Source organism: Hippopotamus amphibius, chromosome 16 (genome assembly GCF_030028045.1).
Source record: "Hippopotamus amphibius kiboko isolate mHipAmp2 chromosome 16, mHipAmp2.hap2, whole genome shotgun sequence".
Lineage (NCBI taxonomy): Eukaryota > Metazoa > Chordata > Mammalia > Artiodactyla > Hippopotamidae > Hippopotamus > Hippopotamus amphibius.
The window spans coordinates 53402079-53468425 of record NC_080201.1 but is presented as its reverse complement, the minus strand read 5'-3'; the positions used below and the strand labels follow the sequence as shown (position 1 = coordinate 53468425).

The window sequence follows — 66347 nt, the reverse complement described above, 5'->3', positions numbered from 1 at the left end:
CTTGTGGCCCCTTCCTCCATCTTCAGTGTGGCAACTTGAAGTCTCTCCATGTTCTGCTTCCATCATCACATCTTCTCTGGCTCTGCCTCTCCTGCCTCCCTCTTTCACTTATAAGGACCCTCGTGGTTATATTAGACCCAGCCAGATAACCAACCATATTCTCCTAATCATATGATCTTTAATTTAATTTGTAAATTTTCTTTATCATGGGACGTATTCACAGATTCTGGGTGTTATGGTGTGGGTATATTTGAGGGGCCCTTGTTCTCTCTACCACACCCCTCAATGCTGTGGTCATCGTCTTCTCTCACTATAAACTGCTCATGGGCAACCTGGAATTGGCCATCCTGACTGTGGGGTCAGTTCCTATAAATATGTTCACAGCACCCTCACTGCCCTGAGCCACGGAGACAGAGGCCAGTCAACCCTCCCTGAAGCCCTCTCCACCTCTTCCTTGTTAGTAATATTCAGTTGTTAAGGATGAAAAGAAAGCAGGCGCAGTTTCCTTGGGTAACTGGTGTTCGTCAGCACCACGGACAGTGTCTCTGCGGTGCTCATCCAAGGCGCTGCAGCAGGGAGGACATAATGAGAAGGGACGGCTGGAAATCCTGCCCATTTCTATTCCTTCTGTAAGAAAGGTGAAACGAGGCAGAATGTTTTAAGGGATAACCCAATTTGCTCTAATTTATAAGTCGTGAACCTTTTGCACGTGTCTGGACGTTACTTTGTTTTTTTAATATTTGTTTATTTATTTGGTTGCTCTGGGTCTTAGTTGCAGCATGCAGGATCTAGTTCCCTGACCAGGGATCGAATGCGGGCCCCCTGCATTGGCAGCACGGAGTCTTAACCACTGGACCACCAGGGAAGTCCCTGGATATTACTTTTTGTCACATCCTTTACAACTTGCCACATGGCTGAATGCTGCACCCAGAATGTGGCCCTGGGGAGACTGAGAACTCACTCTGGCCTCTCAGGGAATCTCCCCACCCCCTGAGAGTTAGGCAACTGTCTCGCTTATAACATTGAGGGAATATTTCATGATTAACCTCTGACCCTCGGTGCCTGACCTTGGAAACACACCCGTCCATCACCCAACCCGTCCAGCACCCCCTGAGAACAGCCTCCTGTTCCCTGATCCCCAGCTGTGATCCCCAGGCAGCAGGGTTGAGCAGAGCCCCTGGGCTACTCTCCCAGCTCCTCCAGGCTGAGCCCTGTGCCTGGTGTCCTTCCCAGTAGAGCAAACATTTTGTCTGAGGGACCAGCGGAACATGAAGACATATCTCCCAAGGTAGAACCCAACACCAGAGGGCTGCTCTGTCTGCCTGCAACCTCTAGGTGAAGAGAAAAGACTGGGGCCCTCACAGTCATCCCAAGTCCCTCATTCCCATCCACATCCCACTCACAAAACCAGCTCTGACCCTCCAGACTCAGCCCTGCCCTTCCCAGTGGTTCAGGTCTAATCCGTCCACTGACGGCACCTAGTGTAAGGGTCACCTGGGTGCTCTTATCTTTTATTTCTTTTCTTCTGCTTTGAGTTGGGTTCTTTTTGCTGTCATTTTTCTAGTTTCTTTTGATAGAAACAGATTATCAATTTGAGGTATTTCCTCTTTTCTAATGTAAACATTTTTTGCATAAATACCCTTCTCGGCACTACATAAGCTGCATCCTACAAATGGTGGTGGGTTTTTTATTTAGTACCTAATTTAATTCTGTGTATTTTTAAATTTCCTTTGATATTTCCTCTCTGGCCCAAAGATTATTCAGAAATACGTTGTTTACTTTCCAAGTGTTTTGGAGACTTTCCTGTTGTCTTTCTGAAGCTGATTTCTAGTATGATCCTATAATTGTCAGAGAACATACTCTGTATGATTTAAATTATTTTAAATTTGATTAGATTTTAGATATGACACCAAGCCTAAGCAATTTAAGAGGATGAACTGGACATTCTTTCCTTTGGTCATTCTTTAAAAGTAGGTCAGCTACCAACAAATTCTAGTAGTCTTCCTTCATAAGACAATTTCCTGATTTCCCTTTCATTCTCAAAGGATAAATTTGCCAGATATAGAATTCTTAGTTAACAGTTCTTTCAGCACTTGAAAAATGTGCCACTTCCTTCTGGTGTCCATGTTTTCAGGTACAAAATCTCCTGTTATTCAGAGTTCCTGAATAGGAAATGTGTTGTTTCTCTGGATTTTTAAAAATTTTTTTCCTTTGTCTTCAGTTTTTAAAAGTTTGCTATGTATCTTAGTGTGAATTTGTTAAGGTTTATCTTATTTTGAGTTCACTCAACTTCATGAGTGATTATTTCTTCAAATATTTTTTCAGTCCACGTTTTCTTATTTTATTTTTTATTTTTTATTTTTTTTATTTTTTTTGGGGGGGTACACCAGGTTCAATCATCTGTTTTTATACACATATTCCCGTATTTTCTCCCTTCCTTGAGTCCCCTCGAGTCCCCCCCACCCTCCCCGCCCCAGTCCTCTAAGGCATCTTCCATACTCAAGTTGGACTCCCTTTGTTATACAACAACTTCCCACTGACTATTTTACAGTTGGTAGTATAGTCCACGTTTTCTTTTGCTCTACTTCTGGTACTTCAATGGTACAAAAATTAGATCCTTTTGTTATTGCGCTATAAAGCTCTGGAACTCTGTTCACAGATCAAATTCTTCCACATAGTAGGAGAAAAAGAGAGATAGTTCTCAACTTATTCTGAGATTAAAACCAGAACCAAAGGGGAAATGTCAGGCCAGTCACACTTAGGAACAGAGATGCAAAAATCTTAAACAAGGTTTTAGCAAACCAAATCCAGCAGTATACGAAAAAAGATGATAGGCTATGACTAAATTTTGTTGGTCCAGAAAAACAAAGGTGATTTAATATTATAAACCTATAAATGGAAGGGGGCAGGAGCTTCTAGGATACTAGCAATGTTTTGTTTCCTGATCTAGCTGCTAGATACATGGGTGTGTTCAGTTTTTAAAGTCATTAAGCAATACAGTTATGATTTGTACACTTCTTTGTATGTAATACATCAATTTTTAAAGTTTTAAAATATCTACATCATATGCCACATTAACAGGTCAAAGGGAAAACTCATGATTATCTCAATTGACACAGAAAAATCATTTAATAATATTTGCATCAAGAATATCTAACAATAGGGACTTCCCTGGTGGTGCAGTCATTAAGAATTTGCCTGCCAATGCAGGGGACATGGGTTTGATCCCTGGTTCAGGAAGATCCCACATGCCTCGGAGCAACTAAGCCCGTGTACCACAACTACTGAGCCCACATGCCACAACTACTGAAGCCTGCCTAGAGCCTGTGCTCTGCAATAAGAGAAGCCACTGCAATGAGAAGCCTGCACACCACAACAAAGAGTAGCCCCCACTCACCACGACTAAAGAAAGCTCGTGCACAGCAACAAAGACACAACACAGCCAATAAATACATAAATTTATTTTTTAAAAAAACAATACCTAACAAAATCTACATTCCCATGTTCTTTGCAGCATTATTCACTATAGCCAAGATATGAAAACAACTTAAGTGTCTATCAATGGATGAATGGATAAAGATGAAAAGATGAGGTGAGATAGATAGATAGACAGATGGAATATTATTCAGCTATGAAAAAGAAGGAAATCTTGCCATTTGCGAAAACGTGGATGGACTTTGAGGGCATATGCTAACTGAAATAAGTCGGACAGAAAAGACAAATACTATATGATATCAGTTACAGGTGGAATCTAAAAAAGCCAAATGCATAGAAACAGAGAGGAGAATGGTAGTTACCAGGAGCTGGGGGGTAGGGGAAATGAGGAAATGTTGCTCAAAGGGTACAAACTTCCAGTTATAAAATGAATAAGTTCTGGGGATATGTACAGCATGGTGATTATAGTTAATAATACTGTAATGTATACTTGAAAGCGCTAAGAGAGTAGACTTTAAATGGTCTCACCACAAACAGGAAATGGTAATTATGTGACGTGATGGAGGTTTTAGCTAACGCTATGGTAGTAATCATTTGGCAATATACATGTGTTTCAAATCATGACATTGTACAACCTAAATAAGTGTTACATGTCAATTATATCTCAACAAAGCTGAGGAAAAAAATCTATCCCCCTCAAAAAAGCTAGCAAACAAACAAGGAAACAGCAAGCATTGTTTATAGAGAAGTGGCAGCATTACACTTAAAATCAGGAACAACTCAAGAATGCCCAGCATTGTCACTACTGTACTGGATGTCCCAGCCAGCACAGATCAACTGTCATTATTCACAGATGATTATTATCTACACAGAAAACCCTTAAAAACCTCTACAAACAAATTATTAGAAATAATAAAATAGGCTAGTAAAATAAGATGTCTGGCTTTAAGATCAATATCCTGTACAAAAAATCTATTGCATTTCTATAAATTAAAACAAATAGAAAGGACTTCCCTGGTGGCGCAGTGGTTAAGAATCCACCTGCCAATGCAGGGGACACAAGTTCCAGCCCTGGTCTGGGAAGATCCCACATACCGCGAAGCAACTAAGCCCATGTGCCACAACTACTGAGCCTGCCCTCTAGAGCCCGTGAGTCACAACTACTGAGCCCGCGTGCTGCAACTACTAAAGCCCGAGCACCTAGAGCTTGTGCTCTGCAGCAAGAGAAGCTACCATAATGAGAAGCCTGAGCACTGCAATGGAGAGTAGCCCCCACTCAACACCACTAAAGAAAGCCCACGCACAACAACAAAGACCCAACACAGTCAATAAATAAATAATTAAGTAAGTAAGTAAATATTTTTAAAAGACACTTTAAAAAGCATGAAGATTTTTTTAAAAATAAAAATTAAAAAAAAAACAAATAGAAAGTGTAATATTAAAAAGAAGTCAGTTATAATAACAAACACTATAGATTATTTTGGAATAAATTAACAGAAGCTGTGCAGGATCCTAATGAAGAAAATTTAAAACTTTATTAAAAAATATTAATTCTTAAATAAATGGAGAGATGTCACATGTTCACTCACGGATAGAAAGGCTCAATTTCATAAATATATAAACTCTCCCCTAAATCAGCTATTATTCAATGAAATTCCAATCAAAATCCCAACACGGATTTCTTGGAACTTCACAAGCTGATCCCAAATTTACAGGGAAGTACAAAAGCCCAAGAATAGCCAAGGTTCTCCTAAAGATGAAGAAAAGGTGGGGAGGGGAAATGACTTGTTGTATCAGGTATAAAGATTTATTATAAAGCTATAAAAATTAAGACAGTATATTGTTGGCACATGAGTAGGTAAATTAATCAATGGAAAAGTAGGGATTCCAGAAACAGACTCACAAATATGAAACTTTGAAATACAACCAAGATGTCATTGCAGATAGATGGGGAAAGAAGGAATTATTCAATAAAGGGGGACGGGCAATTAATTATCCATATGAAAAAATGAAAATAGACTCCTATCTCAAAGAAATACAAAAATCAATTCTAAATAAATAAGATCTTAAATGTGAAAAGCCAAACTTACTCTTTTGGAGGAAACAAAAGAGAGCATTTTGGGATTCTGGGGCAGAGAAAGATCTCTCTCTCTCTCTCTTTTTTTTTAAATGATATTTCATAATGAGATAGCTAGTAATCCACCAGTGTGTCAAAGGAGTTATTGTAGAAGACTCAGTCTGGAAACATGGATGGAATCAGACTGTTGAGGACCTTACTGCCATGTTAACGATGCAGCCTTTTTTTTTTCTTTTCTTTCCTTTTTTTGTTTTTTTTCTTCTTTCTTTCTTTCTGTCTTTCTTTCTTTCTTTTTTTTTTTTTTTTTTTTTTGTGTGTGTGTGTGGCTGCGCTGTGCATCTTGCAGGATCTTAGTTCCTGGACCAGGGATTGAACCTGGATCCCGCCAGTGAAAGTGCCGTATCCTAACCACTTGACCATTGGGGAATTCCTGAGAAAGATCTCTTAAGCAAAGCACAAGAGGAATCAGTCATAAAGCTGGAAGATTGATAAGTTCAACACTAAAATCCTATTCTTCAAAACAGACCATAAGAAATGAAGACAAATCATCTGACAAAGAATTAGTACATAATATATATGCATACATAAGGAAATCCTACATAACAATAAGAAAATGATAAACAATCCTATAGAAAAAGAAACCAAAAAAATAAAATAAATAAGCATTTTACAAAAGAAGCACAGCCAATATACATATGGAAAGACACTCAATACTTAGTAATCAGGGAGATACTTGCTCGGACCACAACGAGATGTCATTTTACAGCCACCAGATTGGCAAAAACTTTAAAGTTTGAAAAATTGGAGGTCATGTGGACAAACAAGAACTCTTTACTCTCTCACCAGTAATGTAAAATTGCTCCCACTACTTTGGAAAACAATTCGACATTATTTCCCAAAGCTGAACAAACCTGCAGCCCAGTAATTCCATTCCTGGGGGTATACCAAGGAGAAACTCTTACACATAAGCACAAGGGGACATGTACAAGAATATTCACAGCACCAATAAGTCCAAAAACTGAGAGGGTGGGGAGAGGGGAAATCTAAGCATAACTGACAAGAACTGTATTGTGATACAATAACACAACAGGAGATGATACATCAATGAAAATGCAAGAACAAAACCACACAGTGGAACATGGACGAATATTAGAAATATGATGGTGAATTTTTAAAAAGCAAGTTCCAGAAAACTATGTATATGATAAACCATTTTACAAAAGGAAGCAAATCTAAACATCATTTCTTATTTACACATATTACGCATATGTGAACACAGTACTTAAAAATCCAAGCCAAGTAAAATGTAGGGTGGTGGTTACTTCACGAAAGGAGGCAAGGAGATGTGATAGGAAGAAACGTATAGGTAAGATGCAAGTTTCTCCTGATAGCCTATTTCTTAGGTTGAGTGATATATTTGTGGGGTTCATTACATCACACTCCATATCCAATATTTTTGTTACATATAATATTTTGTACATAGTAAATATGACAGTGAGTCAAAAATGATCCGCACTCCAGTTATATTAAAACTTCTGTTGGCCACACTGTCTTATCAGCGCTTTCCATTCAAGGCTACTGTCTCCCCAGTCACTGCTGTGCAGGTGTGAATGTATTACATCAGTTCATTTGTAACTGCGGTGTGAGCAAACATGGATGTCCCACTTGCAATTTGTACAAAAGAAAAGCAGCGTGCAGTGATTTGCTTTTTGTGGTCTGGCAGTGTACCTGGTGCCATTATTTACCGAAGACTTTGTGCACAGTATGGAGACAGTGCTTTGTCGCGAAGAAGTGTGTATGAATGGATAGAAAAGTTCAAGGAAGGTCGCAAAAGTGTTAGTCATCAAGAAGGAACAGGATTCACTTCTGATGAAGAAATGAAGACAGCGGTGCATTTGTGGCTCACTTAGCCTAAAACATTTTTTAATGAGGGAATATGAAACCTTGTTGACAGATGGACAAAGTGTATTGCAAAGCAAGGAGAGGGACTTCCCCGGTGACACAGTGGTTAAGAACCCACCTGCCAATGCAGGGGACATGGGTTCGAGCCCTGGTCTGGGAAGATCTCACAAGCTGAGGAGCAACTAAGCCCATGGGCCACAACTACTGAGCCTGTGCTCTAGAGCCCGTGAGCCACAACTACTGAAGCCCACATGCCTAGAGCCTGTGCTCCGCAACAAGAGAAGCCACCGCAATGAGCAGCCTGCACACCACAGTGAAGAGTAGCCCCCACTTGCTGCAAGTAGAGAAAGCCTGCACACAGCAGCGAAGACCCAATGCAGCCAATAAATAAATAAATAAATTTATTTTTTTAAAAAAGCAAGGAGATTGTGTCAAAAAATGATGTATTTCTCTTTTCTAAAAGTTAATTAAAATAAATTCTACAGCCAGAGTATGGATAAAAAAGATGTGGTACATATATGTAATAGAATACTACTCAGCCATAGAGAAGAATGAAATAATGCCATTTGCAGCAACATGGATGCAACTAGAGATTATCATACTAAATGAAGTAAGTCAGAAAGAGACAGACAAATACCATATGATACCACTTATATGTGGAATCTAAAATATGACACAAATGAACCTATCTATGAAACAGAAACAGAATCACGGACAGAGAGAACAGACTGGTGGTTTCCAAGGGGAAGGGGGTTGGGGGATGTATGGAGTGGGAGGTTGGGGTTAGCAGATATAAGCTTTCATATATAGAATGGATAAATAACAAGGTCCCACTGTATAGAACAGGGAACTATATTCAATATTCTATGATACACCATAATGGAAAAGAATATTTTTTAAAAGAATGTATATATAACTGAATCACTTTGCTATATAGCAGTAATTAACGCAACATTGTAAATCAACTACATTTCAATAAAAATGGGGGGGGAAAGGCAAAAAACAATACTGCATGATATCACTCATGAAATCCTAAAAAAAAACTTGACCTCATAGAAACAGAGATTCAAAAAGTGGTTGCTAGGGGCTAGGGTTGGGGGAAATAGAGAAAAGTTGGTAAAAGAGTACAAACTTTCAGTTATACGATGAGTAGGGTCTGAGGATCTAATGTATAACATGTTGACTATAGTTGATAATACTGTATTATATAATTGCAATTTGCTAAGAGAATGGAACTTGTGTTCTCACCACAAAAAAACCAAAAAGGTACATATGCGAGGTGATGAATGTGTTAGTTAACTCAATGGTAGGAATCATTTTACAATGTATACATGTATCAAATCATCATGCTGTACACTTTAAATACATTGCAATTTTGTCAATTATACCTCAGTAAAGCTGGGAAAAAAGTGACCTTGCAACCTTGAGTCTGGCTGGCTCAAAACATATCTCACTCACACAACACATACCCTTTGTATCCATGTCCATTTTTATTTCATAAATTTTTTGCACCAAAAACAAAGCAAAACAAAACAAACAAACAAAACCCTAACCAGATACTAGCACAGTATCTGACACATACCAAGTAGACACTCGGTAAGTATTTAAAATTCACCCTAATGAGCCGCAGTTCTAATTCATAAGGCCTTCATTTTATTTTTAATGGAAACAAGTCTTTATTAAGTAACTTCTAATATATCAGAAAAATAAAATTCCTATAATTCTCTTTACGGCAAATATATATATCAGTGCTTTGGCCATCTTAAGTTAAAGGCCCTTTATCATAAAATATATGGTTTTAAACTATATTCAAATTGAATTTATAACCCCTATGACTTCCCTACAAGGCCTTCATTCAAAAGGGGAGGAAATGGAGGCCCAGAAAAGGGAGAGGATTTGGCCAGGATTTCGAAGTCAATGGCTGAACCCAGGCTAGAACTCAGGTCCCCAGGAGGAGGAGGAAAAGGAGAGTGTTTGGGTTCCTCCCACAGGCTGGGCATGATTCCGTCACTTTGCCAACAATCCTCCTTCCCAAGCCCCCGGTCACTTTACAGCAAGCACTGCCCATTGCCTGTCCCTCCCCTCTGCCTCCCTGGACACAACTGGCCCTCCTCAGGCCTTTCGCGCCTCTGCAACCCTCATGGACCACAGGACCAAGCAGAAAGGCAACTCTGTAACTTTATTTCACTATGTGAAGGGGTAGGGGTGTTTGTCTGGTCCAGCTAGAGTGTCAGTCCCTGAAGGCAAACAGGAGGCCTAAGAGGATGCCCCAAGCAGGACTCTGACTAGAGGGCTCTGCACCAGCAAACTGGGCCTTCTCTAAGATGTTGAGGACCTCAGTCACTCTGATGCTCCCAATATGGTGAAAATGGGCTAAAATATTGGTGTATTCACGAGCACAGCCCATGAGGAGGAAGGTGGTATTGAGAGACCCTGTAAGGAAGAAAGGGAGGAGTCAGAGACACTTTCAAGATTCAAACATCCTGCGCCTCCTTCCAGACACCCCTCACAAACCAAGACACCTGCTTTCCCACCAAACACTCGGGCACCAGGCACCTTCCCCCACCCCTCCTTGGAATTCCCCCTATTCCCTCTCTGAGTCCCACCCACCTCCCTCAAAGATGGGAAGGCAGAAGGCCTAGAGCAGACACCTGAGAAAGAAAGTTTCTCTTCTCTCACCTGCCTGAAATCTTAAGGTGGAACTGTAACAGTTAGTAGCGTCATTGGGACAACGCTCAGTGGTAACAAAATTTGGGAGGCAGTCCTTAGAGTGCTCGCCCACACAGCTTGGGCAACTATGGGAAGAAAACGCTAAAGTCTTAGGAGTCTTGGCCTTGAGTTTCACAAAATAATCCATGTTGGTGAGGTTATTGCAGAGATATGTCCGGCAGATACGGCTATAGGAGGCAATGGACAATCCGGGCGGTGAAACGAGGTAGGAGACTTGCGGGGGGTAAGATGAGGCTGGGCTGCAGCCTTTAAAACCCACAATTCCCTTTTTGGTCCCTGAGGAGCAGAACATTGGAGAGCTCTGATCAGTGTCATCAGCCACATCCGGTCCAACCTCCCACCCCACCCCCTGCTCCTCCTGCTCACTCTGCCCCATCACCAACTTTGCCTCTCCCCTGCTGTCCACTCGCTGCTCAGATTTCCCAGATCTCACCTGCCTCTCCTCACTCTTCTCCCCACAGGAGCCCCTCTGCTTCTCTCTCCCTTGTGTCCCAAATTTGTCTTCTCTCCCAGAGTCCCCCCTCCTCCTGGGATCTGTCCACCTCCTTTCTGCCTTCTTATCCAGCCCACACCGCAACCAGCTGGGTCCTGCTCCTCTCCTGCTGGTGTCTTGATGCTGTTCCCAAACATATAATGGGGTAAATATCTGCAACTCAGAAGTCCAGAGACCCTGGCTGCTGGGAATAGAGCTGGGGGTCAGAAGAGCAAGTAAAAAAAATGTAGCAAAGTCACCGCCCTTCACCTGTCTCGATGAACACCAGTGTCTCCTCACAGCCCTCATTCAGTTTACACACCATGCTCCTCATCAGAAGCCACTGCCATCTATGGAGACCAACAGCTCTGAAGAGTGAAGATGTTGCTTCATAGCACAAAAGAGCTCCAGCCCCTAAAAGAGAATGTTCTTCCAGTCATCTGCCCACTCACATTCCCTTCTCAGCCCCTGAACCTCCAATCAAGAGCTCAGCCTCCACAGTTCTGTCTCCCCAGGGACCCAGATATGCAGCTGTCCTTCCCCCAGTAACATGAATTCAGCCCCCCACCCACCCCAGCCAAGAGGGTCCCTAAGCATCTAGCCCAACAGGACATACAAGGTGGAGTGGAAATGGCCCCTAGGAGACAGAGAAGCTGCACAGGGCTCAAATGCTGAGGTCCCATGGTCCTGTGTCTGGATCCTGGATGCTGGAGCTCGGTCTGGAATCAATTTCAATCTAGGTCTCAAGCACAGTTCTTGCCAGCCTCTGGGTCACTGTTTCTGGAGCAGAAAGTTGATTATCAGTTTCTGTGACATAGGCTCCCTGAGACCTTCAGGGACACAGGTCTTCCCATCTCCATAGTCTCCCCTCCAACCTAACCCAAATCCACATTAGCTTCTCAAATCCTGACTCTCACTCTTCTGTTTAGGTTCTGCCACTGGATATGGTACTGAACAGAGGATGCTGTCTTATTCAAAGGATTGCTACTATACAGGCTGTTCTCCATTCAGAGACAATGAGATCAGAACAACAAATGTGTGTGTGGAAGTTAACTGACATATTACTAAATAACCCTTGACTCGAAAAAGAAATTAAAAGGTATTTAGAACTGAATAATAGCAAACATACTGCATGTCACACACACACGTACATGTAAAATCTAACGAAAATTGAATAAGGCCTGTAATTTAGTTGAGTATTGTACCAATGTCAACTTCCTGTTCATATAGTACAGGTATACAGAATGTCCCTATGGGGAACTGGAAGAAGAGTTTAGACTCTATTTTTTCAACTTCTTGTGAGCCAATAATCATTTCAAAATCAAAAGGTTTTTTTAACTCACATCAAAATTTGGAAAGCTGATTTCTAAATCAATATTTAGAAGTAAACATAATTTAAATATACTCATTAGGAAACAAGAATTACAAAATATGTTTATGAATTAACTCAAGAAGTTATATAAGGGGCAACAAAGCATCCCCCCCCCCAAAAGTGATAGAAATAAAGATGACAGAAATCAATGAAATAGAAAACAACAAAACATTATTACAAAAAACAAATATTTGACAATATTACTAAGATAATTCTCCAGCAAATCTAATCAAGAAAAAAACAGATGAAAATACAGAATGAAAAATAGGAATTAACAGACATCATATGTTCTAAGAATAATAAAAGTGTTATTAACAACTCTACATTTATAAATTTGAAAACCTAGGTGAAGTGGATAAGTTTCTAAAATAATACGAAATGCCAAAATTGGCATAAGAGGAGCATGTGCAAAGTCTTAAACCAATGAGAATGGTCAAGGATCTCAGGAAAATTGACAAGAAAAAGAGATCAACCCCAGTAGGGGATGGGCCAAGCACATGAAGAGGCAATTCTCAGAAAAGTAAACCAGAAAGGCTAACAAGCATGTGAAGAAACACTTGAGCTCAATAATCAGAGAAATGCAATGTATCCAAACGTGCATCTATCAGACTGGCGAGGGATCAGAAAGCTGGAAAAATATGAGCATTGGTAGGACTGTGGGGCTACAGAGACCCTTGTGCACTGCTGCTCAGGGGGTAGCTGGGGCCAGGGATAGGGTCCTCTTCTGGACCCTGAGGAATGGAGGAGCTGAGAGTTCTGATCAGTGTCTCAGGCCCAAAGTATCCATTATTGTATGGCAATACTGGCAATAGTTAGTCAAATTAGGTTTAAAAATAGCCATCTCTGGTATATCCTAGGTACACATAACAGAGATTTCCACCATCAACTACAAAGGAACACATACAAAGATGCAGCATTATTGTGGTGACAGTGAGCCGAAGGCAATGTGGGTGTCCCTCCCTGAGACCTAGTGAACATGCAACATGCAGGGAATGCACACCATGGAATAGCATGTAGCGGTTAGAAGCAACTGGTTAGATGTAAGTATCACATGCACATGGATGGATCATAAAAACACAGTGCTGATTATTTTAAATGACAAATAATACAGTCACTTGCATACATTAAAACATCATGCACATAAAACACTGCGCATCTTGCAAGAACACACACAATCTAATGGATATACATTAGTCACCTGAAATGAGTGCCTATGGGACAGTTAGGGAATAAAAGTGGGGAATTGGGGATCACTGGAAGTAACTAAAACACTGTAGGTAGTACAAAGTTCATAGACTTTGGACTTAAAAACAGACCAAGGTTGGAATCTTTACGTCTCCACTGACTAGCTGTGCAATCTTGTGCATCTTATTGAACTTACGTATAAAATATATTAATAATATATCTCATAGGGTCATTGTTGAAAATTAATAAGATTATTAGTATAAAATGGCAGGCAAGTGCTAAGCTCTCCAAAAATGTTGGTCCCCCTATCTCTCTCTCAACTATCAAGGTTGACCGCTTTAGCTGGCATTCAAACATCCCACACACCCTCACCCTTCATCCCCCAGATTGGCCCCTAATAACCTTTCCAACTTTGTCTAGTACTGCTCCCCTGCACAGCAGTCCAGCTAGAGGTCACTTCTGCCACCCGTTTCTGTCCAGAACACCTGACACAGGATCTGTAAGCCAGAAATCTGCGGCAAAATAAGAGGCCAAGACCAGCAGAAAAGATGCGACACAAGAAGGGGAAAGGAAGGCTGACAAAGGATCAAACAAAGGAGTTGAACCAAGCAGAGAAGATGGCACACACCAGCCTGGAATGCAAAACGACAGCACCCAGCAATCTGAGCACAAGCACGGACAGAACCAGAAAAGGGTGGAATGAAATCCTCAAGAGAAAAGGGATGGAGTAGTGGTCAGAGGAGATGCTATCCCTACAAAAGAGAAACCACACAGAGAAGGAGAAGGAGAAGCAAATTGATGGGATGGACCTTGCAGGGAGTAGAGTGGCAGAAAAATGAGGAGTGGGGCACAAAGACCAGGATCTCAGGGGAGAGAGGAGGCAATCTTAGAGGCTCAAAGAGAGAAAAGGAGAGAGCGTGGGATGGACAGAGAAAAGAGGACAACACAGAATGGGGAGGGAAATCGTGAGATGGGTCTAATAGAGATGCACAGAGAAGTCTACAATTACAGAGTGGAGCCCCGAGAACGGGATGAAATCCGGGAGGAAGATGAACCCAGAGGGTGGAAAGGGTTAAAAAGACAAAAACCACCACAGAAGCCTCGGGAATCAAAGAGGGGGGTGGGAGGAGAAGTAGGGCGGGCTATGAGGGAATGAGGCACGTGGAGAAAGGGGTTCTGAAAATCAGCAGGATGAACAGAAGAGAGACCCTCAGAGAAAGTAAAAGTCAAAATTTAGGAAAATCAGCACCAGCACGGACGATAAGAGACACAAGGAAAGGGGCTTGGCGTGAGAATGTGGGACCCGAGAAGGAAACAGGAATATCACGGGGCGGGGAACATAAAAGGAGAAGGGTGGATCGGGAGCTGGGGCAGCAGGAGAGAAGCGAGAGAAAACACGGGTCCACGCAGCGAAGAGGAGCCGCCCGAGCAGAGTCTAGGCCAATTGCTCAAAACGCGCCAGCGGTGCTGTGGAGGCCGGAGGGCAAAACTGCGCGTGCGCAGATGAGTCCAGGTCACGGCTGGCTGGAGGGTGGACCTGGCAGCCGTTCCTGGGGGGCAGGGCCAGCCTAGTCCTGGAATTGGTACTCGACGGCCCATTGGCCACCTCCCCAAAAGGGGTGAGAACAATCTGGGAAGGCAAATCACAAGGGGAGAAAGTAGTGGCGCAAGCCTCAACTCGACGCGCTATTGGCTAGTCCAGCGTGAGGAGAAGCGGCCCGGAAGTAAAAGGGTGGGCCGTCAGTGCAGGATCTTGAAGTGCATTGGTCGCTCGACTCGGCGGTAGGAGGTGCCGCTTGAAGCTCATTGGTCCTTGTGAGAAAGGGGTGGGAAAAGTGGCACGAGCTCGGCCGTTCCTCACGCCACTACCTCACCGCCTCTTTTCGCCTTCTTCTGACTGAGTTTAACTCTGCTCGAGGCTGTGGTAACCGCAGGCTGACGACGCGAACACGACCCCGCCTCTCCCTGTCCCTTCCCCTCCCTCTCTGGCGCTGGACTCCCCGCCCCAGACATGTCCTCGCCTGCCCCTCGCGCTCCTAGCTTCTCGCGCCCCCCTCGCCCCTCCCCCACCCCGAGGCCCCGGGGCCCCGGGGCCCCCTCCCCGAGCCCCGCCCCCTCCCTGGGACCCTGGAGCGGGACGGGGCCTCGGACCCAGCATTTGGGGAGAGAGCTGCAGAAGGGGGTGCGCGCGGGGAACAGCTGCGTGGGGAGGTGGGGCGGGCGCGGCTCGAAGCTACTTGTTGGGAGTGGGCGAAGGCGCGTAAAGGTCGGGCGCAGCGACTGCGCAGGTTTGCCTCCGTTTGGAAAGCGTGTGGGTGCAAGAGAGGAATCTGGGCCGTGGGAGGGGGCTTTGGGCCTAGATCAGGGACTGGCACGTGGAAGGGGTTCAGTAAACCTTTGCTGGGAGAATGGAATAATCCTTGAAAGTGAAACAAGGGATCCATGAAAACGATATAGTTACTGAGGTGCAAGGGAGTGGTCTGATTAAAAGGGGTGAGGGGGAAATTAAACTGTTGGGCGTACCTGAGGCTAAGAATTGAAAGGGGAGCATAAATGTACATGTGGGAATTGGATAAATACAGGAGGGAAGGATGATGATTGTTGAAGAGGATGCCAGGGAAACTGTGGGAGTGGGGTGTTGGTGGAAAGGGGGTGTAAGAACTGTTGCAGGGGGTGAGAGTGCGCGAGTATGCCTAGAACTGGGATTTGTGTCTGGGAAGGTACAGGTGGGCAGAGAATAATGTTTGGATCGAAAGATACATGAGAAAGGAAAGAGGAGAGAGGTTCTTCGGAATAAATATGCCCGAGGAAGGGTGAAGAAAGGAGAAAGCCAGGGGAGAAGCAAGGGTGACAGCTGAGTCCAGGGGTGGGCGAAATGGAAAAACCCATCAGGCATGGCCTTCCAGAGGCAAGAGGGCTGGTCAGGAGAGGGCCCACATGGCCACCCTGACCCTCCATTCCTGCCTCTAGATCCATGGAACCCAGTGAAATGCCTGCAGTCTACCACTGCCCTTCAGACTCTGCCACAGGGGGTGAGACCAAAGCCCCCCAGGGCATGGAGCTTATTCCCAGGAGAGCTATCAGTCGCTCTCCAACCTGCGCCCGCTGCCGCAATCACGGTGTCACTGCCCACCTCAAGGGCCACAAGCGCCTCTGCCTCTTTCAGGCTTGCGAGTGTCACAAATGTGTCCTCATCTTGTGAGTATGAGATCTAGGGAAGGGAGAGGATGGGCCTCATCTAAGAGGTGGCTGACTTGACTTTTGACGTGCCACCCCCCTCCCCCTTTAGGGAGCGCCGAAGGGTCATGGCTGCCCAGGTGGCCTTGCGTAGGCAGCAGGAGGCACAGCTAAAGAGGCACCTGGCTCAGGGACTGATGAGGAGAGGGGCAGCTCCTCCCAAAGCTCCCTGCCATGTCAAGAAAGGAGGCACTCAACCAGGGGTCCACCGTGAGTGTCTCTGGCCAGGGCCAGGGCAGGAATTTTGGCAGAGAAAGGCTAAGTAGGAAAAAGAGTCCCAGTCCTGCCATTGAATTGGCAAGATGTTTCTGTTCTCTGGTCCTCACCCTCCCCAACTATAAAATGTGATTAAGTGTTGGGAGGACGTAGTGAGATCTGTGGGTAGAAATGGGACAGAGAACTCAGTTTGGGGTTGAAGTGGGATGGCACTCAGGAGAAAGAGCTCACCAAAGCTCTCCCTGTTCCCTTACAGCTGGGAAGGAGAACATAGCACCCCAGCCTCAGCCTCCCCATAGGGCAGTCCCACTGACACTGACACCCCCTGGGAAGGTAAGGAAAACCTGGGCCCTGAGGGAGTGCCTCCTGTCCTAGCCCCTGCCCAGATCCCTTTCTCTGTGCCCTCAGCACCTGGGTTCTAGGTCCAGCCCTTACTTGCTGTCATCTTAGGCAAATCACTTCTATTCCATGGGCAAAATGCGGGGGTGGGATTTTACCACCCTTCAAGCTCTGAGGTTTTGGGGTCCTACCTCCATCCTAGAACATACCCATTCCTTCTCCAGTGTTGTACTTTACTGCAACCTATGTCCCCTGCCCTTGCAGGAGAACTCCCGGGGACCTCTGCTGCTCAGCCGTCCCTCAGAAGCCTTGCCTTTGCCCTGGACTCCAGTGCCTCCAGGCCCTTGGGCCCCTGGACACTGGCTGCCTACAGGCCTTTCCATGCCAACCCCAGTGGTGTGCCGCTTGCTATGCCAAGAACCTGCTGTCCCTCTGCATCCTTTCCCTGGTAAGATGAATTCAACATTAATTCAATAGGTATTTGAATGACTATATACCACTATATCAGAAAAAGAAGAGGAAAAAGATACAGGGTAGGAAAAGGAAAGACAGAATCTATGACCTCTGCATACACTCTAAATTCTCTTATTCTCATTAGGCTTTGACCCTGGCACTGCCCTCCAGCTGCCCACTCATGGGCCCCTCCCAACCTGCACAGGATCTCACCCAATACTGACTGCTCCTCTTTCTGGAGAATCCCAAGGGTCCTCTACCCTGCCCCGCACGTGAGTAGGGAGAAAAAGATATGTTTATGATGTTCCTAACCCTGTGCTGGACACCATAGTAGATGGTAAAAAAGAAGAAAAGGGTGAGGCAGAGCTCTCCTAGCTCTACCATTGCCTAGCTGTGAACCTTTGTACAAGTATCTTTACCTCTCTGAGCCTGTTTTTCTATCATTAAATTGGAGACACTACTACCTCTTGATAATAATGAGGATTAGCAAAAACCTATGGAATACACCTAGCACTAGCCCTGGCCTTAAATAGATAGTGGCTATTAAATCCACTTGAATTAATGAGATAGGGTTGAACTGCCTGCTGAAGTGCGGGGGGGGGGGGGGGGGGGGCAGGGAACGACATGATGGTAAGAGCCTCAGAGGCCTAGGAGAGAGGCCAGAGGCCATTAGAGAAAGCTTCCTAAAGGTGGGCCAAGCTGCTCCTCAAGTTCCATGGGAACTGGGGAACTAGGAGGGAAGGAAACCAGACTCTGGTAGGGCAGGAACAGTCATTTCAATGTTTTGTCAGTTTTGTTTTGTTTTTTATTTTTTTAACTTTTTTTTTTTTAGATTTGTTTATTATTTATTTATTTTTGGCTGCATTGGGTCTTCATTGCTGCATGCAGGCTTTCTCTAGTTGTGGCGAGCGGTGGCTTCTCTTGTTGTGGAGCACAGACTCTAGGCACGTGGCTTCAGTAGTTGTGGCACATGGGCTTAGTTGCTTTGTGGCATGTGGGATCTTCCCAGCCCAGGGTTTGAACCCATGTCCCCTCCATTGGCAGGCGGACTCCCAACCACTGTGCCACCAGGGAAGTCCCTTGTTTTGTTTTTTAAACTGACACCAATTATTTCCCATAATCGTCACCATAGCCCTGGGAGGAAGATGCTGACAGATATTTTCATCTTAGAGACAACAAAGCAGGCCAAGACAGAGGAAGGGACTTGCCCAAGGCCACAAAGCCTAATGACCCAGCAGGCACTCAGATTCCCAGAGCAGAACATAGCAAAATCCTGCCCCTCTTCCCACGTGTACATGTCTATCCATGTGTTTAATCCTCTGGCATTTTTTCTCCTTATTTCCAGATGCTCGACTCTGATACTCCAGCCCTGTGGCACCCCAGACCCTCTTCTGCTGCAGCCACAGGTCCTGGGGAAGAAGTGGGATCCAGGATCCTGGGAGGAAGTTGCTCTTGGGGAAGGGAAGAGTAGGGGATAATGAAGTAACCAGGGGCAGAGGAGCACCTGAAGAGTGGGCAAAAGTGGAGATTCCCAGTCTACTTCTCTCCCTTTCCCTTGCAGGCCCCCGGAGCCTCTCGCCTGGCCTGGACCTCTGCCTCCTCAGAGTGGCAGCTGCAGCAGGAGGCAGCCGAGGCTCTTGTGGGACTGAAAGATTCATCTCAGGCACCCCACCTGACCCCTTCTGGCCCCCCCAACCCTGCCTGGATCTCCCTGCTCCACCCCTGTGGCCCACCAGGTAACCTGTTCCCTAAAAGAAGAGTATGGGATAGGCATGACTGAGAAATGGAGGTACTGGAGTGAGCAGGGACTAACCAAGGGATCAGGAAGTCGACAAGTTGAAGATCCCAGGCCCAGGCCCCAAGCTTTTCAACCTAGCCCCTGGGATTACAGTTGAGAGTTATTCAGTGAATCTGTTCTATCCTTTTTGTGCTCAAAAGCAAATGTCCAGTGCCCTGATGTCAAGGAAAGTGAGGCCTGAGAGAGGTAGGGATTTGCCTGAGGTCGTATAGCAAGACAGTGGCAAAGCCTGGTCTCCTGACTCCAACCCAAGGCTTTTTCTCTGGACCCAAGCTGCCTGCTGAAGTCTGGAGAGGGGCTGAAGAGGTACAAAGGGTCTGGCCTGGAAGGAGATTTGATAACTGCCTTCAAGGAGTTCCATTCTATTTGGGAAACCTGGATGCCTTCACTAAGCTCAGTGACAAACCTGGAGAGAACTAGAGGAATTTTGAGGCATGAGAAACACTTATGAGGACAGAAAGGGAAGGCTGAGATTTCTCCTGTCCAAATTAATGGATTGGGCATGCTCTACAGGTGAGGAAACTGGCCTGGAGGAACTGCTGGAATAGAAGTAGATGAGTTTCGAGGGGCTTCTGATCATGGAGGTCAAGCATGCCAGGCTTAGGCATCTAGACAAGCAACTGTACATGAAGGAGAGCAAGGGAATGTTTCTGGGCTAGGCAGGGACATATTCAGAAACTTTAGAAAGACAGGTATGGTGGCTGTGATGGAGGGATTGGATGAGGCAAGACTAGAAGTGGGAAAATCAGTGAGTAGGAAGTGTTTGCTATAATCCAGGTGAACAAAGATGGACCTGGATTAGATGGGGTAAAAAGAGAGGGTTTACTGGGAGGGGAAATGGATGTGACCTGGTCCTGCCCCTTTCCTTCCTGCCTGTAGCTCCTGCTGGAGGAAGAGGATTCCAGCCTGCTGGCCCCTCTCTCCGACCCAGTCCAGCCCCTTCCGTGGCTCTGCATATTGGGCATCTAGGGTCCATCTCCCTCCTAAGCTAGAAGCCCAGAGGTAGAGGCCTCACTGGGGTAGGGGGGCAAGAGTCTGCAGTCATTGCATATTTGGTATTTTAAGTACAGATTTGTGCATGGAATTTAATGTAGTACAAGCTTCAGGCTTTTTTAAAGCTCACACGTACTTTGTTAGCTTTTGGTTCATTTTGTAGCATGGCTGTTTCCTTGACCGAAGGTGGATATTCTCTTACCTTCCTTGGGTCCTGGGACCTTTTAAAATCCCCCAACAAAGAGAAAGTTGTGCAGTTTAAGCTAACCAGTATCTAAATAGATTTTTGCACGAGTTCATGTTCCAGGGTATTTATTTGACATGTGATTCTGTATATACCTATGCACTCATGTCTGTCTCCATGCGTGTGAAAACAGGAGAGTATTTTCATTTTGTGTCTAGGTTTGTGTGAGTAAGCAAGAAATAAACATGTGTTGTTTTAAGCCACTAAGATGTGGGGATTGTTTGTTACCGCAGCCTAACCCAGTCTGTTTTGACTAATAGAAAAGACTTATTCAATTCACTTCGCAAAGTGAAAATCAGTTATTTAGTAACTACCACAAATAACTATAAACTTGGATTTCTTTTTATGGCCAGATAAGAAAGAGTGCTGGGGAGACACAGTAGGTGATTCACTGATTCAATAATTAAGTGACTGCTCTGTGCCAACCACAGACAGTTTCCAGCTGTCCAAAGGGGCACAAGTTGAAATGCCTACAGGGCTGAGCAGATCATATAAATGAGTAAAGAAGGCAGAGGAGCCCTAGAAAACTGAGAATGCATGCCTTACTTAAGGGGGCAGCTTCTTTTTGGCCCCCACTGGATTGCTTCCAGGCAGGAATGTGGGCTCGGTATTGCCATATCTTTTGATTTTTCAAGAGAAGCTGGAAAAGTAGATTTTGGGGGGGGGGGGTGCACGGGCTTAGTTACTCCATGGCACGTGGGATCTTCCTGGAGCAGGGATTGAACCTTTGTCCCCTGCATTGGCAGGCAGATTCTTAACCACCACGCCACCTAGGAAACCCTAGATTTCTTTTTAAAACATCTTAATTTTCAAATGTTGGCTTGGTTTTCTTCTTTAAATCCTATGTAGGTAAAAAAAACAAAACAAAACATCTTCAGGCCAACTTTGGTCAATGGAATGCCAATTTAATGCTAATCTAACGTGGCATTTTTCAAATGGAAGACTGAGACCAATCAAGACAGGACGAATCAAGTTAGTCTTAATCTAGGGTTTTTCCTGAACTAAGGAGGTTCATATATCTAAGTTTTGAAGGACCTATAAAAGATTAGTGACAATTATTATCATTTATTGAGTACCCACTGTATGTAATTCACATATATCCTCACAGCAACTTTGTAAGCTATGCAGGATTACTCCCATTTTACAAATAAAGGAACAAGCTTAAAGAGATAAAGTGACTTGCCCTAGAATTTTAGGGAAAATTTCTAGGCAAATATTGGAGAAAGTTTCCTCTTTCTTGCCAGGCCCCAAACCAATTAATAGGTAATTTTTATAATACATACAGTGAAAAATTCAGGACTCCAGGAGACAGACATAAGTCCCAAGGGTTTTTCAGAAAGTCTTTATTTTTCTACTCAAGGTAGCAGTAAGTAATCATATCTTACTCACATTTGTTTCTTAATCCTCTGCTGTCAAGTCCTTCTCCTTGAACTGTTCCAAGCACGTGAAGACCTGTTGAGCTATTCCAGAGACATGAAGACTTGGAGACTCCCATCCCCATTCCCACTCTTAGAAGGGCCAAACAGAAAGATCAAGGGACATGCCTGATCACTGATTCTTTTTCCTAATGTTACCTACACCTTTTTATTCAAAATAATTGATGGTGATGGCATCCAATTACAACTTGCTCTTTTCTGGTTTGAGGCCTTGAGAAAGTGAGCTGCTTCTAATTCTAATAGATTACGGAGCAACAAATCTCCAACACTTTTCAGGATTCAGTGCAAGATAATCAAAGGACCAAAGTCTGCTTCACACCTTCCTTCCCTGACCTTGTTTTAACTTAGATATATGATTGCCCCTTAATAGACCTGCCTAAACTTTGCTGTGCCATGCTTTCCCAGTGACAGATAACCAAGCCCACAGTCAAGGGGAAGGGAAGCATTGAAACATGCAACATGGCTAAGACCCTGCTATTCAGGGCTGACCAAAGGTCTGGAGTACACCAACCTCACACAGCTGGGAAGAGAAAAAGGGAAAGTATAATTTGAGGTTAAAGGATGACATGAGAAAAGGGAGAGAAAAAAGAAAATGATGGAGACTGGAAGAAGGGAGCTGGGGGCAGGCCACTCTTTACAGACCCATTTCTCTGCAGCCCATCTCCCCTTCTTGTCATATCTGGCAGGGCTTTTTACACTACTGGCTAGGCCTGCTTTGTCTATCAGATTGTCAAGGCTTCCCCATTGGTGCCTGCGGGAGAGGGTGGAGGCCCTTCAGAGGTCAGCTGTGAGGAAAGGGGCAGATTTACAGATTGCTCATGCTCCTGAGTGGCTGCAGCCTCCTTCCACCTGCGGTTGTGCGCAGCCAGTGGGCTCTTGGCCTCTGACCAGCATTTGGAGACTAAAGCCAATACACTGGAAGCACTGTTGCATGTCACTCCCTTTCCCATTACCTATTGCCAGGTGAGGAAAGGTGTTGCCCAGGTATTGAGTAAATTGTCCCTCCTCTAAGCTTCCTTCACATACCTGATGTTCTGCAGAAATAACCAGTGAGTTTCCAAATTTGAAGCACCAGCCTGCGCCTCTCTCCAAACAAGACTCCTTCCCCACAGACACCCATATTTCACTTCAGGAGCTCATTTTACATTTTGCCCTTTGGGAGTCCATGCTCCCTTTCACTTCAGCCCTATGTGAACCTGGTCCACTCCTGAGCACACTCCTTGACCAATGTAGAACCGACATCATACCATCCATCCCCATCCAGTTTCTCTACTCAGATCCTCATTGCCTGGTCCATGTAGACCTCATTCTGTATACCTGTCCCATTGTGTAGCTGGCTCTGCAGCCACCAACATATGTTCACATAGACAGTCCTATAACCCATGCCCTGCATAGACTCTCATTCTTTTTATCTGACAGTGTCCCTGATAAGCCCGTTAGGTAGAGTTCCTTACATTCCCTTGGCCCCTAGTTTACAGGACTGATCACCCTAAGCTGTGCCTATCTCTGTCCAACTGTGTCTTCCCCTACAAGAATAAGTACTCTTAGAGGGCAGGGCCTGTGGTCAACTCCTCTCTGGGTGTTCAGAATAAATGATTAAGTAAACATGTTGTCTTGATTCCTTACGAATTTTTTTTTCTCTACGAAGTTAATGTACTCTAACGTGGCCTCTCCTCTGATCACAACATGAACAACTTCCTACCCTCAAACCATTTTTTAAGAGGTATTTTTCTTTTGAGCAATTTTTACATTCACAGCAAAACTGAGCAGAAAGTAGGAGTTCCCAGAGTCCCCCTGCTCCTCCACAGCCTCCCCTACTATCAGCATCCCACAGCAGAGTGCTTCATTTGTTACAACTGCTGAATCTACACTGACACGTTATAGTTTACATTAAGATGCACATTTAAATGTTTTCTCCTTGCGGCAAGTTAGCTACTTTATCAAACCACAGGTGTGTCCTTTGTGTTCTTGGCTGTTGGAACTTAGAAGGGTTAAACTAGATAATGCATGTAGTACTACATAATGTTTACCTGTGCCTGCCACACAAAAAATATTTGTTGATAGAATTAATATGTGTGCAGTACGTGGGAAGAGACTCAGGCGTTAGGAGGCAGAGCTGGACTTCCCTGAAGATCCCGCCTCTGCCCCTTTGTCCCTGCCCTTATCTGCTCCCCGCCTCCAGTGCCTCATTCCCAGTCCGCTCTCCTGGGCGGTGGTGAAGCAATTTCCGCCCTAAGAAGGGTGGGGCTTCCGTCCCTTCCTGATCTCGCGAGTACTGCTGGTTAAGGAAGAACAGGTAGTGAGCACATTTCTTCCCTGCCCTTCCCCTGGGCTCCGGATCACAGTTCCGCCCTTACTAGCCCCACTTCCTACCAGAAAAGCCACTTCCGCCCGGAAAAGGAGTCGTCCCGCTGGGGGCGTCAGGAGTAGCTTGGTCTATTTCCTGTCCACCCAACTTCGCCATAACTTCCGCCAGGAGATACAGTCTCCGCCGCTCTTTTTTCCATCGACGATCGACGCAAACGAAGCTAGATTCCCTCCAGCTCAAGACAAGAGCTTCTCGCTCTATCATGCTGTAGGAGGAAACAAGCCTCCACCCTCACACCACACCCTCCCACGTCCGCGGAGAAGCCACATTTGCCCTGAGAGAGGCGGAGCCGCTTTCTTCTAACCCCGCTCTCGCGAGCTCTCGAAACTCTCGCGATAACCGACGCCCGACTTGTGCGCCCGGGAAACCCCGTTGCTCCCTTTCCCCTGGCTGGCAGCGCGGAGGCCGCACGGTAAGGGGAGCGCTCCGGTCCGAGCCGGGTGCGGGGCTTCGGGGCCTGATTCTCGAGCCGGGAGCGTGTGCCTGGGGCCTCCGGGGCACCCGCGCGGCGCCGCCCCGCCCACTGGAGCCGCGGCCACGTGCGAGCGGCAGGCCCGGGCATGTCTGGTCCGCGCGGTCTGGGAACTGAGCCCGGGCCCGGGGGGCAGCGGGGAATGGGTGGGGGCCCAGAATCAGGGGTTGGGGTGATACAGCGTCTTCACAAATGGGAGCGGGCAGTGTTGGTGCGACCCGGAGAGACCGGGGACGTCGGTGAGCTCTGTAGGACCCCCAGACGTCGGGGCCTTTAAAGCCGAGAATTGGTGTAGGGCCTTCGGGGGTGAGGGGAGTGCGGCGGTTTAGGTCGCGTTGGGGCTGGGCCCCGACCCTTGTCCGTCGTCTCCGTCAGTCTTGTGTTCACATGCTCGACCTTCCCCGCAGATGCCTGGAGTTACTGTAAAGGACGTGAACCAGCAGGAGTTCGTCAGAGCTCTGGCAGCCTTCCTCAAAAAGTGAGCGTGGGGATGGGGGGTCCGAGTGGGTGGAGGCTGTCGTCTTTGCCTGACCCCTCAGGGCCCGCAGGCTTTCTCTTCCCTGGCTGAGGAGGCTTGTTGCAGGTCTCTGCAGCCCGCCCTTTCTGCATGAGGCCTGCGTTGTGTTTGAGTTTCAGTCTCTCTGTGTTTGGGGACACGTTGGGCTCTTGTTGATCTACAGTTGTGTTGAGGGGAGGGAATTGGGGTGGAGTTTGTGGAGACTCCTGAATTGTGCCTCTCTCACTGTCTTGGTCCCAGGTCCGGGAAGCTGAAAGTCCCTGAATGGGTGGACACTGTCAAGCTGGCCAAGCATAAAGAGCTCGCTCCCTACGATGAGAACTGGTTCTACACACGAGCTGGTGAGGAACTGGAGCCTTTGGGGGGAGGGGGGGCTGGTGTCCCTTTTGTGAGCTCTTCTTTGCCCTAAAAGATTATAAGAGAGAAATCTTCGACTCTGTCATTGCAGGCTTTGTGTGACAGTCAGTATCATGTGAGGGCCTGTGCTTTCCTCTGAGCTTGAGGGAAACCCAGGGACAAATGAGTAGTGTTCATATTTTGCCTAGAGGTGGTTCGTTTTAGAGACACGCATTGTCCTTTTAATGTCTGTGGGGTCTGTATATCAGTCAGATCATTATGTTAAACTATCTTGTTTAACAAGTTGTTCCTAACTAAGGGGTTGGGAATCTGACCAGGTCGTTTATCGCTCTAAATCTTGGCAAATCTCAGGTACTCAGAAGAAAACCTCATGGTCATTCCTTTCTCTTACCTTCTTATTAATCCTTCAGTAATGACTTCGAATGACTGACTTTAAGTATAGACCCTAACTGCACAGTGCTAGTACTGTCTCATCTGTGTTTAATGTGTCAAATTTCTCCAAGCAGTCACCCCCATGGAGGCTTACCTTGGGAGTATGGGGTGGGGTTCAGCACTGGATTGTGCCGGGGTGGCAGTCTCCGCACAGGCCTTCACTAAGGACTCTCAGCCTCTCCAGTCTTCAGCCTTCCTCTGTGAAGCGGGGGCTCTGTCCTGACGAAAGCTTGCCTGTAGGTGGGAAGCAGGGTTGTGACAAAATTCCAGAATGACCTTGAGAAGAGTTGGCCTTGGTGAAAGTTGCCCAGCACCTCAGAACATGAAGTATTTTGTAGATGGGCGGGTCACTCTGAGGCTCTAGACGAGGCACAGGGGCCAGCCTGCTTAGCCACAGCCTCTGACCCCTGAGGACTAAAAGGTCAAATCTGTGAGGTAAGTGGGTAGGTAACATATCTATTTACCCACTTCTGTGTTTTTATAGAGAAAAATGGGTCTGGTGAAGGGGAGTTGACTTGACCCCCCCTGGGCACACAGCAGCCCCAGCAGAGGGTCGGGGTGCCTGGACAAGACTATTGCTACCACTGCATCCACCTGTGTTGGGAAGCAAGGCTTGTCTGGTCCTGACTGCTCTTTGGTGATTCCCCAAGGGTCAGTAGGTCGGGGCAAGTTTGGATCTAAGATTAGGAGAAAGAATCTAATAGTTTTTCTCATTTGGTCAGGTGAATACGTATGTTTTGTATAATCTGTACCTAACAAAAATTTTCCAAATGGGAGTGGTGGTTGCTGATTTGCAGTTGATAACAGGAAGCTGAATTAACGTGCTTGGGGTCTGCCAGTTCCTGGTGCCACAGTCCACCCAACTCTTGTCATTACAGGGGCGGCGGGGAGTTTTCTCCCCTTGGCAGCATTGTGTACTTTCTTTTTCTAGGTAGGGAGAGATTAAGGGGAAATGAGGAAAGGTCCCTGGGTAATATACCCCTAGTTGAGCCTGCTGGTCATCTTTACAGTTGCTGTGGCCTCTTTCTGCCCACTGTGCACCTTCTGCAACACCTCACACTGGGTGTGTGTCCTGTGCCTGCCTTGCTGGTCTCCCTTTGGATTTCCGAAGCTCCCTTTTGACTTCACTTTCCCAGCTGGCCTAGTGGCACAGGGTAGTGATTCTAGACCAAGGTTTGTTGTGTACATTTTGTTGGGGCACAGCCATGCCAATTTGCTTGCAGTCGTGGCAGGGGCAAGAGTTGCAGTTGTGACAGACCATGTAGTCTACTATCTGACCCTTTACAGGAAAAGTTTGCCAGCTTCTGCTGGAGTCTAGAGTGCTCCCACTTAGTTTGGTAATTCATACTCTGGGCAAGTAGAGTCATAGGAGATACTTGTATATCCCGGAAGAAAGTGAGATACAGACAGGTGAAGACCCTGGGAGGGTGTGGCAGGCTGACTCCAAAACCAAAGTTTGCTATATTTGCTTTTTCTTCTCTGATCATGGGAGCTTGGCCTGTTTTGTCCCCTCAGGGGTTTGGGGCTAAAGCACAATGGGACAGTGACCTGTCCTGGGAGGCTGAGCTCTGGCAGTAAAGGCAGTGGGGCAGTGGGGGTCAAATTCTGGAGGCATATAAGAGCCAGCATGGGGTGGACAGGTACTGATTGCAGGTGTGGGGAATACAGAAGACAGAGATAGATGGCAGGGCCTTCCTGGGGGTGGCCTGGACAAGGTGCAGATCTGTAGGGGTCAGGCAGTGGTGTAGCAGGTAGTGTATGAGGGGTGAGGTATAGAGATAGAAAGAACCTGTTTCAGGAGAGTGGGGACCTGCTCTAAGGGGAGGAGCAGTGTCAAGGGGAGATCACTATAGGGCTTTGAAGGGTGTGGTGCAGTGTGGCCCTAGACAGGCTTCTTGACCTCAGTTCTCAGAAGGGCCTGTTTGGGAGGGAGGTAAGAGTACATTGTGTGTCTCAGTAGGTATCCAGCAGTGAGTGAGCAAGTGAGCAGCTGTTGAATTGGGGCGCTTGAGTGCCTTTGTTTGATTTGGTTTGGTTTTGTTTTTGCCAATGGTGTGGGGCTTACAAGATCTTAGTTCCCCAACCAGGGATTGAACCCAGGCCCCTACAGTGAAAGTGCAGAGTCCTAACCACTAGACCACCAGGGAATTCCTGCCGAAGGCATTTTATTGTAGGATGGAAGCCAGTCTGCTGAGAGGCTTCTTTTCCCCGCTTTATGATTCAGCAGGTCAGGATGGAGCCACGAATGTGAACTTAAAACCAGCAGTTGCTAGGCTGTAAAGATTTGCAAAGCCTTGTTTGGTCTGCTGTGTGCCAAGTGGAGTGTGACCCTCCCCCTCATCCACCTAGTGGCCTAGCAGGACACAGAGCTGGGTTTTGGGGATGCTGCATGGTCCTTCCTTTGCAGTTTGAGGTGAGGAGTAACTCCTCATCTGGGTTTACCAAGAGGAACAGGTTGCCACCCCAGGGATTCAGGAGAGGAGGGGAAGGAAGGGACTGAAAGAAAAGCCATTTGTGGCGTCACCTAGTTCACTGAGGCTTCATAAACACCGGTCAGGGTGGCCTGGAATTGCGTCTTTACAGCCCCACTTCAGAAGGAGGGGCTGGGGCCTAGGTCTCGCGGGCTGGGGCCTAGGTCTCGCAGGCTGAGGAGAGGAGGTGAAAAGAGATCAGTGTTCTTGTAAAGCTCAATATTTTGAGTGTTAACTTCCAATTTGTGAAGGTAATACTCTTCCTCTCCCTTCTAGTTATCAGGAAAACAACTAGCACAAGCTGCTGTGACGGGGGAAGGCCTTGTAGTACCTGACACTGCACCAGATAGTGGGGAGGGCGGGTTGCCATGCTGCGTGCCCTGTGGGACTTAGCTCCCTGACCAGGGATTGAATCCAGGCCCTTGGCAGTGAGATCATAGAGTCCTAACCACTGGACTGCCAGGGAAGTCCCTTGTACTGGCACTAAAAAAGATGGGAAACTAAGGTTGGGCTTTATTGGAGTTTGTTCTGTTGCCAGTCACTGCTCAGAGTTGAAGTAAGTTGTCCCCGTTAGTACCATAGTGCAGACCACTTAAAGGGGGCGAACTCTGTCACAGCTGACAAGGAGCGACATTGGGATCCAAATCCCATCGACCAGACAACTCTCCCTTTCATTGCTGAGGTTGGACTGAGCACTAATGCTGGTTCAGCAAGATTCATTTCTAGTGTGCAGCCTCTTCTGGGTGTTCATGAAATTAGGAGTGTTCATCTTACCCCCTTCATGAGGCTCTCATGACTTCTATGAGAGCCCAAATGGGAGAGCAAATCTCCACCAGGAGCCAGCGCGTGACCAGACAGGTACAGGAGGAATGGTGGTAGCCGTTGGACATTTGCACTGGTTTCTTAAAGGGGAGTTTTCCATGAGGTCACTCTCCTAGCAGAAGAGGGCAGGAGAGGGGCTGAGAACAAATTGTGTGCAAGAACTGCTCTGGGAGGGGCAGCTGGAGGGAAGGAGGAGTGCACCTCACCTGGTCAGTTCCACCTACCCCTTTAGCTCATGACACTGGAGGGTCATGGGTATGGCCCAGTGCCCCGTGACTCTTAGCAACAAGTCATTATTGAAGGAACGAATGCTTGACTCCCTCGCTCATCTTCAAGACTAAGGAGAATCTAATGTGCTGGTCTCTGGGGTGACCTGGAGTCCCTTGAGCTTTCAGCCAGGCAGGGCTGTGTGGTGGCCAGCATCTGTGCCCCAAGTTCCTTCAAACCTCAGTGGCCCCCTGAGGTGGAAAACCAGAACCATCTAGAGGGGTTCTCCCTCCAGAGCTGTGTGACATGAGACCAGGAGTCCCCCCCTGGAGTTTAACCTTCTCTGTAAAGGAAAATAGCACCTGACACATCCATGGCATCTTCACAGTGGCCCTCAATGAGGGACTGTTATTCCTGGTTCTCAGGTGTGGGTAGGTGACGTGCCAAGGCCACAATATCAGGCCAGACCCTAAGGCTGTCTTACTACCTCATAGGAGAGAGTGTGAAAAGCAAACAGGGCCTGGCACATACGTGTTCCACTTGAACAGAAGAGGGTTTCCGAGGAGGGTGGGTGAGGGACTTGCCCAGGCCAGTCTAGGGACCAGAGTGGGATGATGCATCTTCCAGGTTGAGAACATCCACTGCATAGGATGTCAGCCCTGCTACTGCTATTACCCAAGCTCTCCAAGGCTGGGGGGTGCTCAGTAGGTCCCTTCTCCAACTCTGTTGCCCTTCGGAGCTCCCATGGACCATCATGGCTTAAACATTTACTAGGCTCTACCCACAGAACCTCAGTCCCATCTCACAGCACAGCTAGGGCAGTAATAGCCACGAAAGTCCCTGGAGGGGCGCGGGTTCCCTGCCTGGTCACGTGGCTGTGGCAGTCCTTCCACTCACTGTGCAGCCCAGTCTCCTGAACTGGGGGTGGTGGTTAGGTACTGGGACTTGGTGGGCATTCTCATGTTCTCAGTTTCTCTGACTATAAAATGGTGAGAATCCGCTACCACACACAGAATTAGATGTGTGACCTTGAGCAAGGCCCTTTCCTAAGGCTGTCTCAGCTGTGGAGAAGTGTCTTCTCTGCCTGAGTCTTAAGTCTCCCTTGCCTCCCACCCAGCTTCCACAGCACGGCACCTGTACCTCCGGGGTGGCGCTGGGGTTGGCTCCATGACCAAGATCTATGGGGGGCGTCAGAGAAATGGTGTCATGCCCAGCCACTTCAGCAGAGGCTCCAAGAGCGTGGCCCGTCGAGTCCTCCAAGCCCTGGAGGGGCTGAAAATGGTGGAAAAGGACCAAGATGGGTAAGCAAGGGAAGGAAAGCTGAGGGTGTGGGGGTGATGGAGGAGCCTTGGGGCCAGATACCCTATAATGAGCTTATCAGGGACCATTCCCCTCCATGCACACAGTGAGGGGCCCAGTCTGTCCCGCAGTCTGCACCTGCCCCTCAAGCAGGCAGGGGATTCTCCAGAAAAGCGAACAGTAAGGGGCCTCACCCCGACCTCTCTGGCTGACTATTCCAGGCTCCAGGAAGGTAATTTAGCGACTGTCCGCTTTCATTAGCCTGCTCGTTAACTTTTCCCAATTGATTTTTCGGGGCTTTTGATCTAATGCTTGCACAAACGACACCCCGTCAGCTCCCAGGGGAGCTCCCACTCCAGCCTCCAGCTTGTTAGAATGCAGCTGACTGGGGACCTCAGTGGGACTTGGCTGGCGTCATGTGGTCCTGTGTCCAGGTGCTTTCTTGGGAAGTCTGGCTTGTGTCCAGGAGAGGCCTGGCAGGGACCTGGGATGCTGGTGAGAGCCTGCACTCACCTGGGGCTGCGTGACCCTTCTCTCCTACAGGGGCCGCAAACTGACACCTCAGGGACAGAGAGATCTGGACAGAATTGCTGGACAGGTGAGAGCTGGGCTTCTCAGCCACAGCCTGGGTTTTGTCTGATCGGTTTCCTCCCCTGGAGGGCACAGCCCAGGGAAGAAGGGTGCGGGAGAAAGAACAGTTTCTGAAAGACTTCCTGCAGGGGGCTGGTTGGAAATGCAGGTGCGTAGGTGAAGGGAGCCCCAGGCCTGGGGTGCAGCTAGCTGGGCTTGCTTCTCCTGCAGGGCACCTTCCCACACACACGACTCCCTCTTCCCAGGTCAGCCTTCTGATTCTGACTGCAGTGTTTCTTCCTTATTCTTCATGCCTTCTGAGCATCAGGAAGGGTGCCTCACAACCCAGGTGTCCATCCAGGTGCTGACTGACTATAGACACTCTGGGCCAGAGTCCCTTCACCTGTAGCCAGTCTCCCTGTCTGTAGAGTCATCTGCCCTTGCCTACCTCGGAGGGCGGTGGTGAGGATTCAGTGAGCCACAGCAGCGGAAGCCCCCAGGGCCGGGCATGAACCCATTGTTGGTTTTCTTCTTTCTGTATCATTGACTCAGGCCTCCTTGGAGGCTTGGACTGTTTAGTCACTTAGTCAAGTGTCTGAAAAGAATGGAGGTGTCAGCCCTCTGGGAGTTGGGGGTGGCCTGAAAGGAGAAGGTGTTTCTTCCAGGGCAGAGCAAGGCCTGGCACAGACAGCAGTGTGGAGGACTCAGGCTAATGGGCGGATGTGGGAATCCCACTACAGTGCTCTCTTTCCTTGAGTCCCAGTTTATGCTTCTGTAAAATGGGGAAGTACCCAAGGTTGTGAGGGTCAGTTGAGATGAAAACATGTGAAACCACAGATCAGGATGCCTGTCCTCCTGTGGCTAGTAGGGAGCTACTCTGAAGTGCCTGAACACAGACCCCACAACTGATCTTTGTCTTTTCCCACAGGTGGCAGCTGCCAACAAGAAGCATTAGAACAAATGATGCTGGGTTAATAAATTGCCTCATTCATAATCTTGGTCTGGGTCTCTTGATGGTGGGGGAAGGGCATGAGGAAGGAGCACTGCACTGCACTTCCCTTCCATTGTGAAAGAGAGGGGCCTGGCCTTCCAGGTTCAAACAGTTCTGCCCCAAGTGGGCAAGATGCTGGTGTAAGACCCAGGGGCCCTTGCACCTGCCCCACAACCTGCCTTTGCAACTCTCAGAAAAAAGAAACGGAAAATTGAAGCAGTGGCTGGAGCATTGGACCGTGCTAAAACAAAACAGGAGGACCCTGGGGCTCAGGTGCTTCTTCCCTGGAAGGAAGGAAGTGGACAAGGACAGACAGACCTCACCCCAGGTGGTCCTTTATGTGCCTCCAGCCCAAGGTGACCTCTGCCTGGTATGCATGTCCTTTCCTTGACCACATGGGAGCCTTCACTTTGGGGACCTGTGGCCTGGGCCCTGCTGTAAGATGGAGCCTGCTGTGCCTGTCCCAAGAATTGGGGGGCAGTGTTGAAGCTGCAGCATGGACCCAGCTGGAAGCAGACTGCTACTTCCCTCTCCAAGGGAGAGGCATGGCACCTGCACAGAGGCTGAGTTCCTGGGCCCTCAGCACCCCACCACCACCACAGTTTTGCATGGTAATTGGCTGTTGGCACTGGTGGGGCAGGAGCTCTGCCTGTGATTGGGCTTCTGGTCAAGGCAGGAGATACAGAGGGTGTCCAGTAGGCACGTGCTGAGCTCAGAGGGACAATCTTTGGGAGGACCCCCTTACCACCCCCATGAGACCAGGCCCACCACCCAGTTGGGGAAAGCTAAGATGTTGAGCCGGAGCTAGCTAGGCCAAGACCCCTGAGGCTCACCTATCCCAAGTTATTCCTCAGGTCAGACCCATTTCCTTCCAGTGCCAAGCCTGGCTTTGAACTCCAAATGACTCAGGTTCAAAATTCCAATGCTGCCCATAATTATGTGCAACTCTGAGCCTTCTGCTGCCTGTACAGCTGCTCACTCCTGCCTGAGGGATTCCAGGAGACACCATGTCTTGCTCAAAATATGGAAGGAATATCAAACCAGAGTACTACACCCAGTACCAGCCTGGAAGTCGTCAGGGCTGGAAGATCTGATCTGAATAAACACTGGACTACCTACCACATGCAAGGTGCTTTATAAATACTAAATACATCACTTAACACTGTGAAGTAGGTGTCAAAAAGCACCCACAGTTTGGAGATGGAGAAATTAAGTCACAGGTGGGGTAATTTGCCTGATGTTCCACAGCTAGGAGGTGAAGAGACCACTTGGACCTGGGCTCCAGCCACTGCAGGGCACTGTCCTTAGAAGTGGGGAAAATGGGGCCAAAAGGGTTACACTTCAGCCAGTCACTCTTTCGGGCCTGTTTACTCTTTTTGCTGATTGAGGATGAAGACATTTCTCACAATTGTCCTGGGAATGTAATGCCAAGCATCTGGTTCATTCACATAGTGCTAGATACCAGGGGTGCTAGCTAAGTGGGAGGTGAAGGTGCCCAGAAAGGCCAGGGTGCCTGAAAAGGCCTGCAGTGCAGCAGCTGCGCCCCTCCAGCCACTGGGGGGCAGTCGAGGGCCTGGACACTCGCTCAGCCAGGAAGGATGCTGAAGGAGGTGAGTTCCTAAGGGCTGCAGCATTTGGACCCAGGCTTCTCCCTACATGGGGCTTATAAGGAGGAACTTTAGAAGGGCTAATGACCTGTTATACAGAGAAGGACCCAACAGAACATCTGGGTCCCTGGAGGGAAGCGGGGAGGGCCTGAGGGCCAGAGAAGAGGAACTGTCCTAAGAACTGTGCTAAGCGCACTGATATTCTTACAGCCTCACAAGGAGAAAATGAGGCTCAGATGACCAGAGCTGAGATTCCAACTCAGGAAGTGTGAACTCTTGAGGCCCATGTTCTTCTGTGTGGGTGACATTTGCACTTTTTAATTATGAAATATTTCAAGCATGCAAAACAGTATACATTATAGTGTAACAAAGACCCATGAACCCACCACCCAGCTTAAAAAGTAAAACAAGGGTCCTCTTGTCTTCTCCGCCATCCTCTGCAAGGTTGAGTTAGCTCCTCAGCATGTCTTCTCACAAGACTTTCAGGATCAAGCGATTCCTGGCCAAGAAACAAAAGCAGAATCGTCCCATTCCCCAATGGATTCGAATGAAAACCGGTAATAAAATCAGGTACAACTCCAAGAGAAGACATTGGAGAAGAACCAAGCTGGGTCTGTAAGGAGCCTCACAAATGAAGTGGCAAACATTTGTGTCGAGTTCGCTTGCCTCTTACCATATCAGAACGTCACTAATGGGTTATTGTCTGGAAATGAGAAAAATGGGATGTTACCTCTTTTCTTGATGTGTTGGCACCAATGCTCACTATCAGGCCTGCTAATAAATGATACCTATTGTTGCAACTGTTAAAAAACAAAAAACAAACAAACAAAAAAGTAAAACAAGACAAAACTAGAACGGACAAAGCCCTCTGTGTCCCTTCCCAATCACAACCTCCTTGCTTCCCCCAGAAGTAACCCCTCAGGAGTGGGCTGTCACTCCCCTGCATGGGTTTACACCTTTTTTATTTTTTTAATATTTATTCAGGCTGCATCCGGTCTTAGCTGTGGCATGCGGGATCTTTAGTTGCCGTATGCGTGTGAGATCTAGTTCCCCAACCAGGGATCGAACCCGGGCTCCCTGCGTTGGATGCATGGAGTCTTAGCCACTGGACCACCAGGTTCACACTTTTACTGCAGGCATATGTGTCCCTAAGAGCACACGTGGGACTTCCCTGCTGGCGCAGTAGTTAAGAATCCGCCTGCCAATGCAGGGGACACAGGTTCAAGCCCTGGTCCGGGAAGATCCCACATGCCTCAGAGCAACTAAGCCCCTGTGCCACAACTACTAGAGCCTGTGCTCTAGAGCCCATGAGCCACAACTATTGAGCCCATGTGCCGCAACTACTGAAGCCCAGCTCCACAACAAGAGAAGCCGCAGCAATGAGGAGCCTGTGCATCACAATGAAGAGTAGCTCCCACTCACTGCAACTAGAGAAAGCCCATATGCAGCAACGAAGACCCAATGCAGCCAATAAATAAATAATTAAAAAAAAAAAAAGAATCTGGCAGGGGACAGGGGTTCGAGCCCTGGTCCAGGAAGATCCCACATGCTTCAGAGCAACTAAGCCCGTGTGCCACAACTACTAGAGCCTGTGCCCTAGAGCCCAAGAGCTACAACTATTGAGCCCATGTGCCACAGCTACTGAAGCCCGTGCACCTAGAGCCCATGCTCTGCAACAAGAGCAGCCACCACAATGAGAAGCCGCTGCTCTCCTCAACTAGAGAAAGCCCACAAAGACCCAATGCAGCCAAAAATTAATTAATTAAATTTAAAAAAGATTAGTCCCTGCTCACCACAACTAGAGAAAGCCCACGTGCAGCAACAAACACCCAATGCAGCCAATTAATCACTTTTTTTTTAAGTTAAAAAAAAAAACAGCACATGCTGTTTTGCCTTTTGAAAACAAGTCAGCCGGATCCTGCCACCGTGCATGTCTTCTCGTTTTCCTGTTTCTGAGATGCAGCTCTGTCGACAAGCAAAGCTTGGCCCCTTCTACTGCTGTGTGCTATTCCATGGACTGACCCTACCTCAATTTATGCATCCATTCTCCTGTAAATGGGCTTTTCACCTATTTCCCAGTTTTTGCTACCAAAAATCTCCCTGCCATGAGTTTTTTCGTAGGTGTCGCCTTATGTGTCTGAGCACGTATGTGAGATGATTCCCTAACTGCTCACAAACCTCTCAGCAACCTCCTGTCATTCCCCCTCCCCCACCCCTCAGGCCTCATTTTCCTCCCACTTGACCTACAATGATGCTCAAAGGAAGCTGGTCACACATAAGTGACTTGGAATCCCTGCTCCACCACTGGGCAAGTGACAGGGATGGTGTCCCCTCTCTGTGAGGGCCTCAGTCTCCTCCTCTGTAAAACGTGGGGTGGGGGGTGGCCTACCCTGCCCACTTTGTGGAGAGGCTAAAATGAAAGAATACCAAGAAAGAGCCTATTGTGGCCCTTGGGTGTTGGGAACGTCAACTTATGTTACAACCCCAGCAAGATATTTTAATCCTCATTTCTTGAATTAAAACTGCTGAACCTTGGAAAACATAGTCACAGAGCTGGTGGGCCTGCCTCACTTATACCTCATGAGCATTCACAGTAACCAACATTTATGAGCACCTACTACGTGCCAGGCCCTATGTTCAGTGCTGTGTGGGCACAACCTCTTTAAATTCTCTTTTTCCAACCCCAAGAAGTGAGGACACGGAGGCTCAGAGAGGAAGCAGGTTTCGCGCAAGGCCAGCGAGGGGCAAAGACCAGGCTCGGAACCATCACCACCCCCTGAGCACCTGCGCGCAGCCGGCACCCTCAGCTCTGGCTCCCTCGGGCTTCCTTTTCGGTGACGAGTCAGGACTTAAACCAACCTCTTCCCCCCACCCAAGCAGCCTCCTCTCAGGGGAGTTGTGGCGGCCACAGGTGCAGGGAGCAGTTCCTCTCCACTCAAGGTCTGAAGCCTACTGTCAGGGGCTGCCCGCAGCCCGACAGCCAAAGCGCCCAGCAGTGGGGCCAGTGGAGCCCATCTCCGCAGGGCTGGGCAGGAAGTGAGGCGGGGTTTGGGGCTCCGCCGAGGTGGGATCTGGTACCCCAGGACTGCTGCAACCCAGAGTAACCAACCCACCGGGAGAAGATGCCTGGGGGTCCCGGAGCCCTCGGAACCCCGCCTGCCACCATCTTTCTCCTCTTGATCTCCGCTGCTGGCCTGGGTACGTAGTTAACAGGCAGGTGCTGGGGGAAGGTTGCAGGGTGGGTGGGGGGCGAACTGGGAGACTGTTGAAAGAGCTCAGGCAGAGGGGGCAGGAGAGGAGCTGGCAGGAGTGGGGCTAAAAAAGACCCTGTAGAAACTGCATCTGTCTGCTTGACTGTCCCAAGCAGGCCAACGGGAGGCTGGAGGGGGCTCAACGAAGTGGAAGGGGTGTCCCCCGTGGCTGGAAGAAGGGGCGAGAAATACCTTCCCCACCCCCTCGTCCCCCCAGATCAAAATAAGGAACTAAAGTTGCCCTTGACTGAGCTAGGGCAGGGAGGGGACTTGTGCAGAGCGCTCAGCTTCAGCGGGGAGAGAAAGCTTTCTCCTTCTCTGCCCTGAATCCCAGTCACCACCCCCTACCTAGGGAACCCCTTCTCAGTGCTGGGGGAGGGGGTGACCTTCAGCCCTTCCCCTCCCACACACTGACATCTGGCAGGGCTGTGACCCCTCTGTTTGACCGAGGAGTTGAAAAAGGTGGCTAGTCACCCCAAATTTCCACTGGGAGCTGAGAGTGGAGTCCATGACCCTCAGGGTGCTATCTCTTTCCCCACCTCTTCCTCCTTCTCTCTTCCCCCTCTCTCCTCCTCCCCCCAGAAGAGGCAGAACCGACCATGTGGACTGGCCCAGGAAGGAGGGGTGCAAGAACTGGGGCTTCCCCAGCCTGGGCCACCCCAGCTCCCTTCCGCCAACCACCTAGCTGAGGCCCTCCCCTAATCCCCAGCCCAGCCCAGACACTGAACTCACCCCTGGCCCCCAGCTTGACACATGCAAAGTTACTTATGGAGAATGAGGGGCGGGGCCCAGGGTCACAGAGCAGGGCAGGCTCACAAACTAGCAGGAAGAGGCCCAGGGCCAGGAGGCCAGGGTTTGAACCCCTGATCCACTCCTGCTGCCCCGGGTAGCAGCTGTCCCACTTGTAAAATGGGATAATGAGAGAACCAACTTCTAAGGGTTCTGTAACAGTTATACACAATACATAAAGTGCCAGGTGTGGGGCCAGGCTGGGGCTGGGCTGAGAAAATAAACCAGGAAGGCCTTCAGGAGGAGGTGACACCCAAACAGATTTTGGAAGGAGCTGCCTGGCCAGGGGCACTTCTAGCACTAGGGGCTGAAGCACAGAGCAGGGGTGGAAAGGGCGGCAGGAGGGGGCTCTGGAGAGGCGACTGGGGACCCTCCCACCAGCGGTGCATCATTCACACTATTCCACACACACACACACACACACACACACACACACACACACACACACACGGCCAGAAGCGCTGCCACTGCAGGGGCCAGGCTGGGCCTGTGTCCCCATTCACGGTCCCTGAGCCACCTGCCTCTCTGCAGGCCCCAGGTGCCAGGCCCTGTCGGTGAAGTCGGGCCCAACATCGGTGACAGTGAGCGTGGGGGACGAGGCCCGCCTCCCGTGCGAACACAGTGGCGGCAAAGGTAACCTCAACATCACCTGGTTTCGCGTCCTCCAAGGCAACTCCTCGTGGCCCCCCGTAAAGCTGCACTGGAGCCAGGGCCCCAACAACGAGCTGATCATCCAGCAAGTGAACAAAAGCCACAGGGGCATGTATATGTGTGAAGTCAAGGAGGGCCAGCAGACCCAGCACTCCTGCGGGACCTACCTCCGTGTGCTTGGTGAGTGCCCGTCCCTCCACGGCTGGGAACACTGGCTTCCTCACCGGCGAAGCAGGGATGACGTCAGTGCCTGTGTCTCCTGCATCTCGGGCATCCTCACTCCGGGACTCACACACGGTGGCTGATTTTCTCACCTGCAGATCGGAGTGGGGCGGTTGGGGGGGGCGGGCTTCCATGGTCTTGGGCCTCACTGGGGGCGTGGCCGGGAGGTGAGAGGTGGGGCTTGAGGTGCCAGGCTCTGAGCAGCACTCCCTCCTCACACAGAGCCGCTCCCCAGGCCCTTCCTGGACATGGGGGAGGGCACCAAGAACAACATCATCACAGCTGAGGGGATCATCCTACTGATCTGCGCCGTGGTGCCTGGGACGCTGCTGCTCTTCAGGGTGAGCCCCGCCGGGGACCAGCGGCCCCCTGCGTCTGAGGCGCCCGCCTGAGACGTGGCGGAACGGCAGCACCCACCTCACAGGGGCTGTGAGGGTTCACGAATGTAATATAATGAAAGCATTTTACATGGTGCTGGGCCCAGAGGGGCGTCCTTGCTCCGTCTCCCCTCAAGGTTGTCCTCCCCTCCCCCTCCCCCCAGGGATGTCTCACTCTCCCCCTCTATCCAGGAGGGCTGTCGCCTCCAGATGTAGCCAAGGCCAAGGGAGACGGGGGCTGGTGTCCTCCCAGAGTCTCTGACCAGTAGCCTCTCTTCAGGCCACTGGGCAACTACAGCCATTTACTGTTATTGCTGTGGTTACCCGTGAAGAAGAACAGGCAGTGGCGACAGCCAGAAGGACACTGGCTTGGACCCAGAGAGACCCGCCACTTACAGGATATGTGGCTCTGGGCATGTCCTTTACCCACTGTGGTAAAGCACCTCCTGGCCTCCATGAGGGCCTGAAAACATATTCTCTCCCCCAACTCACCGAGGCTCCCCAATCCCCCAACAGAAACGATGGCAGAACATGAAATTCGGGGCAGATGTCCAGGATGATTACGAAGACGAAAATCTTTACGAGGTGAGTGGAAGGTGGGGGCAGGTGCATGTCTGTGGGGTCTCGTGGGGTTCCTCCCTGAGGTTGGCTGGGGGCAGGCACCCGGGCATCAGGGCCGGAGGCTCACCACCCTGTCCCACCCCAGGGCCTTAACCTCGATGACTGCTCCATGTATGAGGACATATCCCGAGGCCTCCAGGGCACCTACCAGGATGTGGGCAGCCTGCACATCGGAGACGTTCAGCTGGAGAAGCCGTGACCCAGCCCGACTGCCCGGCCGGCTGTGCGCCCAACCCGTGTCTCATCCCACTTCCCTAGAACCCTCTCTCTTTTCACAATCTTTCCTGGGAGTATCCTGACAACTTCTCCCTTGGGAGTGTCCACACGTCTTCCTTCTAGACTGTCCTCATCCCCTCCACACACCCTAACTCAATCCTCCCCTTACTGCCTTTTCCAGGCTTCCCCCCCACCCCCACACCCGTGTCCCCCCACCCCCACCCCCCGACCCCCAGTGGGTAATAAGCCCTTAATTGCTGCCTCTAGGGGAGCTGATTGTAGCAGTCTCCTTAGTGTCACCTCCCCCTCCCTGTTCTGTCATGGCCACTTAGTGATAATAAATCCTTCCCAACTGCAGACCTTCGAAGGAGTCATGGACCTCCTGCGGACCCCTCCCATGGCCACACCTGTTCTCTGGGAGCGGACTTAGAAGTGGGATTCGCAGAGCCTGCAGCCCTAATCTGGGGATGATGGGGAGACCCAGAGGCGATGACAGAGAGGGACACAGATACAGAGTTTCTGAGCCAGAGAGGGGAGGGAAACTGAGACAGAGATAATGGTGGAGACAGAGTAGTGAATTGAAAGACACTGAGGAGACAGGGCATCAGAGAGAGACGGACAGAGACAGTGGGAAGAGACAGAAAGACAAGAAGCGTCTATAGAAAAATGAACACGGAGAGGCTGACCCCTGAGACTCTAGGGAAAGCAACAGTTGGGGAAATGACTGATGGCGATGCAGAAAGATCCAGACCCAGAGATGGGGAGAGAAGGCTCTGAGGTAGAAAGTGACAAAAGGGTTGAAAAGACAACGCGGAGAAGCAGGGGCCCAGGAGCGGGAGGGACAGACCTAAACGGAGAAGAGAGGAAAAGAGAGACAGACACAGAGAGAGGAACACGGACAGAAACACACAGGAGAGGAAGACCAAGAGACACCCAGAGACGGAAAGCAGGGGCGGCTGCTGCGCAGACTGAGGCGCACGCAGGGCCCCCCGCCTCGCCAGGGAGGTGAAGGCCGACACCAGCCAGATTTGAGAAAGTGGAGCTCGCGCCCTGCGGACGGACAGACGGACTAAGCCGGGAGAGGTCGGGCGGGGTCCGGGCGGGGCCGATGCCCGCGGGTCCCGGGCGGAGCGGGGAGAGGAGGGGCGGGGCTGGCGGGCGGCGAGAAGGGGAAGGAAGCGGAGGTGCCGGGCGGGCGCGGGGCGCGGGCAGGAAGCGGGGAGGGACGGTGGGGCGGGGGCCTCCGGAAAAACGCCCCAACTTCCTGCCCCGCCAGAGCCAGGAAGCGGGACCCGGGACACCGGGCCCGGGATCGCCGAGCCCGACCTCGGGCGCCCCGCCGGTCACCTCCCCGCGCGGACACCAGGTACACCGTCCCTGGCCCCGCCCGGCCTCCCTCCCCTCGGCTGCTAGGGGAAGTGGGGAGGAGGAGGGAGGGGGCTGGGCGCTGCCGGCAGTGGACGGGCCTCCTCCTGGCCCCGCTGAGCCAGCAGCCGCCCCTCCCTGGGCCTCAGTTTTCCCATCTGTCAAAGGGGACAAAGGGAGGAGAACAAATATTTGCTGAGTGCCCAGTAGGTGAGATGAGGGCTGCGAGCCGGGGGTCAAGGCTTCCCAACTGCCCAGCGGAGGATGGATGATCAGTCCCATTGCACGGGTGGGCAAACTGAGGCCCAGGGAGTAAAACCGACTCTTCCCAGGGCACACACATCGTGAGACCTAGTGGAGTTGGAGTTTGAACTCGCAGGTGCTCTCAGCTAAGCGCCATCCTCCAACCCTCCATGCTTTAGAGCCACCCGAAAGGAAAAACGACAGAAACAGGGTCATAGGCCACAGTGAAGCGGAAAGTTGCAGAACGCGTTTGAAAGCATTTTTTGGAAAGGTCTTTTTCTGGGTCATGAGTTGTATACCCTGGGAGATGGGTTGTAGGGCACAGAACTGGAGATATTTCCCCATTGTACAGATGGGAAGACTGAGGCCCGGGGAGAGGTAATTACTTTTTCCAGGTTCCACTGCATGTCAGATGGAAATGTATGCTCTAACTAGGATTTTTGCTTTGCGGCCTCAGGGGAAAGTTTGAGGCGGGGTGGGAGGCAATGCGGGGAGAATTAATGTACGAGCATTGGGAATTCAAACGGTCCCAAGATAGGGCGGGGATCCCAGACTGGGGGCTAAGGGCAGGGACGTCTCGGCGTTCTCAGATTGAGCACCGGTCTGGGGGTTGGAACCATCCCCACCTCCCGCCCGGGGGCTGGGGGCGGGGGGCGGGGCCCAGGAGAGTGACGGGGGCAGTCGAGATACGGAAACACCAGCCCTCCAAGAAAGGCCAGAGCGGCCCTATCTGGCCAGCGTGGCTCAGTGGAGAGCTAGAGCGGCCGACAGGAGGAGTAGAGTCTCTTCGGCTGGAGCCTGGCAGGAGCGGGCTAGAGCGGCTGGCGGGAGGAGTGGAGCTGGAAGCAAAGGTGGACTCTGGGGTGGCTAGAGCGACTCGGAGGCGGGGGTGGGGGAGCCCGGAGCCGGCGCGCGGAGGCTTCGGTTCTGGCTGCTGCAGTGCTTCTCTTCCGACCCGGAGAAGGTGAGGACGCGGCCCCCGGCGGGCGTCAGACCCTGACTCCACACGTCCTCCCCAGCATCCCTGACCATGCACGCTGCCACGTCCCGTGTAGGATTTGGGGCCCGTGTACACCCGCCACGTCCTACACATGATTGGGGCTCTTGTAGACCCGCCACGCTCCATGTAGATTACAAGGTCCTACAGACCCTCCAGGTTCCTGCTGGCCTCCCATGGACGTCCGGCTCCTTACAGATGTGGGGTTTCCCTAGATCAATAGCATCCGCTAGAATCCGGGGCTGTGTAGATCCTGGGGGACAACCACACTCCCCTATAGAATTCTGGTCCCCCTTTAAATCTCCAGAGGTCCCATAAACTGGCTTCCTTCCCTTAAGGACTTATGATCCTGTGAAGTCCAAGGATCCTGGTAGACCCACCATGTGTCAAATAGAATCTGGGGCCTTATGCATTGCAAGGACTCACCTTGACTACTCCGTATCTTAGGTTCTTTAAGGCTCCTAGAGGCTTTTGGAGACCAGGGTCATCTGCTCAATATCTTATAGACCCTGAGCCCTGCATATACCCCAGGCTCCCATATAGCCCTCACACATGCTCCCTTTGCTCTAGGACCCCCACCCTTAAGGATCTTCTAAGCCTGCCCTCATCTCCGCAGCCGCATGCACATAGCACCCTCTCTGCTGGACCCCAGGCCTTGTCAGTTGCCTTTAGATCCATCTGACCACTTCAACCTATCATTCTCTAGCCTTTGTAGAACCCCCCCACCCCCCTTCTTCTGAGCAGTCACCCACCCCACCCCCCAGTCCCCTCTGAGCCCCAGGCCTGTGTGGAGCAGTTGAGTCCAATCTGCACTCCTGCCCAGGCCACAGTGCCCACATACCCCTGAGTCTCAGACACCATAGGGAGACCTGATGTGTCTCAACTTTGGTTCAGATTTCAGATTCCTAAGGTGGGGGTGGGGATTCCCTATGCTCTGAAGCAGTACATCCTGGGAGTTAAATGCATGAACTCTGGAGCCAGACTGCCTGGGTCGGAGTCCTGGCTCTGCCTCTCATGAGCTGTGCCGCAGTTTCCCGCTCTGTAAAATGGGGATAATAATAACAAGACTGACTTCACAAGGCCACTGAGGAGATTGAGTTAATACCTATTAAGCAGGAATACTGTGTCTGGAACATACTTAATGGCACTTAGCGTACGTTAAGGGTTAACTGTTATTTCTTATCATTGCGATGAGGCATAAAAGAGAAAATACATGTAAAATGCATGTTCCGGGGCCTGCCTGGCACCTCAGCTCTTGCTGAGATAATGTGTGTGTCCTCGCCTTTGCCCTCTTGGAGTCTTTTCCACCCCTGAGTGGGATGAGCACGGACCGTCCGTGTCCACGGTCATGCTTTCCAGCCCCGAAATTGCAGCTGGTGGCCTGGTGAAGGTTTTCTGTCTCGGATGGGAGTAATAATAGCACGGGGTGCTTGTGGTTTTGAGGGTTCAGTGAGTTACTCTGTGAGAAGCACTTAGAGCAGTGTCTAGCACACTGTAAGTGTGGCGTGAGATCAGCTCTCTTAATAAATAATCACTATTATTTTTCTGCCTTGGTTTGCAAACTTATTTATGTGAACATTGCTCAGATCTTAAGTCACCCAAGCTTGGATGTCAAACTAACACACTTTATGGAAAAGAATAAAAATGAGGCCTGCTTGGATGAACCCAGAGGATGACATTTGGACACTCCAGAAAGCATCATTGTTTAATGATTGTAATCAAAATCCTGGCTGCCATTTTTTGAGTGCTAGGGAGGAGGCTGCGGAAGAGGGAGAAGGGTGGGTCTCAGGCGACTAGGTTATAAATAGCTTTGGGCTGTGGGGAGAACTACCCCCACCACTGGTCCACCCCACCCCGTTTCCACAGCTCCTCCCCTTCTGACACGGGCTCGAGTGGCATTAGTCAGACTAATTAGGGACACAAGATGTCACTGGGAAGACACAGGGAGAAGTGGAGATCCTAAGGGAGACATGTTGGGAGAGAGTGTGAGAGATGGGAGAGAGACGAGAGACAGCACAAGAGACAGTGCCACGGACAGGTGCGGGGACAGTGGTTGCAGGAACCAGATGTGGGGAGACAGGCAGAGACCGAGGGGGAAGATGGAGAAAGAGAAGCAGAGGTGGGGCATAGCGACTGGGGGCGAGGAGGCGAGGCAGAGACAGTGGGAAAACTGAGACAGGTCTGCCGGAAGAGAGAAAATGAAGAAACGGAGAAAAGAGGTAAAGACGTGAGGCAGATTCAAGAGAGAGACTGCCAGGGAGAGGTGGCTGGGGAGAGGCACGCCAGCAGACTGACAGACAGACCAGACAGGTGGACATAGGGTAAGGGAGACAGACGCACCTTGGGGATGACCATCTGAGGACTGTGCCTTATTTTCTGGGATGGAAGCTGGAAAGATGCCAGGTCCCTGAGGGAAAGAAGTGGGTTCGTGGACTCTTGGTCCCTGAGGGAGGAGGGGTCACAGTTTTGTTTTCTTATGTGGAGAGAGTTGGGGGTTGGGGGATTTGCCATTGTGATTTCCTGTCACAGGAAGTGGGGCTGGTGGGTTCAGAGGCGGCATCCTGCCCCAAGCCTGTCACAGGTCGGGAGAGCCCCCACACCCCAGTCATCTCCCTCCCAGTTCCCCTTTAGCCTTGCCATCTCTGCTCCCTGCAGGCCATGCCTCCTCAGGACCCAGCCCCCCACCCCTCCTCCCTTAGATCCAAGAGTCTGAGCCCCCAGGCCCCTCCTCCATCAGGGACCCAAAATTGCAGGCTCTCACAGCCACAGCTCTCTCATGGACCCAGGCTCCTGGCCTCCAGCCTCCCGCCCCCCCAAGGCTCCCTGTCCTTGGGCTCCCCGCCCTGGCTGGCCTCTGAAGGGCTCTTTGTCGCCACACAGAGGCCCCATTGAGCTGTGGAGCCCGGGATGCGGGGGGAGTCTGTTTACTCACCTTTGCACCTGGGCCAGGAATCTGTGAGTAACCGCCCTGTGCTGCCTCCTCCCACCCCTCTAACCGCGGCCCCTCCTCTTCCCCCAGCCCTGCGGAGCCCATGGAGGCAGAAGACGTCGCCCGAGGGGCGGTGAGTGGAGAGAGAGAGCCGAGGGGTGAGGGGGTTGGGGGGCTGTGAGGTGGGGAGCAGTGTGGGCTGAAGCCATCCCTCCCCTTCTGCAGGCCCCAGGGCCCCCCCGGCCTGGCCCGGTGCCCGTCAGCATCATTGGGGCTGAGGACGAGGATTTCGAGAATGAGCTGAAGTCGGTGAGAGGGGCGTGAGGTGGGAAAGCGGCTGTCCCAGGCTCCCCGGGGCCCCAGCCCTCAGGTCCCGTCCTCAGCGTCCCCTCCCACCTTATGTCCTGTTCTCCATCCTCAGATGCCGCCACTCCGCCTGCTCTCACTGCCCATCTCTCTTCCTTCAGTCTTCCTGGTGCCTCCTTCCTCACCCCATCACAGCACAGACTCTCGCCCTGTTTACTCTAACTCGTTTTTATCTCTGCCCTCCCCCCCCCAATAATGACAGCACAGGTCCTCGTTCCATCTCTCCTGATTTCTCTTCTCATCACCCACCATTATAATGTTACATCTCATCCATTCTCCCCAACCCCTGACTTGCCACCATCACAGCACCCCCACCTGCCGACTTGGATGCATCAGGAAGTACCAGGGAAGAGGGCGGGTCAAGCCCCAAGCTCCTCCTCTGCTCCCCACTCTCTCACTCCCATCCCCGCCCCCAGAACCCCGAGGAGCAAAGCAACCAGTTCCAGAGCCTGGATCAGGTGAAGCGGCGCCCGGCCCACCTCATGGCCCTCCTGCAGCACGTGGCCATGCAGTTCGACCCAGGACCCATGGTGAGGACGGGGCTGGGTAGGCACGGGGAGGGGAGGGGCGGGGCTGGGACCGTCCACCGTGTTCAGTGCCTTAGACCAGTGAGGATGAGCCCAGGGATGAGCCGGGCAGGTCTGGAAGACTGATCCAGAGCACACAGCCTGAGAGCCAGGAAGCCCGCCACGGGATCCAGACAAGGGTGCAGGTGCCCCGTGTCCATTTCTGAGCAGTGGGCACGGCCTAGGAGAGCAGGCACGGCAGGGTCTCACAGAGCAACGGAGAATCCCGGAGCTTGGCGGAAGCCATGGCCCCAGCCCCCTTCCGTGCCTGTGGCAGCATCACCCATCAGTGACAGCGCCCTTTCCCACAGACGCTGGAAATCAGATTCTCTGCAGGTGCCACCAATCGGTCCTTCAGGGCTGGTGGTTGGGAGAAAACTGTTAGCCTCCTCGGGTCGGGGCAGCACAGCAGGCTCTGGTCCAGAAACAAGGAAACCGCTACAGGCAGCCCGTGAGGCAGAGAGAACGGAGTGGATGATCCAGAAAACTTGTTATCAGGCAGAGAATACCGGGCAGGTATGAATGTAGAGCCATGCCGTCTGGGAGACACCTGCAGAGTCGAGAGAACCAAGCAGGTGACTTAGAGAGGAAGAAACCACAGCACTGGCTGGAGGGGGCTCTGTGGATCAGGGTCCCGTCCCAAGGAGACCCCAGGCAGCCCAGCACACGCTGGGAGCTGGGCTTAGCGTAGGGCACTGCGTTGTACTGAAGATGAGTGGTAGATCCCTCCAGAAAACAAAGAGACTGATGGAAGTGGCAGGGAGGGAGGTCTGGGGGGTGCAGAGAGAAGGGTGTGTTGACTGACCGAAGCTTCGGAAACCGGCAGGCAATCAGGAAATTGCTGGAAAGGTGACTACCCCTCCCCCGGTGCATAGAGGCTCTGGCCCTCTGGGCAAGGGATTCCCACCCTCTAAGCCTGAGGGTTTCTAGAACTTGAACTCCTGGAATTTCACCCAGAGATTGTGTTGACTGCTGTGTCCCTTTAGAGAGGTGGAAACGGAGGCCTGGCCAGAGCCAGGGGTTTGGCGAGGTGACCCAGATAGCCTTCAGCATTTTGAGATTTGTCCTCACGCTGTTCTGTCACCTCATTGGCTGGGGGAGCGGCCGGGAGAGAGTTGGGGTCCCCGGGGCTGCTTCCTGTTGGCCTCTGATGGAGTTTTGAGGGGGCGGGGAGGGGGCAGGCACAGATGATTGGGATGAGTCCTGGGCACCCTGAGACCTTGTCCCTTACCTGATGAGAGTCCCCCAGGAGCCAGGACAGGTTGGAGGCCCCACAGCATCATCCGTGTCACCTCCGGGAATGCTTGATGAATGAACGAGTGAGCGCGCGCCACTTGTCCTCCTGTTTATGTACCCAGTCCTGCTGTGCACGAGGCCCTGTCTGGGACACAGATGAATCAGAACGTCCCCCTGCCACACACACACACACACACACACACACACACACACACACACACACACACACACACACACACACACACACACACACACACACTAACCCCAAGTAACGCAGGGTATTGCTAGGCAATGGAGAATAGTAGAGACAGGCTGCCTAAAATCCAGTCCTAACTTACTAGCTAGTTTTCTCATCTGTAAAATGGGACAACAGTCATCCCCCCATGATTGAACAGGTTAATGGGGGTAAAGCGTTTGGACAGCGTCAGGTACGCACTGAGCCCTCTTAGTGTAGCTGGGGGTGGTGGTACAGCAGCACACGGGAGACAGGCCAAAGAACCATTTCACAGGAGACAAAATTAGCGAATGCTGTGGTGGCCCCGGGAGGCTGTGAGGGAGGCAGGTGGGGGCCTGGTGTTCGGATGGGGGACATCGGGAGCACTTTGCAGAGGGTTTGCGCCCTGAGGCGTTCCAAGGGGCAGTGCGGTTTGGGTGGGGTAGGAGGAGGGTGGGTCACGCTCTGTCTCCCCCAGCTCTGCTGCCTGCACGCGGACATGCTGAGCTCACTGGGCCCCAAGGAGGCCAAGAAGGCCTTCATCGACTTCTACCACAGCTTTCTGGATAAGTGCGCGGTGAGAGACACCTTTGAGGGGACCCTGTCCCCCTCCCCTTCACCCTGGACAGCCACCCTGCTCCTCCCAGCCTCCACCCTGCTGAGGGCCGCGTGAAGGGGTGCCTGGTCTGGGGAGACCCTATGCCAGTCTGGCCCTCCCTGCACTGCTCCCTCCCCTCAGAGCATCGTTGCCACCCATTACCTGGGCCGCCATCCCATCGATCCCAGCGCTGTCCACGTCACTGCCGGGTGCTCCCTGCCATCCCAGCACTGCCCCTTCACTGCTGAGTCCTCCCCTTCACTCCATTCTCCTGAGCAGATTCTGCGGGTGCCGGTCCCTTCCACCGTGGCCTTTGAACTTGGTAAGAAGAGGGAACTTTGGGATAAGGGAGAGGTCCTGGCGGGGACCAGGAGCCCCTGGGAGGGAAGCCGCACTCATGCTCTCTGAACAGAGGAGATTCCTTCCTCCCTTCCTTCCTTCCTTCCTTCCTTCCTTCCTTCCTTCCTTCCTTCCTTCCTTCCTCATGGCCACCACAGCCCAGGGAAGCATGGCTGTTGGAGTCCAAGGGTGGGAGGAGAGTCATGGCCCAGGGAACTGACCCCCAGCCCCTACCCCTATCCCTGCAGACCGCACACGGCCCGACCTCCTCTCTGAGGACCTCCAGCGGCAGTTCGTGCAGGAGGTGGTGCAGAGCCAGCAGACAGCTGTCAGCCGGCAGCTGGAGGACTTCCGCTCCAAGAAGCTCATGGGCATGACACCCTGGGAGCAAGAGCTGGCCCAGCTGGGGGCCTGGGTTGGGCGGGACCGTGCCACCTACGAGGCCCGGGAGCGGCTCCTGGCTGAGCGGCAGCTGACGCAGCTGGAGGAGATGCAGTGAGTGGGCCCAGCCTCTCCGCAGCCCAGGGGGCTCCCTCTGCTGCCCCGTTCTGTCCATTTCCGGGTTCTCTCTGCAGCTTCAGGGTTCATTTCCTAGTATTTGGGTTCCTCCCCTGACGTCTGGGGCCCAGCCCTAGCATTTTAGTCTATCTGGTTTTGCATCTTCCCTTCTCAGCTCTGGGGTCCCTGGGAACCCAAAGGGTTTTGTCAGGGTCTTGTCCACAATCTTGCATTTAGGCCTGGGCTTTGGATCGTGTCCTTGCAATTTTCCCGACCTCAGAGGAGAGTTTCAGTGCCAGTGATTGTCCTTCCCAGATGCTTCAGCAGCCCGCCTCCGCCCAGTCATCTGCCTCTCCTCTCTCCCTGTCCCAGCTTTGAAGGGGACAGCAACTTGGACATTTGCACTGTGTGGTCAGGGACCCCAGGCTCAGCAAATTTGCCACAAACTTCTTTCTTCTTCTTACAGACACACCATCTCTAACGATGAAGAAAAGAGGTGATGGAAGCAGAGACGCCGGCGGGCGGTTTCGTTTCCTGGGCCCTGAGGGAGGCAGGCCTACCTGGGGGCCTGGGCTTTGAGCAGCATCCCTGGCTCCGATCTCTAGAACCCTCTCTCTCCCCTTTCCTCAGAGACTGAGCAGGAAGTGGTTGTGGGGCTGGGGTGGGAAGCGAGCAGAGGGGAAGCTGTAGGGGGGCAGCAGGGTACCTGCGTCCATGGGAGTATGCGTGTTGTGCGCCCTGACCACCCCCTCCCCACAGTGCCGCCGTGGTCACCTCCATCGGCCTGTACATGCGCCACCTCGGGGTGCGGACCAAGAGTGGGGACAAGAAGTCAGGGAGGAACTTCTTCCGGAAAAAGGTGCTTCCCTGAGCGCTCGAACCTGGCCCTTTCCTCCCCGGAGAGCCCCAGGGAGCCTCGAGACTTTGCGCCTCTGGGGTCTGATCCCTCTTGGTTGGCATCGGCACAGAAATGCCCAGTTCCCCCCCCCCCCCACCTTCCGCAGGTGATGGGGAACCGGCGGTCAGATGAGCCGACCAAGACCAAGAAAGGACTGAGCAGCTTCCTGGATGCCGCCCGCTGGAACCGGGGAGAGCCCCAGGGTGAGGTGCCCGGCCGCGGCCCCACCCTGACTTCCCCATGCTGCCCCCCACCTCACGGTCCCATCTCTCGTTTCAGCCCCAGCCCCAGATTTTCGACACCCAAAAGTCGAGACTGATGGTAATGGTCCTGAAGCTAGAGCATCCATCCTAGGGACCTGAGAGGGAAGGGAGGGAGGGCGACCTACTAGGTCCGAGGGAGGAGGGGCGAGGGGCTGGGACTCCTGGGTCTGAGGGCTGAGGAGGGGTCTCTGGGTGATGGGGAGGACGGGGCAAAGCCAGCATCTTGGATTCCCAGGCTTTTGTGCATTAGAGCCACTGGACTCTTATATTCCCCTCTCTCCCTCAATCCCTCCCCAGCTGAGAAGCCAGGCCTTACAGACCGTAGGGGAGGTCTGGCGGTGCACTTCCGGGACCGGAATGCTGGAGGCCCTGGGCAGGACACCCCTGGAGTTTCTCTGCACCCTCTGTCTGGGGACAGCCCTGACCGGGAACCAGGTGAGAGTTTCCTGGGCCCCCCAGCAAAGTGGCTCCTTGGTTCTCTCCCCTCCCTGCTCCTGGTCACCAGTGTTATTGATAACCACCCTCTTCCCTCGGTTTACCCTTTCCATGGCTTTCCTCCCAGGCTCTGGCCTCTATCCTGGTGATGGGGTTCCCCACCTCCTTGGACTACATTTCCCATCAGCCCCCACAGCTTCATTTCCCAGAATCCTCTCTGAGTCCACTGCCAATCAGCCCCCTTAGATGGTGAGCCCTACAGCTCCATGAACTTAAGGTCTCACACTCTTTGTGTGGCCCTCAGCCTGCTGGATCTCAGGCAGCTCCTTGAACACGCCTGGGTTCAAATCCTGGCTCTACACTTTACTTGTTAGATCTTGGAAGTCGCTCCCTCTCTGAACCTCAGTCTCCTCACCTTTAAATGGGGTACATTCTCTTCCCACAAGTCCTGGTGGCGTGTCAGGAGAATGAACGGACGTGGAGGTATCCAGTCTCCTCCCCGAGTGCGAGACCGGCACCCTAGTTTTGCGGCATCTTCACCCACTGGGCCCCAGCTGCCCATGGCCTTGGTGTCAGAAGTCCTTCCATCCGTCCATCCGCCCGTGCAGGACAGAGCAGCCGCAGGGGCCTTCCAGCCAGCCTTGCTCTACCCCGCCTTCTTGCCTTGTCCGCACAGGTGCTGATGCCCTCCCAGAGCTGGGGGACCCACCCCCGCAGGGCCCAGCCAGCCTAGAACCCCCAGCGCCCCAGGAGAACACGGAGGAGGGCGCCGACACAGAGAGGTACCCAGGGCCGGGTGCAGGGGAGGGGCCCGGCACAGGGCTGGGCTTCTCTGGTGCCTGCCGGGAGGGTGTGTGTTGGGGGGTCGCGCTGCCACGTGCGCCTGCCTGTCCCCAGCCAAGCCATCTCCCCTCTGCCTTGCTCTTCCCTCGCTCCTTCTTCTCCCCTTTTTCTCCTCTCTGGTCTTTCCTCAGCTTCCCTTTCCTTCCTTCTTCCTCCCTTTTTCCTTCCCTTCCTCCTCCTTCCTTTTTCACTGGTTTTTTTCTCCTCTTCCCCTCCTCCCTCTCTTTCTCTGCCTTCCTTCCCCTTCCTCTGCTTTCCCTCCCCTCGGCTCCTCCCGGCCCCCCTCCCTCTGCCCCCCACCCCCCACCCTGCACTGGTGAGTCCCTTTCCCCTTCTCTTTTAAGCCTCCAGCCCAGCTGCCTTGCTCCTGCCTCCCAGTGGCCCTTCCCTCCATCCCCCAGCCCTCTGTGCTCCATGCCCGGGGGCCCTGTCCCCCTCACCGTTGGGGGGGCAGGCGCTGCCCCCTGCCTGTCCTTGTGCCGCTGCTTTGGGGGCCCTTCGGTGGGTGGGGGAGGTGAGCTGGGTTCCATCTGGGTCCACCTCTGACCCTGTGCCCCTCTCTCCCCAGAAGGTGGAAGAGGTGGGTGCCTGGGCCCTGGGTGGGGGGAGGGCTAGCCCCTCCCCCATTTCTCCCAGCCCCTCTCCTCTCCCTGTGGGCCACCCCCTCCCCTTCACCCCTGCAAGGGGTGGGTGGGGACGCCACCCTCCCAGCTGAAGAGCTAAGTATGGAAATCCCCCTCCCCTTCCTCAGCTCCTGGCTCTGCCCCCGTCCCCCTGCCTCAGGGAAGGGAGGGGTCCGTTTTGTGCTCCATACGGGGTTTCCCTCCCCTCCCCCACCGATTTCAGTATCCCTTCCGGCCACCCCCCACTGGCCCAGCACCCCAAAGTCACACTGGTCCTTCTGACTCTCTTCTCTCTTCTGTTGCATGTTTGGTCTCTGTCCTGGTCTCCCCCCATCTGTCCCTGTCCTGGTCTCTCCCCATCTGTCCTTGTCCTATTCTCTCCCCATCTCTGTCCCTGTCCTGGTCTCTCCCTGTCTCTCCCTGTCCTGGTCTCTCCCCGTCTCTCCCTGTCCTGGTCTCTCCCCATCTGTCCTTGTCCTATTCTCTCCCCGTCTCTGTCCCTGTCTTGGTCTCTCCCCATCTCTGTCCTGGTCTCTCCCGATCTGTCCCTGTCTCTGTCCTGGTCTCTCCCCGTCTCTGTCCCTGTCTTGGTCTCTCCTCGTCTCTGTCCTGGCCTCTGCCTGACTCTGTCCTTGGCCTCGGGGTCCAGGCTGTCGGGGCGTCTGGGGCGCTCGGAGAGCCTGCGGGTGAGTGACCGCCGCCGGCCTTCCCGGGGCAGCCTCGGGGCTAAGGGCCGGGGTGGGGGCCGCTCCCGGAGCGACGTGGACATGGACCCCAGCTCCGCCACGGCCGTGCTTGGCCCTACCCGACGAGCCACGTACGTCATTCCTCCCCCCATCCACTGAGGCAGCCTGGAGATTCAGGGAGGCCTGGGTGGGGGGTTGTTGCCAGAATCACCGAGAACTGGGTATCGGACGCTGAGGTCACTGAGGGCCTCCAGTGGTCACAGGAGAGGGGTAAGAGGCTTCTTTTCAGAGATCTGGTCTGCAGCACAGGCCACAGTAGGGGATAGGGTTGGACACTAAGGAGTTGAAGACGCCTCCCTGGGATGCCCTGAGCCGGAACCCTCACAAGGCCTCTGTCCCACAGCCCCGAGCCTGGAGATGAGGGGGAGCCTGGCCGATCGGGACTAGAGCTGGAACCAGAAGAGCCCCCTGGCTGGCGGGAGCTCGTCCCCCCGGGCACCCTGCACAGCCTGCCCAAGAGCCAGGTGAAGCGGCAGGAGGTCATCAGCGGTGAGTGCCACCCCTCCAACCCACTGCAGCGGAGGTCACAACCCAGCTCCAGCAAGGACAGACAGTCGCAGGGAGGCGTCCGTCTCGGTGCGACACCAGGCAGAGCCTGGATGCAGCCCGTTTCCGACAGAGGCAGTTTGTTAAGTACAGAACACTCCATGGAGTGCGGCCTTAGACGTGACATTTCCAAAGAATTTTTTTTGGAGTGCAAGGACAGTGTTGACCTTAGGAGCCAGAAGCGGTCTATCAAATTGTATTTCTAGCGTAAGCCTCTGTTTCCTTATTTCTAAGACATGGGCAGTGATAGTTCCTACCTCAAAAGAGTGTCACGAAGGTGAAGAGGGGGTGATGCGTGTGAAACGTGCAGCGCAGTGGTGGGCCCAGGGTCAGAGCATTTGGGTGCGACTGCTGTTGTGACTGTGAGCTCAAGCGCTCAGGGGAGAAAAAGGTTCCCACCCAGAAAATGTGGGGAAGATAATCAGTGTATTAGCAGTGCTTACTTCGGAGCAGACAGATGATGGGAGTACCGTTTTTGTCTTGATTCTTTGCTGTGATTTCAAATCATTTGTGTGTTGAGGAGGGTTTGGCAAACGGAGAGTACTTTTGGAAGCTCGTGCGGAAGTTCATTTACAGATTATTTAATAGTGAGAAAGGTTCTCATTCAGAATTGTTAGGGCAGTAGATAAATGCTTTTTGGGTCACAGATCCTTGTAAGGATCTGATCAAAACATTAGCAGTGCTATCCAATAGAACTTTCTGGAATGATGGTAACATGCAGTATCTGTGCTTTCCAACACGGTCACCACCAGCCACGTTATGGCTGTTGAGCGCCCGAAGTATAGTGAGTACAACTGAGAACTGAATGTTGCATTGCATTGCTTTTTTTTTTTTAATGTATGTATGTGTGTATTGGCTGTCTTGGGTGTTGCTGCTGTGCGCAGGCTTTCTCTAGTTGTGGAGAGTGGGGGCTACTCTTCGATGCGGTGCTTGGGCTTCTCATTGCGGTGGCTTCTCTTGTTGTGCAGCACGGGCTCTAGGCGTGCAGGCTTCAGTAGTTGTGGCACAGGGCTCAGTAGTTGTGGCTCACAGGCTCTAGAGCACAGGCTCAATAGTTGTGGCGCATGGGCTTAGTTGCTCCTCAGCATGTGGGATCTTCCCCAAGCAGGGATCAAACGTGTGCCCCCTGCACTGGCAGGCAGATTCTTAACCACTAGCACCACCAGGGAAGTCCCTGCATTTCATTTTAATTAAGCAAAATTTGAAGAGCTGTGTGTGGCTTGTGGCTGCCCCATTGGACAGCATAGCAGTTTCTCTCACCAGAAAAATAGGCACATGTAACACACAAAATTGTGCATTTAGTCTCTGGGGACTTTTGGGGCCCCTGGAACTCAGGCCATCAACCTGTGTGGAGAGAGGGTCATCATGCCAGAAACTGAGCCTGCGAAACTTGCTGGATGGTTAGACTTGAAATAGCTGCAGGCAGTGAGGAGACCAACTCAGCCTGGTTTGCCTGGGACTGTCCCCGTTTTAGCACTGAAAATCCCATGTCCCGCGAAACCGTGGTGTGGGGGCAAACTGGGACCACTGGGCCCCTTGGCCGGCTGCCCGAGCCAAAACAGGCGGTGGGGTTGAGAAATTCTCAGTGGCTGTTTCAGGGGCAAGTGACTCCACCCAGAGAGGACCATCCCTGTCCTGTCCCCGCCTCCTCACTCCCCAGCCTGCCTCTGAGAGTGCCCCCCATAATTTGCACACTCCCCAACCACACCTCCTGCCTGCCGGCCCCCGCAGAGCTGCTGGTGACGGAAGCGGCCCACGTGCGCATGCTCCGCGTGCTGCACGACCTCTTCTACCAGCCCATGGCGGACGGGGGCTTCTTCTCCCACGAGGAGCTACAGAACATCTTCCCCAGCCTGGACGAGCTCATCGAGGTGCATTGTGAGTGCAGGGCCGCGGCCCTATGTCCCACGGCCAGCTCTCCCCTTTGTTGCCTTGATGACAAGCCCTGGAGCCTGGTCTGCTTGGGTACCTACCCCAGGCAGCCTGTGTTCCAGCACGGGGGACAGCCCTAGAGCTCACATTCTATGGGCACATCAACAGGCACGTGGTGGGGCGTGCAGGGAGACAGGCCCACCAGCCCCAAGGATCAGACACACCCACCTGCAGCCCGCCCCACCCCGCCCCCCACCAGCTCCCGACCAGCTCCGCATCCAGTCTCGAGGGCCCCCCACATTCCCTCTCCGCTCCCCACAGCCCTGTTCCTTGATCGCCTGATGAAGCGGAGGCAGGACAGTGGCTGCCTCGTTGAGGAGATCGGAGATGTGCTGCTGGCCCAGGTGAGGGCACCCGGCCTCGCCCCCCCACGGTATCCCTCCCCCACGCCCCCTCTGCCTGGCTGGGGACCTGCAATCCAGGCCCCAGGAGGCCAGGTCTCACGCCTCCACCCCCTTCAAGACCCAGGGGGCTGGGCCCCTAGCGCTGTCCTCCTGTCTAGCCTACGATCCCCACGTGAGGCCCCGCTCCCCCCGCTCCCACCTGAGACAACCTCCCTGGCCTGAATCTCGCTGTAGTTTGATGGTGCCGAGGGCTCCTGGTTCCAGAAAATCTCCTCCCGCTTCTGCAGCCGCCAGTCGTTTGCCTTAGAGCAGCTCAAAGCCAAACAGCGCAAGGAGCCTCGGTTCTGTGCCTTTGTGCAGGTGAGGCGGGGGTCTGGGCCCCAGGGTCCCAGGGGAGGGGGGCCAGTGTCCCAGGCCCGAAGGCCAACTGGAACACCGGCCACCTCGGCGTTTCTGTCCCTGCAGGAGGCCGAGAGCCGCCCTCGGTGCCGCCGCCTGCAGCTGAAGGACATGATCCCCACGGAGATGCAGCGTCTGACCAAGTACCCGCTGCTGCTGCAGAGCATCGGACAGAACACAGGTGGCAGCAGGCCCCGCCCCATCCTGCCGGGCCCCGACTCTCCGGTCCCTAACCTTGGCCAAGGGACCAGGAGCGTCCAGGGTTGGGGTTCACCGGGGCTGTTCTCCCCCTTGCCTGCAGACGCGTCGGCAGAACGGGAGAAGGTGGAGGGGGCGGCTGAGTGCTGCAGGGAGATTCTGCACCACGTCAACCAAGCCGTGCGTGAGATGGAGGACCTGCTGGTGAGCCTGGGTGGGCCCCCAGGCCGGGGCAGCGGGGCGTGTGTGTGTGCAGGACCCCCTGCGTGTCCCCCTTGGGGTCAGTGTGGGTCGCCCCAGCTCTTGGCTTGTCTGAGTGACACTCCCTTCCCTGCCCCAGCGGCTCAAGGATTATCAGAGGCGCCTGGATTTGTCCCACATTCGGCAGAGCAGTGACCCTACGCTGAACGAGTTCAAGGTGCCCCCTCCCCGCCCCCCCGCCCTCCCCTCCCTTCCCTTCCCCTCCCCTCCCCTCCCCGCCACCCACCCTGGTCCCGCTGCCCTGAGGATTCCCTGATACCACACCCAGGACGCAGGAGGGGCCCCTCAACTCTGACCCCCTCCTCGTGCCCAGCAGGGCAGCCCCTCCCGACCCCGTGGTCACCCCCACCTGCCCCTGCCCCGCCCTCGCCTTCGCTGACCATCGCGCCTTCCTGCCTCCAGAGCCTGGACATCACCAAGAAGAAGCTGGTCCACGAGGGCCCGCTGACGTGGCGGGTGACGAAGGACAAGGCTGTGGGTGAGCGCCCGGGCGGCGCGCGGGGGGGCCGTGGGGCGGGCGTGTCAGGTGGGGCGCTGAGCACGGGCCTCGCCCCCCGCAGAGGTCCACGTCCTGCTGCTGGACGACCTGCTGCTGCTGCTGCAGCGCCAGGACGAGCGGCTGCTGCTCAAGTCGCACAGCCGGACGCTGACGCCCACGCCCGACGGCAAGACCATGCTGCGGCCGGTGCTGCGGCTCACCTCCGCCATGACCCGCGAGGTGGCCACTGGTGAGGCCCCGGGCACAGCTGTCCCCGGGCGGGGCAGGGGAGGAGCCCCCCTAAGAGCCGGGCGCGCACGTGCTGGCCCAGGGGAGGCCTGGCAGCCCGAGGCGCCGAGGCCGGGGAAGGGGGGGCGGCCTGCGCTGGGCACGGCGGGGGCACCAGGCCCAGTGGTGGATTTTACGAAGGGAGATGGGAAGCTGCCCCAGGTTTCTGCACAGAGGAGCAGCCAGTTCCCACCAGTGTTTTGAAAAGATGCCCCAGCTGCCTCTTGGGGGTTGTATGGAGCAGGGGTGGGAGCTGGGAGCCCAGTGAGGGGGTGGGCGTGGTTCCGGGGGTCTTGTAGGTACAGCCAGACAGGGGGCTTGTTTCCTGAGTAGATGAGGTAGGGCGCCGCAGGGGAGCACGGTGTGGGGGTGGGGTAGGGTGAGTTGTGGGAGCCCTGACGTGCCACCGTCATGGGGGGGCTTCCCCAGGTGCACACTGGGGTGACCCTGGCTTCGAGCCTTGCCTCTCCCTCCCCCTGCAGATCACAAAGCCTTCTACGTCATTTTTACCTGGGACCAGGAGGCCCAGATATACGAGCTAGTGGCCCAGACTGTGTCAGAGCGGAAGAAGTGAGTGGCTCTGGGTTCCAAGAGTGGGTGGAGGAGGCGGCCCGGGCGCCTGGGTCTCTGGGGACAGGGTGGGGATGGGAGGTCCTGGCACAGGGTCTGGGGGCTCTGACTGCCCAGGGGCTGGCCTGTCTCCCCAGCTGGTGTGCCCTCATCACCGAGACCGCCGGATCCCTGAAGGTCCCTCCCCGAGCCTCCCGACCCAAGCACCGGCCCAGCCCCAGCAGGTGAGGGGGCCAGGGAGGGAACTGGAGGGCAGGGGGCAGCTTCCCTGTGTGCCCCAGCACCCGCGCTCCAGCCCAGTCTCCATGGTGTGCGTGCACATGAAGATGTACACATGTGTGTGCCGACCCCACCACGGCCCCTCTGTCTCCTGTCCAGGCCTCTCTGTCTTCCACTGGCCGGGACCCTCTGTCTCTCTGTCTCCCAGCCTCGACCTCTCTCTGTCTCCGTCTCCGGACCTCCCTGCCTCCCCACCTCCAGTTCTCTGCTTCCCTGTCCCTGATGCCCAGCAGGGCCAGGGCCGTAGGGTCACCCAGCACTTGCTCCCCCCAGCACCCGTGAACCCCTGCTCAGCAGCTCTGAGAATGGCAACGGTGGCCGAGAGATGCCCTTGGCTGACGGTGAGCCTAGACAGAGGGGCGCCAAGTGAGGGTAGGGCTGTCCACCGGATCAGCCCGGCGGGATCTGAGCCCCCTCCCTGCTCCCCCACCCAGGCCGGATGGAGAGAATCTTCAGCGCCCTCCTGCCCTTCAGCAGACCAGGCCCTGAGGGCCAGCTCGCCGCCAAGGCCCTTCAGAAAGGTAGCCCAGCCCCACCGCTGCGGGGCAAGGCCCCAGCCTGCACCACCATCCTTGGTGGCTCCAAGTCCCGCTTCCTTCTGCAGCCCCATCGCTTCCTTGACCTTCAGTTTCGCCTCTCCCTGGACCCTGCGCCCTCTTCGGTGCCCTCACGCCCCGCCCCAGCCCCAACCCCAGCCTCACCTTTGCGCCCCCTTTCGGACCCCATCTGGCTAACCGGAAGCTCACTCCCTCCCACGGGCCCCGGCCCCTTTCCCACCCTCACCTCCACCCATCCCAGCCCGAGCCCCGCCTCTGACGCTGTCCCCTTGCCCTGTCCAGTGCTGTCCCTGAAGCGGCTCCTGCTCCCCTCGGAGGAAGATAGAGGGGTGGGGCCTCCCCTCGAAGGGGACGGGGTCCCTGGGGGAGGCCCCCCGAGCCCAGCGCAGCCCCAGGAAATTCGGGAGGAGCTGCTCAGCCTGGAGGAGACCATTAAACAACTGGAGGTGGTGGCCTTGGGGTGGGGGGCGGATGGGGAGGAAGGGGCCGAGTCAGCGGAGGGACCCTTCTCATGGATGATCCCCCAACCAGGAGGTGGAGGAGGAGTTTTGCCGCCTGAGACTCCTCTTGTCTCAGCTCGGGGAGAACACTGTCCCCCCGTCTGGCTGTACCTGAGGCCCCCTGCCCCAGGCAGGTGAGTGGGGGGCTGGGGGCAGCTGGCACTGCCCGGAGAGGAGGCGCCAGCGTGGCCACCTCAGGCTCCCGCCACGCCACAGCCCCGTCTGTTTCTTTGCCTCCATCTTTGACTTTCCGCATCTCCTCGCTCTGCCTCCGGGCTCCATCTCTCTGTCTCTGTCCGTTTCTGTTTCTCTGGCTCCTCTGTGCTCCTTCCCCACCCTCCCTTTCTCCCTGTTTCTCTCTCTCCATCTCTCTGCTCTCTCTCTCCATCTCTCTCCATCTGTCCCCCATCTCCATCTCCATCTCCCCTTCCCCCCAGGCCTCTCACAAGAAGGAGGGCCACCCGCCACTGCACAGCGGCCGCAGCATCTCCAACCCCAAGGGTGTGTGGAGAGGGAGCCAGGCTTCCGGGGCCACGCCTGGGGGGGCCCAGCTGGGATCCCTGCCCCCCCCCAACCTCCCCCTGGCCTCAGCCATCTCTCCCTCCTGCTTGGGGGACTCAGGGCTTCATTCTGGGGGGGGCACCACCTGGCCCCCATTCCTGGGCCATCTCAGTATTGCCTGGGGGGGGGTCACCCCTCCAACCCCCACCCCCAAGTGCCTTTGCTCTGTTTTTATACCCTGAATTGGAGGTTTATTTTTTAATATATATTATCTAAGGAGAGGTCTGTGTTTGTGACGGCGGGCAAGGGCCCTGGGGTGGCGTCGGGAGCCCTCCACAACTGTCTGGCGTCACCCCCCCACCACGTCGCCTCTGTGCCTTTTGCCTCCAGTCGTTCATTCATTCGTCCCTGTGCCTTAACAGTGACTCCCCAGGTCCCCCCAGCACCCCTCCCAGCTCCCGCCCCCGAGCCCCCTTGGTCACCCACGACGACCACGACGACACTGGCCCTGCACCTCACTCTTCCTTCTGTTCTTTTATTTTCGTAGTAAACTCTCTGGAGGTGGCTGGGGCGGGGGGGGGTCATGGGGAGGGGGGCCCTCCTGGGCGGGGGCTGGGGGCGGGGTTATTGCTCTGAGCGCCCTGTCCCCAGGGGGCCTGTGGGGGGGGGCGGGCATCAGGACTGGGGCCGGCGCAGGGGGATACACGGCCACACAAACACGCAGGGCACAGCACGGGGGCAGGTGGGCGGGGGAGGCTGGGCGCCGTATTGCACTTCGGGAGTGGGGCCGGGCGGGGACCCCCCTCAAACTGGAGCCTGGGGAGGAGGCTGGAGGCCATCGTGTCCCCTCCCCTCTCTGGAGGGGGGAGGTGAGACCCCCCCGGTCTGGGGCTGGGGAAGAAGATGGGGCCCCCATGGGCCTGGGCCTGCGAGGGGCCGAGGGCTGGTCCCCGGCCTCGGGCGGGACATCAAGGGCAGACCGAACAACGGAAGAGGCTGCGAGGGCGGCCACCCTGGTCCCCGCCCCGGCAGGTTCCCGCTCCCCATGCGGGCTCAGCTGGCGACCCCTCCTTTGCCCGCCTTGGCCTTGGGGGGCACGGGGAGGCCCTCCTCGCCCTCACTGTCAGAGCTGCAGCCACTGACGTCGGTAACCTCCAGCTCCGAGCCGCTGTCCTCCTTCCCCCGCGGCGCGGCCTCCGGGCCCCCGGCCCCCGGCAGTGCCAGACGAGGGGCGGCTGCCAGGCCCGAGGGCCGCTCGGGGCCCAGGCCCTCTGCGGTGGAGGCCAGCAGGGCCGCGGCAGTGGGGCCTCCTCCTGCCCCTGCTGAGGGCAGGTGGCCCAGGGACGTGGCCAGAGGGTTGGGGTAGAAGTGGGGGGGGTAGAGGGGCGGGGGCAGCTTGGGGAAGGGGCCCGTGAGGTATGGGCTGAAGTTCCAGGGGTGCTCTGGGAAGGCGCGGCCGAAGGGACCCAGCAGGCCTGGGGGCTTGGAGTAGCCGGTGGCACCTGGGCGGGGGGTATGGGGCGGTGTTAGTCCGAGCCACTCCCCCCACCGTCGGGGCTGGCCGCCTGGGCCTTCGTAAAGGGCGCCTCCTCCCTGCCGTCCTCCACACCATTGCCCCACTGTCCTCCCGCTGGCAGCTCCCCACCCTCACGTGGCTTTCCCCCATCCCCTCCCACCTGTCTCCCCCTCACTGAGCGCCCCGGAAAGCCCTTCTCTCAGCCCGTCGCCCTCTCCGGCTTCCCACCTCCCTGCCTCACCTCGCATCCTCGGACTCACACACACACACGCACAGCCTGCCCCGCAGCCTCCTTCCTGCATCCTGTCTCCTCCCCCACCTTCGCCCACCTTCTTCCCCTACACACAGTGCAGCATGCCTGCCCTGCCCCCGCCCCCCGGCTCCCCCGGACCCCCAGGCCCTTACCCGAGCCCAAGAATGGGAAAGGGCCGTCCAGACGCAGTTTTTCTGTCTCAGGGGTGAACAGGGGCGCCCGGGCCCCTGGCTCTCCCAGGCGTGGGGCAGAGAACAGGGTCTGCAGGGTCTGGAGGGGGAGGGGCGGGAGTTGGGGCCACTCAGACTGACTGCCCCCTCCCCGGAGCGTTCATGGCGCGGGGATGGGGCACCAGGCACCCCCGCTCTGGGACCCCGGTATCCTAACTCACCTCGGGGGTGAGGGGAGGAGCATCTGGTCCAGGGGCTCCCCCAAAGGGACCAGGGGTCAGCAAAAGTGGGGAGCCCGTGGTGGCTGCCGCCACGTCCAACAGTGGGTAATTGACAAGCACCACCTTGCTGAAGTTGAACTTGTAGGTGAACCTCTTCCCTTTGGTCTTGTGGAGAATCCGCTTGTTGTAGTAGTAGCTGTGGACAGAGGGCGGACGCTGATGCTGGGGGCGGGACCCAGGGAGGTGAAGGCAGAGCCCCTAACACACATTCTGTGCCTGGCTGGCACAGAGCACAACAATTTGGGGAAACTGAGGCCGCAGAAATCCTTTGGCCAAGGTCACAGGGCAAGGAAGGGGTGAGGCGGGGGCTGGGATCCTGACCTGTGTGGCTCCGAAGCCCAGAGCTCTGGTCCTTCCTTCGTGCCTTCCTTTCCCTCCCAAGTAGGTACTTAGAGTAGCTACGCGTGCAGAGCCCTGTGTGCTGGGATCCAATAGGATTCTGCCCAGGGAAGTTGAGGGAAAGCCCCCAGGGGGTGGGGGCCCAGAGGGACAGTGAGGGGAGAGGGGTGAGGTGGGAGTCCAGGCCCGCAGCCCCTCCTCACCGCAGGGCCCGGCTCAGCTTGTCATAATTCATGTGAGGCTTGCACTTGCGGACGCCCCAGAGCCGAGCCACCTCGTCGGGGTCCTTGATGACGAATTCCCCGTAGTCCCCCTGCCAGGCGATGACACCCTGGTACTCCTCCTTCTGCAGCAGCTCCAGGATAAAGTGCCACAGCTGGATCTGCCTCGAGCCAGGGGACGACTCCGGCTTGTAGGCCCAATCCGGGAAGGCAAACCCTGGGGACAGGAGGCAGGGGAGTGGCCCTGGGTCAGGGCGCCAAGTCCAGGGCTCTGGGTCCTGCTTGGACTCGGGAACCAGGAGGCGTTCAGCTCTCTCCTGGCTCCTGGTGTCTGAGGAGCAGTCGCCCAGCCTCAGGCATATTTAGGGACCGATTCCCACTCTCCACGCCCCAATTGGTGTCTAGTCCCCAAATTGTCCAAATAGAGAGAACTCAGCTTCTGGGGACCCTGGGTTGGTACTTCCAGCCTGATCCCCTACCTTGCCACACTGGGGCAGAGGGTGGGAGGGACCAGTTTCCTGCATCCTTGACTGTGGGGAGGAACTGGGAGGGGCTTGCAGGGAAGGGCACGCCCTCCACAGCATTCTCCCCATGGGCCCCCCAGCCTGGCCCTGGTCCCGGAGGTCTGTGGTCTGAGAGATCCTAATCCCTGCTGTCTCCCCTCTCTGTTCCTTGTCCATCTCTCCCTGAAGTTCCCTCCCACCACTGCCCTGGCTGACCTCATCCTGGCACATCCAGGCTGGGCCTGTGTACACGTGTGTCTCTGCACCTGTCCATGAATTTATACCTTTCACATCCGTGTCCCCCCCTTGCATCCATGGTACGTCGGTCCCAGAGCAGTGTGTGTCTGCAGACGCCCACAGCACACAACCTGTTAACATCCACTCACCCTAGAGGGACCCCCAGCTGTACCATGGGACCCGGATGCACCAGGCTGCCACACACCTGATGACACACCACACACCATGTGCCACCAAGGCAGAAACGCCAGGTACACAGCATCGCACCCCCATCCTAACACACACAATCGCACATCTCCTCAAGCCCCTCAGTGCTGGCAGCCACTACAGCACAACCAGGACGGGAGATACTCAGGACCCCGAAGGCCCAAGTGAAACACTGCGTGGTGGAGATGGTGAGCGTAGCATCAAGATGCATGTGTAAACCTGACAGGCACACCCCTGGTGACATCGTGACAGTAGAACAGCCTCCCAACCCCCTCCCCCCAGGCACCCAACCCTTAAAACCCACAGCTTAGGAATACGTGTCTCACACTCAGATGGGCGTCCTGTGCCCCAGTATCCAGACACCCAGATGCTAAGCTGAGATAGGAGGGGCTTGCCCATCCCTAAATCTCACCTCCCACCCACAAGGCCCCAGGCCCTGGGTCCCGCTTCTCCTGTACAACATCCTCTGTCCCCTTCCCCCTCCTCAGAGACCCCAGATCCAGGCATGAGAACAGAAGGCAGAATTAGCCTGTGAGAAGCTGAGAGCTTGGTGCAGGAGGGGACTCTGAGCTGGGAGACCATCTGTATTCGCCTGCTGTGTGGTCTCAGGCAGTTCCTTGCCCTCTCTGGCTTACTAGAATTTCAGGGATGGGAGGCAAGGAGGAGCAGGGTCCCATCAAGGCTGCCTGGTGTCTAAAAATGGGAAATACTGCCACCCTACCTAAGGCTGGAGAAAGCCAGGCACTTTCCTCCCTGAAGGGAGAATTTTTCTCTCAACTCCATTTGGGGTCTTTCTCACCTAAGAAGACAAGACTCAATCAACACATGAGCTCCGGCCCATTCCACACCCAAAACACATCCCAGTGGGGAAGTGGCTGTATCACAGATACACCCACACGACCCCAAAGATGACAACGCACAACTGGCCACACACGTGTAGACACACAACCCAGTCAGGAAACGCCAGCTGTCCTCCAATGCACGTCCTCAGATGTGCTGTACATGCTGACACACACACACAATGAGAGGGAGGACCCACAACCTCGGCACGCACACACACACACACACACACACAAGACACACAGCCCCCAGTATCCAGCCACACTCAGTGACACACAGATGCAAGAACATCTCCACACACCTCAGACACAGACACAGACGCCTGGGGAGCACCCACCCACGCAGCCCGAGATGCACCAAGAGTAGCCGTCCGTTCGGTTCAGAATACCACACACCACGAAACAAGCAGTCAAGGGCTCTTCAGCCACTGAGACAGGAACACACATGAGCTGGCAGACACCCCCCAACCCTGAAATGTAGACATGCAAAGTCCCAAAGACACACGACACGTCCAGCCCAGAGACACCTGGGTAGCCTCGGACAAGCAGGCACCCCAGCTCGACAAAGAGAAGGATGTACGCTTTCCCAGTGCGGTCCCTTCTTCAGAAAGCACTGAAGGGTGACACCGAGACACACTCCAAGATCCCACATAACCAGGCACTGAGTCCCAGGCTTCCTCTGTCTCACACACACACTGTCTCTCTCTCTCCCCGCCCCCACCCCACCACCTCTCTCTCATTGTGGGGTGTGTGACTTGGACTCAAAAGCACATCCAGTCTTACTGTCCACATCCCCGCTCTGGGCATCCACTTCCAAGCAAGCTGTCCTCTTTCCCAGGCTCTGGCTGGTTGGGCCACGTCTCCACGTCCCCCGCCTGGGTCGTCTGGTCTGTCCACTTGTCCACCAGCACCTGGCCTAGTGCCCCCTCTCGTGCCCGTCCCTTCCCCATCAGTGCCCGTCTATCTCCAGTCTCCCTGCTTCTCTTTGCCCGCAGGTCCTAGGTGGGAGCAGACTGCGACTGGCCAAGACCCCAGGTCCTCAGGCCCCAGGTTCCTTGTCCTTCTCAGACCTCCACGCCTCACCTGCCCTCCAAAAGACCCCCGTGTCCCAGCAGGCCGGTGGCAGGGACATCTGGCTGTGAAGTTTTTAGCCAAGTTTTTCATGAAGGGGTTGGACTCAGGCGACTCTGACCAAGACCCAGGGAGGGAGAAGGAAGACAGTGAGAGATGCAGAAAGGAGGGGCCGGCTTGCTGGGAAGGCCCGAGGACTGGGGAAGGGGTGGGGGAGGTCCGGGCCAGTTACCAGGGGTCCAGAGAGCCGGCAGGGCGGGCGGGGCGAAGAGAAGGTCGGAGACGCAGCTACAGTCCATGGTGCAGCCGGCCCTGCAGAGAGGCCAGACAGACGGATAAGGACAGGATGGAGCAGGCGGGAGAGACAGACGGGTCAGCGGGGGTTGGCACTGCTGGGGGGGCGCCCCCCTCCGCCGACCCAGGCCCCAGCCGGCCTGATCCCCGCCGCCGGTGCCCCCCACGTCCCACCTTGGGCGCCTCCTCCTGCAGGCACCCCTCTGCCCGCCGGTCCCCATGGTTCCCAGTCCCTCTCCGGGTCCCTGCCCGGTCCTTCCCTCCCAGCCCGTGCT

At 53.6% G+C, this 66347-nt stretch overlaps 7 protein-coding genes across 8 annotated transcripts; 5 read left to right on the top strand and 2 right to left on the bottom strand.

Annotated features, from left to right (window-relative positions):
• Nucleotides 1-9579: 9579 nt before the first annotated feature.
• On the bottom strand, nt 9580-13925 carry LYPD4 (LY6/PLAUR domain containing 4). 2 transcript variants are annotated; one of them, XM_057713102.1, is made up of 5 exons: nt 13802-13925; nt 11233-11396; nt 10887-11030; nt 10094-10420; nt 9580-9847 (listed from the first exon to the last, which is right to left on the bottom strand). In XM_057713102.1, the coding sequence occupies exons 2-5, from the start codon at nt 11297-11299 to the stop codon at nt 9645-9647; spliced, it is 741 nt and encodes a 246-aa protein (XP_057569085.1). In that variant the 5' UTR covers nt 11300-11396; nt 13802-13925; the 3' UTR covers nt 9580-9644. The 2 variants fall into 2 exon arrangements, with proteins under 2 accessions (XP_057569085.1, XP_057569086.1); XM_057713103.1 differs by lacking the exons at nt 10887-11030; nt 13802-13925 and having other exon boundaries at nt 11185-11299.
• Nucleotides 13926-15045: 1120 nt separating this feature from the next.
• On the top strand, nt 15046-20656 carry DMRTC2 (DMRT like family C2). The gene is made up of 9 exons (XM_057712769.1): nt 15046-15097; nt 16144-16371; nt 16463-16620; nt 16883-16959; nt 17230-17413; nt 17564-17690; nt 18764-18824; nt 18980-19154; nt 20096-20656. The coding sequence occupies exons 2-9, from the start codon at nt 16148-16150 to the stop codon at nt 20206-20208; spliced, it is 1119 nt and encodes a 372-aa protein (XP_057568752.1). The 5' UTR covers nt 15046-15097; nt 16144-16147; the 3' UTR covers nt 20209-20656.
• A 3876-nt stretch (nt 20657-24532) lies between these two features.
• On the top strand, nt 24533-32398 carry RPS19 (ribosomal protein S19). The gene is made up of 6 exons (XM_057712816.1): nt 24533-24669; nt 25137-25207; nt 25487-25587; nt 30653-30836; nt 31378-31432; nt 32333-32398. Exons 2-6 carry the CDS (start codon nt 25137-25139, stop codon nt 32357-32359), a joined length of 438 nt encoding a protein of 145 aa, XP_057568799.1. The 5' UTR covers nt 24533-24669; the 3' UTR covers nt 32360-32398.
• A 2020-nt stretch (nt 32399-34418) lies between these two features.
• LOC130838761 (60S ribosomal protein L39) lies at nt 34419-34816 on the top strand. Its single transcript, XM_057712261.1, has one exon. It carries the CDS (start codon nt 34466-34468, stop codon nt 34619-34621), a length of 156 nt encoding a protein of 51 aa, XP_057568244.1. The 5' UTR covers nt 34419-34465; the 3' UTR covers nt 34622-34816.
• Nucleotides 34817-37124: 2308 nt separating this feature from the next.
• Nucleotides 37125-40112, top strand: CD79A (CD79a molecule). Its single transcript, XM_057712812.1, has 5 exons — nt 37125-37200; nt 38574-38873; nt 39138-39256; nt 39809-39877; nt 39999-40112. The coding sequence occupies exons 1-5, from the start codon at nt 37125-37127 to the stop codon at nt 40110-40112; spliced, it is 678 nt and encodes a 225-aa protein (XP_057568795.1).
• A 1240-nt stretch (nt 40113-41352) lies between these two features.
• On the top strand, nt 41353-60420 carry ARHGEF1 (Rho guanine nucleotide exchange factor 1). The gene is made up of 30 exons (XM_057712737.1): nt 41353-41495; nt 45754-45796; nt 45889-45972; nt 46446-46559; nt 48524-48622; nt 48923-48965; nt 49231-49477; nt 49947-49976; nt 50240-50339; nt 50485-50581; nt 50658-50699; nt 50939-51076; nt 51753-51858; nt 53192-53359; nt 53632-53777; nt 55566-55712; nt 56028-56110; nt 56345-56470; nt 56576-56690; nt 56811-56911; nt 57048-57125; nt 57371-57446; nt 57529-57696; nt 58217-58304; nt 58442-58528; nt 58857-58924; nt 59018-59104; nt 59423-59586; nt 59672-59774; nt 60078-60420. The coding sequence occupies exons 2-29, from the start codon at nt 45767-45769 to the stop codon at nt 59753-59755; spliced, it is 2916 nt and encodes a 971-aa protein (XP_057568720.1). The 5' UTR covers nt 41353-41495; nt 45754-45766; the 3' UTR covers nt 59756-59774; nt 60078-60420.
• Nucleotides 60421-61194: 774 nt separating this feature from the next.
• On the bottom strand, nt 61195-66077 carry ERFL (ETS repressor factor like). The gene is made up of 5 exons (XM_057713624.1): nt 66011-66077; nt 62904-63138; nt 62302-62497; nt 62063-62180; nt 61195-61643 (listed from the first exon to the last, which is right to left on the bottom strand). The coding sequence occupies exons 1-5, from the start codon at nt 66075-66077 to the stop codon at nt 61195-61197; spliced, it is 1065 nt and encodes a 354-aa protein (XP_057569607.1).
• Between the last annotated feature and the right edge of the window lie 270 nt (nt 66078-66347).

Excerpts from the sequence above, each read along its gene's own strand:
- LYPD4 (XM_057713102.1), bottom strand. The coding sequence starts at position 11,299 with ATGGGACCTCAGCATTTGAGCCCTGTGCAGCTTCTCTGTCTCCTAGGG. Across the intron at positions 11,031-11,232 it reads GGCCATTTCCACTCCACCTT|GGGCTGGAGCTCTTTTGTGC; the intron begins GTATGTCCTGTT and ends ATTCTCTTTTAG. Across the intron at positions 10,421-10,886 it reads ACTGGTGTTCATCGAGACAG|GGACCAAAAAGGGAATTGTG; the intron begins GTGAAGGGCGGT and ends TCTGCTCCTCAG.
- DMRTC2 (XM_057712769.1), top strand. The coding sequence starts at position 16,148 with ATGGAACCCAGTGAAATGCCTGCAGTCTACCACTGCCCTTCAGACTCT. Across the intron at positions 17,691-18,763 it reads TCCTCTACCCTGCCCCGCAC|ATGCTCGACTCTGATACTCC; the intron begins GTGAGTAGGGAG and ends CCTTATTTCCAG. Across the intron at positions 18,825-18,979 it reads CTCTTCTGCTGCAGCCACAG|GCCCCCGGAGCCTCTCGCCT; the intron begins GTCCTGGGGAAG and ends TTTCCCTTGCAG.
- RPS19 (XM_057712816.1), top strand. The coding sequence starts at position 25,137 with ATGCCTGGAGTTACTGTAAAGGACGTGAACCAGCAGGAGTTCGTCAGA. Across the intron at positions 30,837-31,377 it reads GTGGAAAAGGACCAAGATGG|GGGCCGCAAACTGACACCTC; the intron begins GTAAGCAAGGGA and ends TCTCTCCTACAG. Across the intron at positions 31,433-32,332 it reads TGGACAGAATTGCTGGACAG|GTGGCAGCTGCCAACAAGAA; the intron begins GTGAGAGCTGGG and ends CTTTTCCCACAG.
- LOC130838761 (XM_057712261.1), top strand. The coding sequence starts at position 34,466 with ATGTCTTCTCACAAGACTTTCAGGATCAAGCGATTCCTGGCCAAGAAA.
- CD79A (XM_057712812.1), top strand. The coding sequence starts at position 37,125 with ATGCCTGGGGGTCCCGGAGCCCTCGGAACCCCGCCTGCCACCATCTTT. Across the intron at positions 37,201-38,573 it reads GATCTCCGCTGCTGGCCTGG|GCCCCAGGTGCCAGGCCCTG; the intron begins GTACGTAGTTAA and ends GCCTCTCTGCAG. Across the intron at positions 39,878-39,998 it reads AAGACGAAAATCTTTACGAG|GGCCTTAACCTCGATGACTG; the intron begins GTGAGTGGAAGG and ends GTCCCACCCCAG.
- ARHGEF1 (XM_057712737.1), top strand. The coding sequence starts at position 45,767 with ATGGAGGCAGAAGACGTCGCCCGAGGGGCG. Across the intron at positions 53,778-55,565 it reads GCGGCAGGAGGTCATCAGCG|AGCTGCTGGTGACGGAAGCG; the intron begins GTGAGTGCCACC and ends CGGCCCCCGCAG. Across the intron at positions 58,305-58,441 it reads ACTGTGTCAGAGCGGAAGAA|CTGGTGTGCCCTCATCACCG; the intron begins GTGAGTGGCTCT and ends CTGTCTCCCCAG.
- ERFL (XM_057713624.1), bottom strand. The coding sequence starts at position 66,077 with ATGGACTGTAGCTGCGTCTCCGACCTTCTCTTCGCCCCGCCCGCCCTG. Across the intron at positions 62,181-62,301 it reads CTCCTCCCCTCACCCCCGAG|ACCCTGCAGACCCTGTTCTC; the intron begins GTGAGTTAGGAT and ends CTCCCCCTCCAG. Across the intron at positions 61,644-62,062 it reads TTTCCCATTCTTGGGCTCGG|GTGCCACCGGCTACTCCAAG; the intron begins GTAAGGGCCTGG and ends CCCCCCGCCCAG.